Here is a 72,089-nt window from a genome sequence, read left to right as displayed (position 1 = left end):
AAACAAAAGGCTATTGTTTCCTCAGTGATTTTCTATTATTTTACAAAGGTAATGATAGATAACAAAATATGGCCATTTAACGGTAGTAAATTTACTATCAAGTACAAACCACTTCTATTTGTATAATTATATGTCTTCATACTATTTCTTCTATATTCTAATTTACGGATACATTTTATTTGAAACATCAATATAATCCCATTTGTCACGTGTCTGAGAAAGACTCCCTGAAGACCAAAAGCTAATGAAATGTGGCGATAAAATCGTCATTTATACACATTTCGCTTGGAAATCTTTGCGCCAAAATTCAATCTTAGAAACCCATTGAGTTTTGTTGATTACGAAGGAGAAATATTTGGCTCGTATTTAAATTGGTATTGGAAGAAACAAAACTGTCAATAGAATGTAAAACGCATAAACTAAACAATTTATGAGATAACAATGATTAAAGACTAATATTGGGTGAATCGTAAAGATGATATTTTAATGTTGACGAAATAAATTAAAAATGTGTGTCTTTGCAATTATAGCTGAAAATATTAAAAAGTTCAGAAATACAGTTCAACCTTCTTTATGACAGTCCCTGAAACGGAGAAGAAAGACTGGTAACAATATGTATATACTGTGTATTGAAACACTGATACAGAAAACCACGAGAGCCAACTTAATCGTTAATCGGTGTGGGATAGAATTTCAGTAAAATTGATTAAAATATGCATTGCCATATTGCATCCTTTAGAATAAATGAAAAGAATTTAATGAAAGTTATAGTATTGTACTTAAAGTAACTTCAGAAATATTTCTTTGGATTTTCCCTAATTACCATTTCAATATCTGGTCTGGGATCAAAAGAATATTTCAAAAACGAAAGATAATGCATACCTAAACAGATTTTCTATTCTTTTATAGCTTCTTTTCGTGTTTAGACGATAATAACTGGTTTTTATTGGCATTTATAAAGAGTAGTCAAACCAATAATGTTTCGATTATACATTGAAAAAACAGTTAGATCTGTATAATAATATATTAACTTCTGTCCAAAGTATAGGTTGATTTTAAACAGTATGGCAGTAAAGATAGACGACAGTTTATAAATGAGTGTTGGTGTGTAAATATTTGTGAACATATCATACCTTTTCGATTTAGTGTTCGTCCGTTCAATAAAAGAAACAATATTTATCACTTACTAAAGTGTTACTTTATGCTTAGTGAGATGATATCTCCCTCGAAAATGTCTCAATTTTATAATAAATTAACCTGAGTATCTAAGAACTTATATTTAAGTTCATGCGAAGATGCACAACTATTTGTTTCAATCAGAAATATTCTCATATACAAAAAAGTCTCGTATAGTTTAGCGAAATAAATGGTGGGAGATTATAAATGTCGTGCCAATATGGTTTAAACACGCGTTACATATTTCCTGCTTATATCCAGTATGACTGTACATAAGATCAAAAGAGCCAAATTCTTGACACTTAATAGAATGCGTCAAACTCGTGTCAGTTATGGCATGGCCTTAATGCATATACACAAGTATTGTATATACAAAAGTATACATCGTATCTTAATTTAATTATATGTTCAAATTTGATATTTAAAAACACTCTACAGTCTCCTTTTAATGTAAAATAAACATATTTTGAGTACATACAGAAAATATGTAACGTTTTTAACTCTTCACATTATATGTTAGCACATTATAAAGCTAAAAGATGCATAGCATTCCTTATCTAGACCAGTAAAAGGGAATTCAATTCTCTGTTGATTCCATTAGAGACACAAACAATCCTTAAAGAAGTCCAAAACTGAAAATTTTGCAGGCTAAGTTTAATTGAGCTAGTTTATGGACGACACTGAAAGTGCAAGCTACCGTCCACGACCCCTAGCACCAGCTAAAGCAAAATGTTACATTTAACAGGGAATAGTCAAATTCTAAATCTAGAAACATCGAATGATGTGTTTATACGGTGGTTATCATGGAACTTTCAATGAGAAACATCTGAACCATTCCATGAAACGTGTCGTATGGTCCCTAAGTAAAATAATTTGTGTGCCTTTAACGAGAAAACAATGGGCGAAACTAAGAAAATAAAATTCCCTAGACTAAATAACATTTCTGCTGTAAAAGTAATTTACCCCCCACAATGAGCATACAAGATATAGTTAAACGATAACATAAGCATAACTAAGTGCGTTCACTTTGCTGTTGTTTTTTTCTTCTTCTTTCTTATCACAACAGCATATTACATGTATAAGTATGATTATACTTTGTTTTATAGCCTTCCCATAATTACCTTTCTTCTCTCTTAAATAATTCAGTAAGATGTTATTTTTAATTACGTAACATCGAATCGAATTGTCACTTGGGAAATTTTATCTGCGGCCTAACTAGGGATTATGTACGTTTTTAATTGACAGTGAATCTATAGAAGTGTTTACAAATTGCGATTTTATCGCCAGATTTTATTAGCCCCTGGGCTTAATAGAGAAGGTGTTAGACACATAACCAATAAATCACCTTCATTCTTTAGACAAGACTTAAAGAATCGTTACATGTTCTAATAGCGAATTATATTTCACATAAACAAATATTTTAGCTGTTAAACATTTAAAACTAAAAGCTGCTTTGTCGGCATGTAATGCTGCTTTATATCTTACGTTTTACAAAACATACAAATGACATTTATTTCATAAACGCGTTTCTTCAATTTTTTAAGTTAATATAATGCATGTTTTGATATACTGATTTGATTAACTGCTTTCTTTTGCATCTGGAAAATCGATTTGAATTTTAATAACTTCTGTTATCTTGTTATTCTTTTGTCAATATTAATTATTTTGCATAAAAGTAAATAGTCTCTGAATTGATTGATACGTTTTTTTTATTGTTTAAATCGTATATAAAAATATATACCTAGAAATGAATGACTTCTAACAATTATTCAAATACATTCACTGACAAGAGGAAGAGCATCGAAACTCGAGGCTATCTGATTTGTACGAGGGTGGCATAGCCCCCGAGAATAAATCAGATTGCCGAGTGTTTTGATGTTCTTTCTCTTTCGTATCATAGGCAAAAATAAAAACACGTTCCATATTATATTAATATGAAGCCCCAGCAAAAAAGCAAATAATGAACGGGCATCTGAATATGACATTTCTATCGTTATCCCTTTCTCTGTCGTCACATTAAGTAAACTCCAGAAAAAATGAGCTAATCAACGCGCATGATCTGCAGTGCGGATAATAACTAATACCTGCACTCCAGTTAACACAATGTCCATGTTTATGTTTGCGATTTAACTCTTGACACATTTTCAACAGAAAGGTCCCTAAACTATGATACAAAATTAATTTGTATCACTTATATCACAGAATGCACACTTTTCATTCATTACTTTTCAAGAGAGTCTGTTGGTCACCTTAGAGTACAAGTGTCCCTTTTCTTAGTTTGACAAACAGTTTCAACTAGTAACACACCTTCTTATCCTTCTTTTCTTTATCTATTCTCTATTTTTACATTGAAAAAGAAAAGATTTGTTCGATTTATAGGTGAAACATATTGCTGAAATCTCAAAATGAAACCGAAACCACAATAATAACAACAAAAAAACTCAACAAAAAACCCTAAAATGAATGAAACAATTAATTATATTCCTTGAGCAAGACTAGTAGTCTAAGCCAGAAGGATTTTATGAAAGCAGTAAAAAATGTAATTATTCTGTAATGACTTCCCGGAAAGTATTCATCTGAGAACCATATCATATACTTATTTCATAAGACGATAACGCCAGTTGAATAATAAATAAATGTTAATAAAATGTCAATTCATTACATTTAATAGCATCTGTACTGTTTATTATAATGTAATAATAACTATGCTAGTTTTCTGAATAAATTGATAAGCAGTTTCCAATTATTGTTGTTATATAAAATGCCTTTAGCAAACGCGCTTATCATTTACTTAGTCTTTTTGATATGTGTTCATGTGTTAAATCAAGAACTGTACAATAAATTGGATTCACCATAAAATATCCACCTAGTAGGCACCTAAATTTGATAAGATAATGTTAGCTTATTTTCTTCGAATGTCATGTAAATGATTTTAGAATTGTAAAATGATGAAAAGAATTTTGCAGTAAACAAATTATTCAATGACCCCTGAACTTGTAAATTTTCCTGAAACTGCGTACAGCTAGGATCATATAAGGTGATTATTTATACAAAGGTTTTGTTACACTTTGTCCTAAGATATGCTTTACAGTTCAATGGCATTAATATTACATTTTAAAGTCCAATGTTTGTTTTAGGGGCTAATATTTGGAACATTTTAAAACAAAGAGGAGTTTCCATAAAGAAAAGTATGTGAAACAAGATTTCGATGAATTAACACCCCGAAATAAATATCAAGTTTGATTTTACTTCATGTATCATTATTTCCTTCCAGCATTATATTTACAAATAGATGGAATATAAAGGGTATTGTTTTGCCAAATTTGTCCCGGTGGCCACAACTATACATTAAATGAAATGTCAGACATTCCCTCTCCATGTTCTTCTACTCTGATACTTGCTTCTAACTATCCATTGGAAAGAAGTATAATCATTTTCATGAAAGCTGTCAGCAATTAAAGAATGTTTAAAACGTAAATGTTCACATTGAAACAGTGTATTTGAAAGCAGACTAAAAGGTTGTTATTTTGATTTATTATGACTTTAATAATCATGTAAAGTGCACTAGTATACATATGATGTTATTTACCTTTTAAATTGTATAAAATGGATAAGCAAAACGTAGGTTATAACTGATTGAAAATGTAGAATGCAGAAATTATACAAAGTTCAATTAAAAAATCAAGCCATTTTCCCCGATTTTCATCTTTCAGCTATCTTGTTTGAATAGTGTGACATTTGATCGGACTTGCAAGTGCTTCAGCGAGGTAATTTTTATTAACGATTTCGCTTTAAGTAAAGGAAATACTGTATTTTTGTTTGTTTGGGTTTTTGTTCGTTTGTTTGTTTATTTTAACATAATATTATTTTTTTAACATCTTGCAATTTCCAATTTCATTTTAAGTTACCGATTTTTTATCAGTAATTTACGGTATGAATTAAGATAATTGAAATTTAACTAACTATTATATGTTTTTGGAATTTGAAACGTGAAGTGACAAAAATGTAGAATGCATTTACTTTTAATGTTCGTACATTATGACCTCTAATACTTTCAAAATTTGTTTTTTTCTTTTTATATATCTTTTAAATGACAAGATATGTCTTTTAAACATAATTGAAAGTCGTTTTCATTTCTTTGATAACTTATACAATATTAAAAGTTTAAGCCAACATCACAAAATGAAAAATATCAAAAACTTTCTGAATGTGAGTCTTTTCATTTTATTTTATATGACAAAACATGTCTTAAAACATAATTTACAGTCGTTTTAATTACTTTGACAAACTTCTAGAGTATTAAAATTCTAGGCCGCTAGGTCGCCAACTTCACAAAAAATAAGAAATATCGAAAACTTTCTTAATGTAAAATTGTTCTTTTTACATATCTTTTTAATGACCAGATATGTCTTAAAACATAATTTTGACAAACTTCTACGGTATTAAAATTGTAGGCCGCTAGGTCGCCAACTTCACAAAAATAAAAAATATCAAAAACTTTCTAAATGTAAAATTGTTCTTTTTACATATCTTTTTAATGACCAGATGTGTCTTAAAACATAATTTACAGACGTTATTATTACTTTGACAAACTTCTACAACATTAAATCTTTAGGCCGTCAGACCGCCAACTTCAAAAAAAACTCAAAAAATTAATGATAAAATCAAAAAGTTCTCTCACAGATTATTTTGGTTTATATATTAATTTGAATAACAAGAATTGTCTTAACTACTTCATTAAATACCACTTATATTGTTTTTGATAACATTTCTACAACTGCGCTGGGCCGCTAAGCCGCCAACTTGACGCCGCTAGGCCACCGGGTCGCTAGGTCGCCAACTTCAAAATTCTGCCTATTTCATATTTTCATTTCACTGTCTGAGCAATGTGGAGTGATTGTACTGTTTTCATTATGCTGGGGCTATCTTGGTTCATTGGTAAGCATTCAAAATAATAATAATTATAAAGTAATACGAAAAATGTTATGAGGCACTAAGCAAAATAGACAGACAGAAGCATAGTATCGATTCAAAACTGTTTAATTAAATTTTGACAACAAGAGGTGCTATATTTGAGTGATCGTGGTTTTTGCATTTTTTCCGTAATTTATATTATTATTTGTCGGAAAGTTTTTCGGAGATAATCGCATATGAATTGAGATCTGACGATAGTTACTTCCCCATTTTTAACTCACACAATCATAAAGTGCTCAAAGATGAGCTTTTAGTATCATGTGATGGCAAAATAGAAAATAGTAGATCCCGCGATAAAAATATATGTTTAATCATGTTTAAGCATGGGATACAAATGAAACGTGCAACAATTCTCTCTCTCTCAACCACTATCACAAGATTAAGCGTTTTTCAATCTTCAAGTAAGTCTTATAACAAAACAGATTAAAAGGTACCACGTATTTCCATATTCGGATTGAACATATTAATCGAACCTGACCCTTTAACAAAGAAATCCACAAATGTATAACCTTAAGAAAACTATTTAAATTAACATTATCATCATTTTTCCCCTCTCAAGTCGAGTTGAGTAAGTTTTATATTTCAAAAGATTGGCGAGTATAATGATAATTGACCAATTATTGATATTGAAAAATGTGTATGATACAATATCAAAACTACCTAGTTATATTAAGACTGACCTAATATTTTTAAATATAGTTCAAGTTCAAGTTCAAGTTTGGCACTTTAGCTGACCTATGGATGTGTATAGTTGTTATTGTTGAATAACTTAACTGTGACGGAGTCGACACTAACATTTTAATAATATTGTTTCTATCTAGACTAATTTGAAATCCAGTGACCCCTCCTAGCCTTAGAAGTCCCTTCCATTTTGTACCAATATTTCATCCATAAGCATTTTAAAATATTAAATGCAAATACTTATTATTACAAATTCAAGTATTTTTTCCAAGTACCAACCAAGCCCTATTAGTCCAGTCATTCTAGCCCGAAAATGGCCAAAGGTAGAAAAAATTGCAAAAGAATTTATTTGCATGTTGTTAAGTATTTTTATATGTGTAGAATAACGTGATAAGGGTTTAAACTGTTTTACTTTGGCGGAAAACACTTAAATATTTGAAATAAAACATGCCTTAAACTTTTGCTAGAATTAGACTGAATTGACAGAGCTTGTTTAATTTTTCTATGTTTTTCCGTTTAAATTGTTCGTTTCATTGTTTTTGAGCCATTGAAGACAAAACATGTTTGTAGAAACTTATGGTTTCATAAACTTGACCATTTTTTTAATATTTAGATCATATTTGTCATATGTCTGGGGTAAAATATTACCCAACCCACTTTTTCAGCAAAGACAACACGTTCTCAAGTTTTTACTTTTAAGATACTCATTGAAACATATCATCCAGTTGATGTTTCTTAGTGTTATTCTTTGAAAGTAATAATAAACAATAAAGAAACTAACTTTCAACCATTTTACTACATTCATGACAAAAGGGTAGATAATTTACTCCACCTATTTCAAAAAAGAAATATTACAATAATTAAAATACAAAATGACATAAATTATTCAAATCTCTATTGTACACAAAATATATATCTTTTAGACTTGTTCCCAATTGATTTCAAAGTTCATTTTATTTTTAAAGCTTCATTTTGATTTTATATCAAATGAAAATCATATACATATATATCTGCAAATAACCGTCAATTAGTTAGATAATTTTAGTCGCTAAAATTAAAGCTACAATTCAAATTAGTTACATTTTGTTTGTCAAAAGGCTATTTCACTTTCTAAACCCAATCAAGGTATATGGACTATAAATGAACGTGGTCAATACAGAAACTGTTATTTTTACAAAACCAGGATTTGGTAGGTATGTAACGAAATTGATTCGTTATGAAATACGATAGCATTATAACATACATATGAGTAGATTTATCATTATTAGTGAGACTTACATATTTCAACTACAGCTACAAAATTAATATATTAAATAAGCACTTTTATGCTTATAAATTACTAGAATGCAATTGAATTACATAAAACAATAATATAAACACACCACATTTTTGTTTTACTTGAGCTTTATAGAAATACAGTCTCATACAAATATATACTGTATTTATATAGTATACAAAAAAATACAAGTTTGGTTGTTAAATAAAAACATAAGTTAACCAAAACTGATGTGTATACGGTAATCCATTACAACGTACATATGAGTTAAAGATTTCTAACAATGTAATCTTAATCCTCTTACAATGCAAATGAATACTAATACAAGGTTTTCGGTCTCTTGCCATCACAGTTATTCCGTTTTCAGACACATTATCGTCATTCTCATTAAGGGCAGAAGAGTTCGAGCAGGTCCCCCGACAGGCCCCACAACCTTGTGAACAATCTAATCCATGTTTCCTACACGTACACCGTTTTGAATTACAGTTCTGTCTACAATTACATCGTACAACTTTGAGTAGAGGTTCTAGGGCTGGCAGAAGATGTGTCCTTATTGGATATAGTTTGTTGTTAGTTACTTCCCATCCCCAGTTTACAGGATTCAGTTCATTATTTCCAAGCCATATCTGAGTCTGAAGATATGTACGCAGTGTGTGATACAAAAATGCTGCCATGGTCGGTGATAATGTCTCTACTTGGACGGATGTTTTGCTTGTGCATACCTTTTTTGTAAACTTACGGAACCTCAGGATATCAAGCCCTTCTAAAGGAATACCATTGTTGAGAAGAATCAATGCCTGTTCACCACGAGTTGAAATCTCGTTTTTATCTGGCTCCGCTTCATTGAATATCTCAATAACACGTCTAAATTCGGAACTGGTTCTGAAAAGCTTCAGTACTGCTTCTTTGCTTAAACCATATATCCTAGAAGTTGTATCACAACCTGTGAACGCGTGGATGAATGGAAGCATATAACACAATTCAGGTCCAATGAGCTTTTTTGTTTTCTTTATATCCCATACTTTCTTTGTCTGATGTGTTCGTCTTATATCTGATTTATAGAACAGATCATGTCTTGAATTGTCTGCATGGTGGCACAACAAGACAAGCACGTCAGTATCCTCTCCAACAACAACAGTATCCTGTGATGCAGTTTCCTCAATGGCAGTGCTAACTATCAAAGTATCAGCGTCATCTTCTGCTTGTTTTGTACATTGTTATCTCTCAGGAAATTAATGAGGAGAGTAATAAAATTTTGCTTGTTTTCTATGTTATTGAGGGATTTCTCCTTATCTTTTATCAAACATTGATGATGGAACCTGGCACAACTCGTACTTAAATATATCTGGCATGTTTGGCATATTTCGGTTTGCAACTGCTATGAGACGCTGAAACAAAAGTTGTGGATCGACTTCTATTTGTTCATTGTCAATTTTCAAAGTGGACCTAACATTCATTCTTACCACTTGATGTGATCTTTTAAAAGTATAATCGTCTACATATATTTTAATCTTTCATATCTTTCAAAACACAGTTTCCAACATCTTTTGCTTTGTCAATATTCACTGTCGACTCTGCAAATAGACCTGTTTCAATGTTTCTCAGATCTTGTACAGCCTCGTCAAATGGATTCCTCTCAGAGAGAAAGTTAATAATAATTCTCGTATCTTTTATGTCCTTCGCATTTCTTGTTATTCTTACTTCTTTGTGGTGCTCACTGGTAGAATAATGTACTCCTGACAATTCTTGAATTGCAGCATTCATCCCACACATCACCACCCCTTTTCTTTTTGTTTGATTTAGCATAATTTGTGCAGAATAAGCAGTCAGATTTTATATTAAAGTTCTCTTCTGATCTCAAACGTCTGCTGTTCTCTTGGTCATCCATCAGGTTGTGCCCTACAACATAAATTGAAATATTAAAACTATCTACATAAGAATTGATTAAAGACCGAATTAATATGAAGTATGGGCTTGTGTGGCACAAGTAAAAAATCATTTTTGTTACATTTTTAGTTCTTTGTGATGAAATGTTTTCATCATATTATTTAGCTATGTACATGCAAGATGGCGTGAATTGTGTTGATATTATATAACCAATCGTTGACAGTCCCAATCAAATGGGGTCTGTTATTGTTTTGATTTTATAATGTCCTTAGGAGGCATATTTTTTCATATCATAATAGAAGAATGTCTATTTGTTAGTAGTCATTGGTTTAAAATTATTTAATAACGTAAAATAATAGAGCATACCATGAACATGAATGTAGAAGGCAAACGCTTTTAGATGTGCTTGTCTCGCCAAAGATTTTACATGATTTAACACACTATGTCTGAAAAATAAACAACAAACAAAGCATATAGAACCCAGAATCTGGTTTTCTTTAAATAATAATAATAATAATAATAATAATAATAATAATAATAATTTTTTCTTTAATTGTATAAACATTTACCTTAATGATAGAGATAGATTGCCAAAAGCTACACCTATAGCTTAAGTTTAATTGTTATATATATTCACCGACAATAAATGAATATTGACGGGAGCTGGCTGCCAAATTGGGGTTGCATTTTCTGGGAACAACTCGTTAGCAGCCCCAATCAAAACAAGTTTGCTATTCTTTTTTTTCATGTTTTGCTTTGTTAAATTCTCATTTTCAATGTTTGTTTTATGATACAGAGCAATTTATTTTATTCTGAAAACACATCACATACCTTTTATTGAATTGAAATATGATCTGACCTCAGATAATACTACACGTGAATTGACTGCTTTATCAATATATTGTAACACCTCATTAGAACCAATCAGGTTGACATTTCTGCAAAATACAATATGATAATACAATAAATGGTATCAGGAGTAGTTAATTATAAATTTTTATTTAATTTCATAGACAATAGCATACGTTAAAAATCTAACCCAAAACACACACTTACCACTGCTTTAAGTTCCACACCTTCATTTCTCAAGTTCACATGTCTTTTACCTGAGAGAAAAAATACTTTTATTACTTTTATTTTTATACAGTGGCTTGGTATTATTTTTTACATTTTATTTTATTTATATTAAGCTTTCATATCCAGGAAAATAGTTTACTACACATAAAAGTATATATGAAATGACAGCGAAAGCATGAGAATATAACTAACTGAATAGTATTATATAACTTAATATTGTACATTGGTAACATTATTAAAGTATCTATTTTACCTTTAAACGTTTACATGCACGTAACGAACCAGCTTCAAGACTTCTCCTGCAAACTTATTTCACTGGTACAGTAAGGTCAATCTAAAATGAAACAAATAAGAAAAGTACTTTAAACTTATTCATTTAACATGCATTATAGACTTATTTAGCCAAAGCTTTGTCATAAATCGCCAAAAGAAAATATTTAAGATTTATTTTCCAAATTTCCGAATTTTGACCCAAACACGCATCCGTAGTTTAAATTTTTTTGCAGACTTTTATTTACCGGCAGTAGCGTAGCCGGGCATACGCCAGTACGCCGTAGGCGTACTAAACGAAAATGAATTTTAAAAAATCAAAAAGTCTTAAAAGTTGAAAACAGTTGTCCAAATCATTACCCTAACCCGTGTTAGGCATCGCCGTGAGTTTTGACGGTGAAAAAGGATTTGCTGACAAAAATATTTTGTTATTAAACGATTTAAATAGTGTATCGGTATTTCTGTTGCAAGTGTAGAACAGCTAGTACTATATTAGGTAAGACAGTGTCATGTGTCTTATCGTAGAATCCTATTATATTCCGAATGTTGATAAGAAGTTATACTAGCGGGAAAAATCAAATGTCGTCCCCAATGTAAAACGTCCGAAGAACATGAGCCTCCTTACGTTGATAACTGCACCGTTTTAAACGATGAACAGAAAGTCACTTTATTAAAGTCAGATTGGCCCGATGTCCATAAATATGCATTTAAATCGAGGTAAGTTTATGCAGATCAAGAAATTTAAAGTAGGTAAAATAATGCAATTTGTCATTAAATCATATTCAAATGTATTTTTTTTCAATCTAATTACATCAAATATTATTCAATTTTATTTTTAACTAGATCTATAATAAAACTGAAATAAAGAGTCATTTTTAAACGTTGTCTAGGGCGTACGGACGAAGCTACCTTTACCAGGGAAGTGAGAAAGTGGGTTTCATGGTGGACAGGTGGGGCACTTGCGTTGGACCGGCACTGGCTTATGAGCAGTACTGTCCCAATGTCCGTCGTTGTTTTTTTAGTACTCACTATACTGCTCACTATGCCAGTGTCTACAGAACGGCTCTCTGGGCTTGACCTAATGAATATTTACAGAGACATGAAAATTAAATCTGAGTACATTGTTGATAAATTTGAAGCAAGAAAACAACGCCGCCTTGCATTTGTCTTTAGAGAATAACAATCTCGGCATTGATATCATCATGAAATTTATCACATACCCGTGTCGATTTTGCGACACCGTAAAAATGGTATATTGCACTGGCATATATTTTGACAAGACATCATTTGCGTTACATAAACATAACTCTAAGACGCGCTAAATGTTAGAGTTTTACTATAGGCGCTTCAATGAAAAATGTGTCTTTATCACTTCAAACAGTCTTTGTTTTTGGTATGTGATAAATAGAAAATTACATGCGTGTAAGTTCATTACTAAATTTATTGAACGAGTTGAATAAAATAATATTATGCTCGCCCCCTCCCTTAACCCGCCAGAGGCTTAATAATATATCATTTTATTCACCTCATTTTAAATAAAATTAGTATTAAACTTACACTCTTTCAATGTCCTCTATTTATTAGATAAGAAGGGAATTAAATATGTTGTCAGATGTCTCCAGATTGCGTTATTTTGCATCTATAAATCCAAATTTTCTCGGGGGAAGACCCCCGAACCTCCTGCCATTTACAAAGGGAAGGGGACACCCCCTCCCTTAACCCGCCAGAGGATTAATAATATATCATTTTATTCACCTCATTTTAAATAAAATTAGTATTAAACTTACACTCTTTCAATATTCTTTATTTATTAGATAAGAAGCGAATAAAATATGTTGTAAAATGTCTCCAGATTGCGTTATTTTGCATCTATAAATTCAAATTTTCTCGGGGGAAGTTCATTATTAAATTTATTGAACGAGTTGAATAAAATAATATTATGCTCGCCCCCTCCCTTAACCCGCCAGAGGCTTAATAATATATCATTTTATTCACCTCATTTTAAATAAAATTAGTATTAAACTTACACTCTTTCAATTAAATATGTTGTCAGATGTCTCCAGATTGCGTTATTTTGCATCTATAAATCCAAATTTTCTCGGGGGAAGACCCCCGAACCCCCTGCCATTTGCAAAGGGAGGGGGCCAACCCCCTTAACCCACCCCAAGGCGTATATTTACTTTTGGCCGCGCTACGCCACTGACCGGTTATATAAAAATGAGTTTATACACAGGAACAACATATATTTTATATAAAATAATTGATCATCTGCTTTTAACATATTTATAGGGCCAAAAAGAGATATTTAACCTTCATTTGATGCATAATTATGTATTGTTCATTACTCTGCTGTAAACTCGATTTTGGCGTAAATATCAAAGGTTGTAGACATTGTTTAATGTTGAAATTCAAAATTTATAGGAATTATTACAAAAGATAACTTACTTTCTTTTATATTCCTAGTAAATGCTTAACATCACACCAATTGTTACTGAAAAAACACACCGGCCAGTCAACGCATCCGCCATTTTATATGATTTGGATTTAGCTCAATACAGGATTGGAGCAGTACCTCTAGACGCTTGCAGAAATCATGATCACAAAATAGACAAATATCGTTTTTTTCGCCGATTTTAACATTTTTCCTTGATTATCGTACTTGATTCGGTGTGAAAAGATGAATTAGACCTGTTAAAGTTCATTCCGTTGGGTAAAAAGACAAGATTTTAGCATTTTATCATTCAAGCGCCTTGTCCGGTATATACCGGAATACGGTATTTAGTGTGGTGCTCCAATTCTTTTTGGATTTAGCTCAATACAGGATTGGAGCAGTACCTCTAGACGCTTGCAGAAATCATGATCACAAAATAGACAAATATCGTTTTTTTCGCCGAATTTTACATTTTTCCTTGATTATCGTACTTGATTCGGTGTGAAAAGATGAATTAGACCTGTTAAAGTTCATTCCGTTGGGTAAAAAGACAAGATTTTAGCATTTTATCATTCAAGCGCCTTGTCCGGTATATACCGGAATACGGTATTTAGTGTGGTGCTCCAATCCTTTTTTTAGTCACAGCTAATCACTAAAAAAAGAATTTAGTCACAGCCATATGATTTCACGTCACTTTATGACGTCATATACACAGAAAGCACCTGAATGGTGTACTATACAGGACATCTTCAAAATGTATTATTTTCGCCATTTTCATTGTTGGATTTTTACACTTTCCCCATTGAAATGAGGCTTAAAAATAACATTGTGTCTTAGTTAGGCATTGTTACGTACGATGCACAAGGAATTAATTCTTTTGCAATTTTTTCTAGGTTATAAATAGAATGACTGGACTATATGTTGCACAGGCATGAGTATCGGACCTGGGAAGAAAAAATATGACCCGAAAGATAATTGAACCTGTGTTCATCTTTAAAAGGTCAAAAACCGAAAAAAATTGTAAATTATACCCCCCTTTAAAAACATACTTTAAGTTAAGAGAAGGCCAGAAACTCCAGATTCGAGCCTGCAAGCAAGGGATTCACTTCCCAGGCCGTTGTGAAAACAATTGTCCAGACAATTAAAAAAATCTTTTATCACTTTCACGTTTGTATTAAGCTTCCAAATGGGACCAAGTCTTTAGCCCTTCCCGTTCATGAAATATCTATCGGGGAAACAAACGCATTCATGCTAAAAATCCTTGGTAGACAAAATTGCGGCACAACAATTCGGTACGTAAACATAGACTAGTACATGTTTGTCAGCCGTGTACAGGTCATAATCATATTGTCACTTGGTGCAATAACTCACTTAATGTATATGTATTTTATAATTACTTATTAATGTATTTTCATTTTATTGTAAATAGGCCATCAAAAAGGCTGTATGAATCGGATAGTGGCACTGATGAGAATGAGACAGACACAGAGAGTTGGCCACCACAAGTTATTGACCAAGCAACAACGCCCAAAGAGTCACAAAGCCTACTTTCATCTCCGCCTCGCTTATCTGCACAGGCATTGCGAGAGGCCAGCAGTGATGTGCAAAGTGCTTCTCCAATACAAGGTGTTTCTGATACACCCTTCCGTGGGCAGATTATTGGGTCCAGTAAGTATAAACTTCGGAGCTATAAATATATTTATTATTACAGTACATACTTATTAAATGTTATATTCTCAAAACAAGTCAATAAATGTTATAACAAGCTGGATTGAGTTACACAGCCAAAAATGGAAAGTTTCACCTTGTGACGCCCCTAGTTCAAAAAATATTCAAAAGAAATTGATGATTACTTGTGTTAGTCTTTATCATGATGTGAATTTGTGCGCATATTCTTGCCTGACCCCACTACTGTTATCCAAAGTTACGGTCCCTGGAAGAGTCAAGAATGTTTATTTTCACCAAATGACATGCCTAGGCTCAAAAATATGTTAAGTTTAATTCATGATTTCTTATCATTTTCACATTTTGTGACCTTGCACACTCAACAATCCTTTTGAGATTTTAGCGTTAATTACTGTTAAAGCCAAGGAGAAATTTAAAATACTGGATTTTTTTCATTTGAGCCGGGTCATGACAAAACCAACATAATGGGTTTGCGACCAGCATGGATCCAGACCACACATAGCTCTAAAAGTATATGGCCTAGAATTATGAATTCTTTTTTTCAGCTGCTGTTACACAGATTCTCCGAGTCTTGGAGATAATGCGAGAGAAGAATCGTGAAATTAAGAGGATGGTGCAGCGAATGCTGTTAAGGTCAGCAGCAGATGGCCAACCGCTGCAACTTCCGAAAGATATCTCATTCCCTATTCGTTATCCTGAGCAGATGGAAGCATTCGATAAGCTTCTGGGAGATCAGACAATGCTCTCATCTGTGGTAAGCATAGTGTTAGTCATGTATGTTGCTCCATTAGTAACTGAAAAAAGTATACCCCATATCCACTGGCCTAAAAGCGAAATAACATAATGGTCTGTGGTGAGCACATGATGATAATGTATAATCATTCTGCTATATTTATGTTGGAAAATATTGCACAGTGGACAAACACTTTGCTGCATTAATTTCAGAATTAAAAACTGGCATGTTTTAATTTTTTGATTCATATTGACACCGTTATGTTATTTATATATGCTATAATAGCCATGAGCACAAGACATGGGCAGTTGGCCTCGTTTTCAACATTAATTATTAATTAGGACAAGACAGTCAATTCATTAATCAAAATGCTGGCAGCTTTCAAAATACCAGGAAAATGACTAGTACCCACAAAATCCAGGAATTGAGCTGTTTTTATATTATCAAAAATTATTCTGTTGATATTGAATAAACTCTTGTATAAAAAAAAACAATGATAATGTGCCCCATAACACTCGGTGGAGGGGACAAACATAAAGGCACAAGTCACTAAGGTGTTGTCCTAGGCTGTAAATATATGAGGAAAGATCTTTTAATTTGTCAATCCAAACAGTTTTCTTGGCAGATTATGTTTTTGAGGTCCAGTTGACAATTATTTGTCATTTGGTGACTTGCAGCCCATCACTTAGTAGTGTTAAAATTAACATTAAAAAAAGTTTATGTTCTGCTTTATTTAAGGCGCGGTTCATCTCAATGTTTGGTATGGCAGATGTACGAGAAACTGTTGATCGCTTGATGAAAGAAACCATGTCAAATGAACTGGCAAGAATGTACAATATGAATTGGCTGAAGGGGAAGAAAAAGTTTGTGGGCCTCTAGATACTGAATGTATTGTATAGTAAGTGATTTTTTACAAATTTGCAAAGTGGTGTCTTCAAAATAGATATATTATCCAAGATCTTGTTCTTGTGTCTTCGGGTATTGCTTTAATGAAGGAAAATGCTTGACTAGCTTTTATGGAAATTAATAAGAGAGAATATTTTACATGCTGTGTGGTTTTGATCCCATGCATTGTGTTGTGATGCATAATATAAACAGAAATCACCTTCCTGTAAAGCAAGTTATTTGCTTACCTTAACATTCTTTACTGATACACCGATAAGATGATCTCAGCTTACAACTGACTGCAGCGATATCACAGAAATATTGTTAAAAGCTATGTAAAACCAGGAAACAAACATCGATATTTGGTAAAACATACCAGAATTAGTTTATATTCCAATTTATACTGCTCAAAATGCTACAAGGTGGCTTATGACCTTTGAATGGTTTCAATACCTTCATTTCACTTCATTTCATTCTTTAAGGATAAGAATGCTTGTTTTGTAGAATGTGTCCAAAGGAACTTGCCGACAAAGGCTGCAACGAGGAAGGATGTTGAAATAGAGGTTTCAAAGTGGCTGGCTGGGGCGCGGGACCGCGATGGGGGAAGAAAAGCAAGAAACAAAGTGTCAGAGACCTTACCTGAAGAAAATGAAGGAAGTGACTAGACATGTTTTTAATTTAAAAATGCAAATTTATAGAGGATATTTGTTTGTTTGTGTGTAAGATGAAATTTTATATCATCAAGAGAGCTTTAAAAACAGTATTCTCATGAGTGGCTATGCGCTCGTGAGAACACTGTTTTTTAAAGTTCCTTCAATGATATAAAATTACATCTTACACAACAAACAATAAAGTGTCTTTTTATTTTATGCTAATGAAATTTCCTCAATATTAACGTTAATATAAAAACTGTTTTCCCCACTGTTAACATCAATTTTAGTTGAATTTAAGTCCAATTTCTCATAAATACAGGAAGTCTTGGGCTGAAAAATAAGTTTGACAATCAACGTTGAATAGCCATGATATTATTTATTGAATTCAAAAAAATTGAATGATGATAAAATCATTAAAACGTAGTGTCGTCATAGAAAAGTTTGAAATTTTAATCATTTCACTGTGAAATTATCAAATATATTTTTCACGGATACATCAGTAATACACTCAAAAGCATAAAATAAATGACTTTTATTTTACATTTTCAAACCTTTACTTCATCTGCATATAAGTTATTCCACTGATTGAAAGTCAATATGTATCAAGGTATTTTTAAAATGTGATAAGGGTCAGAACTACAGTAAGCGGCTCATTTGTTTATCTTGTTATACTTTTTGTTGCTAATTTTAATGTTTGAGGTCATCAGCATAGCATGTCTTTCTTGTAAATGCAAAATTCATGTCTAGTCAAATTTTGCTGCTATGTTATGTTTGTTGTTGACATTATATGCTGTTTTTCTGTTGTCTATATGCTGTTGTTTTTTTCCATTAAACATTGTTACTGCACGGAGGAAGGTAGTCTAGTACTGGTGTAACTCTCCAGAAACGATGGTTAGGAAACTACCCGCCTATATGACGTAAAAGGCGTAAAATGAAACAAACAAACAAAAAACATTGTTACTATTTAAATCAAGACATTAAATGCTTGGGGAATGTTTTTGATACTGATCAATACAATTATAACATCTTGTCAAAACTTGACACTAACAGGGAACACATGTATTGATATGGTATTAACCTTTAAAATAAAGTTGAAATACTTTACAATGATGATTCTTGAAATCTTTATTGTTGTTATTGTTGAAACTTTGATAATATCGGAGAAATTACTGAAACCAACTATTTTACTGACAATTTTTTTTATGAATTTCTTCACAACAAATTTGATCTTTGTGTAATATCACATTTTAATTATTATTGATTTTTACAAACTTGTACAAACTATTTTTTACTTTTCATCAGCTGCATATTTTGTTTACATGTCTATAAACAGTATTTCAATGTGCCAAGATTTTGTGTATTATATTTGTTACTTTTCATTAGCTGCATATTTTGTTTACACGTCTATTAACAGAATTACAACCGTGCCAACCTTTTGTGTATCATATTTGTTACTTTAGCTGCATATTTTGTTAACACGTCTATATAAACAGTATTACAACCGTGCCAACCTTTTTTGTATTACTTTTTGTTACTTTTCATTAGCTGCATATTTTGTTGACAATTACAACAGTGCCAACCTTTTGTGTATTATATTTGTTACTTTTCATTAGCTGCATATTTTGTTCACACGTCTATAAACAGTATTACAACCGTGCCAAGGTTTTGTTAATTATATTAATTTGTTTTCATCAGCTGCATAATATTTTGTTTACACATCTATGAACAGTATTACAACCGTGCCAAGGTTTTGTTAGCTCACCTGTCACAAAGTGACAGGGTGAGCTTTTGTGATCGCTTTTCGTCCGGCGTCCGTCCGTCGTCCGTCCGGCGTCCGTCCGTCCGTCCGTAAACTTTTGCTTTAAATGACATCTCCTCATAAACCACTGAGCCAATTTAATCCAAACTTCACAGGAATGTTCCTTTGGTGGTCACCTTTAAAAATTGTTCAAAGAATTTAAATCCATGTAGAACTCTGGTTGCCATGGCAACCAAAAGAAAAAACTTTAAATATCTTCTTTTAAAAAACCATAAGAGCTAGAGCTTAGATATTTGGCATGAAACATCTTTTAGTGAGTGTCTACCAAGTTTGTTCAAATAAAAGCCCTGGGGTCAAAATTGGCCCCGCCCCTGGGGGTCATTGATTTTCCCTATATGCATATAGTAAAAACTTAAAAAATCTTCTTTTAAAGAACCGTAAGAGCTAGAGCTTAGATATTTGGCATGAAACATCTTCTAGTGAATGTCTACCAAGTTTGTTCAAATAAAAGCCCTGGGGTCAAAATTGGCCCCGACCCAGGGGGTCATTGATTTTCCCTATATGCATATAGTAAAAACTTAAAAAATCTTCTTTTAAAGAACCCAAAGAGCTAGAGCTAAGATATTTAGCATGAAACATCTTCTAGTGAGTGTCTACCAAGTTTGTTCAAATTAAAGCCCTGGGGTCAAAATTGGCCCTGCCCCGGGGGTCATTGATTTTCCCTATATGCATATAGTAAAAACTTAAAAAAATCTTCTTTAAAGAACCATAAGAGCTAGAGCTTAGATATTTGGCATGAAACATCTTCTAGTGAATGTCTACCAAGTTTGTTTAAATAAAAGCCCTGGGGTCAAAATTGACCCCCGCCCCAGGGGGTCATAGATTTTCCCTATATGCATATAGTAAAAACTTAAAAAATTTCTTTTAAAGAACCCAAAGAGCTAGAGCTAAGATATTAAGCATGAAACACCTTCTAGTGAGTGTCTACCAAATTTGTTCAAATTAAAGCCCTGGGGTCAAAATTGGCCCCGCCCCGGGGGTCATTGATTTTCCCTATATGCATATGGTAAAAACTTAAAAAATCTTCTTTTAAAGAACCATAAGAGCTAGAGCTTAGATATTTGGCATGAAACATCTTCTAGTGAATGTCTACCAAGTTTGTTCAAATAAAAGCCCTGGGGTCAAAATTGGCCCCGACCCAGGGGGTCATTGATTTTCCCTATATGCATATAGTAAAAACTTAAAAAATCTTCTTTTAAAGAACCCAAAGAGCTAGAGCTAAGATATTTAGCATGAAACATCTTCTAGTGAGTGTCTACCAAGTTTGTTCAAATTAAAGCCCTGGGGTCAAAATTGGTCCCGCCCCGGGGGTCATTGATTTTCCCTATATGCATATAGTAAAAACTTAAAAAATCTTCTTTAAAGAACCATAAGAGCTAGAGCTTAGATATTTGGCATGAAACATCTTCTAGTGAATGTCTACCAAGTTTGTTCAAATAAAAGCCCTGGGGTCAAAATTGACCCCCGCCCCAGGGGGTCATAGATTTTCCCTATATGCATATAGTAAAAACTTAAAAAAATTTCTTTTAAAGAACCCAAAGAGCTAGAGCTAAGATATTAAGCATGAAACACCTTCTAGTGAGTGTCTACCAAGTTTGTTCAAATTAAAGCCCTGGGGTCAAAATTGGCCCCGCCCCGGGGGTCATTGATTTTCCCTATATGCATATGGTAAAAACTTAAAAAATCTTCTTTTAAAGAACCATAAGAGCTAGAGCTTAGATATTTGGCATGAAACATCTTCTAGTGAATGTCTACCAAGTTTGTTCAAATAAAAGCCCTGGGGTCAAAATTGACCCTGCCCCAGGGGGTCGTAGATTTTCCATATATGCATATAGTAAAAACTTAAAAAATCTTCTTTTAAAGAACCCAAAGAGCTAGAGCTAAGCTATTTAGCATGAAACATCTTCTAATGAGTGTCTACCAAGTTTGTTCAAATAAAAGCTCTGGGGTCAAAATTGGCCCCGCCCCAGGGGGTCATTGATTTTCCCTATATGCATATAGTAAATACTTAAAAAATCTTCTTTTAAAGAACTCAAAGAGCTAGAGCTTAGATATTTAGCATGTAACATGTTCTAATGGGTGTCTACCAAGTATGTTCAAATAAAAGCCCTGGGGTTAAAACTGGCCCCGCCCGGGGGGTCATTGATTTTCCTTATATGTGTATAGCAAAAACTTAAAAATCTTCTTTGGAAAAACCCAAATAGCTAGAGTTTAGATATTAAGCATGAAACATCTTTAAGTAAATATCTACAAAGTTTGTTAAAATAAACGCCCGGGGGTCAAAACTGGCCCTGCCCCAGGGGTGACATTGTTTTTAACTATATGTGTATAGTAAAAACTTTAAAAATCTTCTTTTAAAAATGCCAATGAGCTAGAACTTAGATGTTTAGCATGAAACATCTTCTTATGGGTGTCTACCAAGTCTGTTCAAATAAACAAATAAAAGCCCTTGGGTAAAAATTGGCCCGGGGTGGGGGGCCTATATACAGGTGAGCGACCTCAGGGCCATCATAGCCCTCTTGTTAATTATATTAATTTTTTTTCATCAGCTGCATAATATTTTGTTTACACATCTATGAACAGTATTACAACTGTGCCAAGGTTTTGTTTTATTATATTTGTTACTTTTCACGAGCTGCATAACATTTTTTTCTTCAGCACTACCATACCAAAGTGTAATACATGGTTGTAATGAACACTTTTTTATATTAATTGATGTAGATCTATATCATTTGAAAATGAAAGTAATTGGTAGATAGAAATTTGTAATGAATTACAGTAAATGTATAATACTTTTTCTATGAATTATGTAGAAAGTTAAAAAGACATTTGGGGTCATACTGTTGATTCACTGAAATTTAAACATTATACACATATATTTCTTAGAGTTCCAAAGACCTTCTGTAAAGTTTTACCAGTGTCTAGCATAAGTTTCATTTTTCCTTATAGTGATCTCTAAGGTATCTAATGTTATAAAACTGCATTTTTAATTATTGTGTTTGTACATTATAAACAGTTTTCCATTACATGTTGCTTATTTAGTGTACCAAAGTAATATTTACTACATAGGACTTTTTGAATAATAATTAATATTTCTGTATTTATGAATTAAAAACTATGTAGTCAAAATGAAATTCTGTGGATTTACAAATATGTACGGTTTACTCGGATTTTTATATTGTACACTTTTCTACGTTTATTTACATAAGTAAAGGTTTCTTTGTTGACATCAGGCGTCCACAGAATGTATTGAGAATCTGTATATATATGATATACACTTACCATAAGTGAGATTACTAAATAAAGTTACATTGTTAAAGCATATACATTGTGTATTGTTTTCTTGCATGATCATAAAGGCTTTGTGCCATAATCTGTCTGTTCCAGGAAACAGAATGAGTTAAAACATCACTTGAATATTTAACGCAAGTACAAGAATCATGCTCTGTAGCAAGCGGTTGCTATCTAAACGTTCAGCAAACTTATAATTGAAGTAATTGAAAATAGATCTACCCCGGAATTCAAAATCTACCCATAATGGAAGTATCTGGGCTGCCCATTTGAAACCCATATTTAGTACAAGGGCTGCCCATATGGGGCCCATGTGGGGCCCATATTGTGTACATGGGCTGCCCAGATGGGGCCCATGTGAATCCCATATTGAGTATAAGGGCTGCCCAGATGGGACCCATTTGGAACCCGGTTGCACTTCCTATATGGGGCCCATATGGGCAGCCCAAATGGGACCCATATAGGTGCCCATATGGGCCCCACATGGGTCCCATATAGAATGCTATCTGGGATGTAATGATATCTATATTTGCGTTGGTTTTGATCTATTTGTCCTATAATATATATAAATGATTTACACTGTGTAAAATTACGAAACAGGAAAGGTTATGCCTATAATAATAAAATAATATTTTGACTTGTTTATAGGTTTAACTACAACATGTTCAGAACAATAAATGGTTTAAAGTGTTCCATCAAGGAGGACGCTGCAAACAGAACGACCAAGAAGATGTACATGCATTCAGGTTAGAGACTATTTATTTGTTATTATTTTTTATCATTTTTTTATATTTTCCAATTCAATTCAATCTTTTAGCATTCAAATGAATTGTGATATTTATAAACTAGCTATTGTTACGCGTTCATGCGGCCTCTCACGTGAAATAAGGTGTAAAGCCAAATCCGATTAATTAATTTCTTAATTACTCTCAAAGTTGTTGTTTTGAAAATAGTTACATAATTATGTAGTCCCCTGGTGATTTTAAGTCATTTAATTGAGTTTCATACTTTGAACGGTTCTTCTAATTACTTTATTTTCATCATTTTATTTTTTTTATTTAAATATAGATTAACACTACGTATATCTCTCAGACTTTTGCATTTAAGACTTAAATATGAGCCGCGTCACGACAAAACCAGCATAATGGGTTTGCGACCAGCATGGATCCAGACCAGCCTGCGCATCCGCGCAGTCTGATCAGCATCCATGCTGTTCGCTATCAGTTTCTTTACTTGTTATAGGGATTGTAAGCGAACAGCATGGATCCTGATCAGACTGCGCGGATGCACAGGCTGGTCTGGATCCATGCTGGTCGCAAACCCATTATGTTGGTTTTGTCATGACGCGGCCCATATGTTGTTGATAATAATAATTTTCTTAAATTAGACTAGATATTTGCTCATAATAAGCTATCATTATTTACAGTCTTTTTTATGATAAGACATTACGCGTCCCACTCAGTTTCCATGCGAGATTTGTAATCAAATGAAAACATTTATATACCAAAATTACAATAGAACTTCTGGATTTGGAACGAAAGCTTAACATAAATCAACGAAACACGTGTTTAGAACCAACTCAAAATCAATAGTGACGTTAGTTGAGTGCCTTTTTTCGGCTATAAATGATACAGAGACCAAAATATCAGGATCGGAAAACAATTTATGGAACATTGATCTTACCAAAATCTGTGCTCTTGTAGGCGATTCCACTAAGCCAGTAGCGCGTTTCACCAAATTAGCAACATAAAGAATGAGGCGTTCTGGGAGTCTTTGTTTTATGATAGAATAAAAGAAAATTGTATTGTTCAATAGTTTTCTTTAATATATTAAATCTTTAATATATTAAAGTTGCTATATTCTACATTTGCATTATTAAAGAAGATGAAGCCTACGCACATCTTGCATCACATATGTGTTGAAAATATGATTTTAGCATAGCTAAGATTCTATTCTTATTTAATATATTAAATTAACTATAAAAAAATATTTCACAATTGGTATCCTCTAACATTGGGTGAACATTTTATGACCATAGCTTTTATGTATAATTTAGTCAAGCATGCGTAGACGTTCATGTAAATTCAACGTCAGTTCACTGTTCAGACAAAGGCTGCCTCAAAAGAAGATAAGGGCATTTTTAATGTCCGACGCTCCTAGTCCATCATTGTTGAGAAATTTAAACTATATTAGGATGGTTTTCATAAAAATATCAATGTTATAAACCTGAAAAGTAACATGTTACACTTTTTATACAATCATTTATGCATATATGTGAATGATGTATTTACTAAAAATAAAAGGAAAAACTAGCAAGTAGTTTTTCAAGAAACCCTAAAAAATCAATCTAAGATAGATATTAAAAATATTTGATAGTTCATGTACAATAAATGTTTCTTTGTGAATATATCATGATTATAAATCATGATTATTAATTAATATTCTTAACAAAACAAAAGATTTTGTTCTGATGCGTGCAGAAAAGTACTATAATTATATTGATATTTCGTGCATATATATATATATCTGCTGATTGGCGACACAAACATTTCGTCGCTGACAAATTAATTCAATAAATAAATAAATAAATAAATAAATAAATAAATAAATAAATAAATAAAATAATAAAATAATAAATAAATAAAAACCGCCAAGAAAGCAATACTTGGATTAAATACAACTATTGCATTAAATGCTTTAGGTTGTAACCCATAGCTCTAGCTACTTTATGTGTCCGAGGCACTCTGCAGCAAAGGAACATAACTTTATCCTGATAAATTGATAGATTTGTAAATATATCTAAAAGTAATGCTAGTTATGAAATTCCTGTTCCTGAGTTGGTTGACAATCGGTGGAGTCGTATGACGATCGCGACGGTGGAGTCGGATGACGATTGAGACGGTGAGGTCCAAACTCCACACAGTGATTACCTCCCTTGGCAGAATTATAATCACTGCCTTCAAAGACGTCACATGATGATGAAAGTCACATGACGTAACGTCGAAATTCAAATGTAAATATCGACCGTTACAAAGAAAATCTAACGTTATTTTTCTCTTTCTGTTTTATTTTTAACTTTTGGTGCCTACGTTCGATATAGTTTATCAAAAAATTATCGAAAGTATACAAAATAACGAAAAATAAATTCAAAAGCTAAAAAATATAAAATATCAAAATATCGTCTCGGTAGAAAATAATCTCATAATTTTTAAAATTATTTCTAAATATTCATATTATTTATTTATTTATTCATAAACATTGTTAAATAAATGAGAGAAAACTTATCTGATAGATAAAAGCAGTAGATAAAACAATTTTTGAAAAAAATATAGTATATCAGAAATTCTGATATATCGGGACCTTGGTGGCAGAGATCTACGCCGAAGAATTAAGGGGAGATCACTGTGTGGAGATTGGGTGAGGTCGTGTGACGATTGCGACGGTGGAGTCGGGTGAAAATCGCGACGGTGGAGTCGGATGACGATTGCGACGGTGGAGTCGTATGACGATTGCGACGGTGGAGTCGGGTGAAAATCGCGACAGTGGAGTCGGATGACGATTGCGACGGTGGAGTCGGGTGACGATTGCGACGGTGGAGTCGGGTGACGATTGCGTCGGTGAGGTCGGGTGACGATTGCGACGGTGGAGTCGGGTGAAAATCGCGACGATGTATCCGCAGATTTTCTTTTATACACGACCAGTACTGCCATGACAACGATATAACTGCACCATCAGCTTCCATGGTGTCACGTTGTAAAAGTTTCGTATAAATTCGAAACAAAACTGTTTATTACAATTGACCATGTTAACGTGTTTAAAACTCATTGAATAATTCGGGAGATTGAACATTATTTGATTATGCATTCATATAAAGCAAGAAAGGTTCAAGTGACATAATAGCCACCCAAAGGGTATATTATTAGCTACAACGATTTTTTTTGACAGGTTATATGGCCCTATATAGACGGTTATATTTCAAACAACCATTTATATACGGTCATATAACCTGTCAAGATTATCAATAACGAGATTATAATGCATCATATTTCTTTTTTTGTATTGAGAAAAAAGTAAAATTTCTTCATGAACTGAAAACTTCCGTGTTTATTATAGTATACTAGTTATAAAGACTTTTGACGGGTTATATGACCCTATATAAACGGTTGTTTGGAAATATAACCCTAGCCGCTAGACTGTTGGTCAATCACCAATTTAGCAGTAAAACTTTTGAAATATATATCAATACAGCTCAATTTGACAATTAAAAATGAACATAATGTCACTTTAAGTGAGAATATCCTTGTTGTTTTTTGTTGTTTTTGCAACAAATATCACAAATTGGCACACAAGGTGCGCTTAAGTGAGTTTGAAACTTGTGTGCTATCCAAAATAGGCGAAAAAATGTGCCACTAAAATAACTACTTTTTAATATGATTATATACTCTAATTTACCATTTTTGTTATCAGTTACGTATACTGTATTGGTAGATTGTTTTTTTTTTCTTACAAATATATATAATGTTCAACTGGATTTGTTTCGAAAGTACCTAATATCAAATTGACGTTGATATGTCGATTTTGATAATTCTGTTATGATAGAGGATATTCAAGTTCTATCTATCAATACTTGATTTATTTCCATCGAGTGGTATAAAAAGAAATATTTCACAAGTAGCAGTAACTTTCATACTGCAAGATGAAAATAAATCGCGTTTTTATAGAAAAAAAACAACTTTACTTTCCTTTTCATAAAGGGTTTACAGTGAAAATACGGAAAATGAAAATATACATTTTATTTCATCAATATATCTAAATATTTCATGTATAAGTATATGATAAATACACATATTCATAAAAAGCTGCCTTTACTTTATATTAATTTAACGTTCCACACAGGATTTCAGCATTTTTTTCCTGTAAAAGTGATCAGAGCTGATGATGGAATTCTTAAATAACATTATAACTAATTTGCTAAACAGCCGCAAAGCATGTTAAACAAGAAAACACGGCTATGATTTTCCCCTTTGGGGCAGTATTATTTTTCTGAATATGTTCATTAAGCATCGTTGACCTACCAATTATATACTGCTTTTTATCTCGAGTTGAAATACGTGTGACCATACATAATATGCAAACATCAAACAAGCCACGATACAGCACTATCGCTTTTTTGATAAGCTTGTTAATACAATGTTTGATTAGTTCAAGAAAAAACCCAAGAACGATTAATTGGTAGCGTTTGTTAGATATTAATATGGAGGCATGCATTTGTAGCAGATAACAGAATCTCAAACTCTGTTGGGTTTTTATTGACTTCTATATACCGGCTTTCCGCTATATTTGTATGTTTCCATGCCCTTTTGTGTGCTAGGTGGGTGCGCATACTTTTCTAAGGCGGGACGGATCGATCTTACTTTATTTCATAATAAATATAGTCACGTGACCATGTCTTAATAAGATGTTCATTTGAAATGCTATCAGATATTTCTACAGGACGGCAGGCTTCCGGAATCTTTTTTCAGCGGGATTGTTTGGACAGAAATTATGGAATAGTTGATACAAGTATGTATATTAAATTTTGTTTTCATTCTTTATTTAATTATTGTTCTAAAAAATGTGTGAATATATTTGATTGTGAAAGGAAACATAGCAAAGAAATAATAAAAAATAAAATTACCAAGTTGGCATACATAAAAGCTAGTTTTAAAGTTTTATTAAAAAAAAGAAATTTGCTTATCTATTATTAAAAATAAGCCTTATGCACAAAAATAAATTTGAAAAAAAAACCTATATCATCGTCCTCCGTACGCAACATTACTGAAATTGCATGTTATTTCGCAAGAGATTTTCATTATTTTCATAACTTTTACAATAGGGATGTTATTTAAGAAAATGTTCGATTTTGTAAGGCGCTAAAGCGGAAATATTCAGAAATATTTGTAGCCAGTGTTACTAGAGGAATAAAAAACACATTATTTTCCATGTCTTTTTAGAAAATAATCAACGGGAATGTGCCGATACATTTTCGAACATGTTCAAATCTTATTAACACTTATTTTTATGAAATTAAAAGCATAGAAATAATTTCTTTCACAACAAAATATTTCATGATGTTTTTTGTTCTGTTTTTTTTAATAGAAAAATAGATAAAAAAAGAACAATAGGAAATAGATCAAAAAGTCGCTTGAACCAAAAGCTTGAAATATGCAAAATTGACTACGGATGATTGAAAAATTTAGCTTTAAAAATACTGCGACTGTCTTTAAATAGTCGTTTATAAAATTTTGCGATCTAAAAAAAATACAGAAATAATAACTCAAATCTAAAAAAACTGGCAACATTAGTTACTTTGGAAAAAAAAAGAATTTTTAGAATTAAGAATTTTTAAACCGCTATGAATTACCCTGACAGACTTGAACGGGCTAAGATTTATTTATAATATTGTAGCATGATATATAGAATATAGCTAGCAAATTAATCCCAAAGGTATGATTGTGAATTTATAAAATGGCCAAGTTTGGAAGGCGGGAGCTTCTTGCTATGTTCTTGGTCTTAAGGGACTGATGTAAAGCCATATTCAGTTAATCGGTCCGACTATACAAGTAATCTAATATTCTTGTTTTCATGAACAGTTTCTTATAAATCACGTATCTAAACAGAAACTCTTCATTTGCCAGAAAAAGAAAGATCAAAGAGAAAGGAATCGGTATGAGATCAATGCATGTTGTATTTTCCAGCTTTTTTGAAAATTTCACGCTTGAATAAATGCTCCTTTATCCTACCCCGTAATCTTCATATACAAGCATAATAACTTCAAACAATCTGAAATTTAAAATTAAGTTGTTTAGTTGGTAATATAGGAAGTGTTTGTACATATCTGTATGCTAAGTTAAAATATACAAATGAAATATACAATAATAAATGGACAACTAAACTATAAGTTAAATAAATTAAACTTTAGTGACTTTTGTTATTTTAATCTGTATTTTTTGTCACTTGCTGCTACATGAATACGGCTGAAAAGTAAGAAATGAATGAGCGATCGTTTTATATTTCTTTGAAATGAAGTTATTAATAACCAACAAAATATAAGTAGGCGTTTATTAAAAAAAAACTTTTCGTTTCCGTATTCTTTAAGTAAGTTTTTAAAATTGATTTTATTATTACGTTTATGTTTGCTTAACAATTTACTGTCAATTTAAGCAACTTTTAATTTTTATCTCCATTCAATTTGTCATTGATTTATCAATTTGTTTAAGTAATTCACATTTAGTAGAAAAGAAAATATTCTAAAGACCAAGTTTGTCTTCTAATGAAACACAGAATATTTAATAAAGCGTGGACAACCAATGCGTAAAAACAAATCATGAAACGTTTTATTAATTCTTAATATACACAACAAAAATGCATCATAGTATTACATCTGTGAAAGAAAAAAAGCTTGCATCTAGACGACCCGAGTTAAAAGCGTGTAATTATGTGCAATTTTGCCATTTAAATGCAACTAAAATGATTTCAAATGACAAAATTCTTATTAAGAAAAGCAGTCAGTTCGGATGGCTTTCGTTCTCTTTGGTCTCCGGAAATAGATTCAAATAATTGCGAGAGTTCATTTCCTTTATTTCAGACAGCGGCCGCACGGCGACGGTTTAGCTGTCTAACCTAAAACAAAAAGTTCCGGTCATTAAAACTGTCAAAGGGTAAAACAGATTGAAACAATCATTTATAAAGTATAAATATTACTACCGCTCGGGCCCATTTGTTGATTAAAGGAATATTTATGTGTAAGACATAATCAATGACACCAAAATCTTGTTTTACGCAAAATGAAAATATAAGCGATATTCTCCGTTTCATACATTTTTTTAGTTCACTGCGAGCTAAAATGATTCAATTTTCTTTCTTTTTTATAATTTTGATTCTTTTTAGTGTTTTTGAAAAGTCTGAAGTGTCTCATACATTTTTGAAGCTTCTTAAATTATTCTTAATGTAAACCATAACGAATGTCTTGAATAATTAATAATCTAATTTCTTTTTAAACATCATTTTACGCCCACAAGCTTGTTCAGATTTATGTGTTCTAAAAAAGGAACATTTATAAAATTTTATGGAAAAGTTACAAAGGATCCTCATGCCGGGCAAGATTTCAGAATAATTACAAACCTAAATCGTCAGGAAGTCGAAAACTTTGTATGTAACAACTTCTTGATGTATTATTTGTGACATCTAACATCATATATGTAGACATTATTCCTGACCTTTTAGGGATTTCTCTATATTAGTTAGATTTATGATGAATACTAAATATTGTTTAAGAAAGAAATACATTATGTATTGAAAAATGAATTAAACACACCCTTACGTCATTGTAAGTATGAGTATAATAGACTAAAGGAAGGGGATAACGAGCGTAAATGTTCACTGAACGTTTTACCTCCCCCCACCTACACCCCAAATATATTACTGTGGTACCTGGTAGGCCACCGAACGGTCAAGGGGCAAACAGCAATTGATAGAGAGATGGCAATTAAGGAAGTTATGGGAATGGGACAAATTATAAATTATTTAAAAATCATAAAGCACATGCATATAAGAAAGTTAAAACGGGCATCTGCAAAAGTTTCATTGAAAATATGACAGTAAATGGAGGGAGGGAAATGCTGTAGATATATGATGCTGTTATAAACTGTAGTTCAAATTTTACTGGAGTTAATTTACTTGGGGCTAATTTCTTAAAGCTCCGACTCATCAATTTGTATATAACTAATCCCCCAGCTAAGTAGCAAATCTTTCATCTTTTGAATGCTCTAAAAAGGCAAAGGATACCAAGCTAAAATAATTTCTTTCTTAAACAAACACTTCCTGGCGTGATTAGCAGTTTAAAACATTTGTAAGGTAACCGGACATTTTCTAAGATTTTAACATTTTATAAATCTTTGTGCACACAACCAATTTCAAATGAAATTTTAAAAAATCCTTTGTTACTTATACCTAGTAAGAATGGCATAATAATGAGTAGAAAAAATGAAATCTCTGAACTTTACTTTAAAGAATAATCTGAGATGAAATGGTATAGGAAACATAATTCTAAGATCTACAAACAAGCAGGATACATCAGCCTATTAGTTTCATTATAGGCGATTTTGTTTCACCAATTTCTGATTAAATTTACTAGTTTGAAAATAAAAACGCTGCAGTTGATACGATGTTGTAACAAGTATCATCAGATTGATACACGAGTAATGTGGTTTGCATAAATTCTAGCTAACATTTCCTTTTTGCACATACAGATCTTTTAGTTATCAAGCATATCGCAAATAAAGCTAGGTATTTGGTTTCTAAAATGGAATATTCATCGAGAAAAAGAATGCAGTATTTGTTACAGATTTAATAAAGTTTGAATCTAGATTTTAAGAAAGGAAATTAAGATATGCAATGCATACGAATGCTTAAAATGGTGATACATCCATAAATCCCAGTTGGTTTTACTATTTATAGTAATATAAAGGAATATAAAGTAAATATCATACAGCCTATTGGGAAACCCTTTAAGTACATTGCTAACGAAATTGTTAAGACAGTGTGATTAATAACCTTTCGCTGTTTGATCATGTTTGATCATTGTTCGCTATATGATTTTACAGGATTAATGTTTCACACAATAATACTCGAGCATTGATACTTTCTCGTATGTACAGACATGCCGCCGGATAATTCCCCACTCAACGTCTGTTATAACAACCCATCCTTGTGTAAATTGTGCTGCATTACATGATTATTTATATCAATTTGCTCTCACAAGCACATCCGTATTCTATATGCTGAGACATAGGAAATAACGAATATTACACAGAAAGTTTTGAAAATAAATATGAGAAAAAAACAAGACTCAAAAGAACAGCATCAAAAATATACTGTGCATGCTGAGTATTTGTGTACAATGTAGGAAGAAGAAAACATAAACTCAACATTTATTACAAGTGGAGAAACTGATAGCGAACAGCATGGATCCTGATCGGACTGCGCGGATGCGCAGGCTGGTCTGGATCCATGATGGTCGCAAACCCACTATGTTGGTTTTGCCGTGACACGGCTCATTTATGTTAGACTTGAACAAAATTTGATATACAAGCAATATTTTTAAAAAGTAAATGAATTTCCATTGCCTACAGTCAATTAGATATTATGTCATACCACGCTAAATATCTGAAGTAGACTTGTACATCTTTTAATCCTGACAAACTGTTCATTTCTTTGATACAGACTAACAAGCAAACAGTGCAGACCATGATCAGTCTGCACGGAATATGCCGGTTATTCTTGGTCCACTCCCGACGCATGAGTATATTTAGATATTTAATGAATAATTTTATCGTTCTAGAAGTGTAGAGCACTAAACGTAAATAAAATGATCATTTACAGTATCGAAATTGTTATATGCCCCAATACAGACCATAAATAAAGTTGTCGATTAACCTTTAATGTCATATAAGTGATATATTACATGTATTATCATGTAAATACTTTATAACTGGACGACATGATCAATCCATCTTCCAATTAGTTCACGTATTATCTCTAGTTTGCTTGCATCCCTGAATCTCCAAGGATTATAGCATTAATACAATTCTATTCACTGCTTATAAATAGGTCCTTAATGCTACACCCTTGTTATTGCGAATGAATATCATTTACATCTACTTCATTGTTAACGTTTATAATAAACCTATAATGATATAGATACCTACAGTTGAAATGAGTTAGTTTAAACATATAAGTAATGCAACAGTAAGTAAAATGTTTTGCTGAATTGTTTTGATTGTTAAAAATTTACTCGCTAAGAGGCTTTCTTTGTGTGATAATCCTGAAATGATGGTATTCTAAACACCAAGTTTTTTTTTTATTCCCTTTTAAACTGTACCTGGCATGGGAGAAATTATTAATACGTTATCGCTTTGTTACAGTTATCATAAGTATTTTGTATGTAAAAGTTTTAGTTTAGGATTATTTCTTACAATAGTTTTCATCATGTGACTTGAAATAATCATGTGCTGCTACATATACATGTATATTATTTGCATTTTTAAGATTGATGGCTGGATTCCTTGACTTTTTCTTATCTCTGCATTTGCTTTTTCTTAGCTTATATTTGATATTTTCTGAAAACATATTTGACAATGTCTTTAAATATTGCATTTCTCCAAAAGCGGTAAAAGAATAAAGTGCAAAGTGAATTCCTTAATATCTAAAAATTCAAATGTCAAACTGTGCGTTAGCAGCTTTAAAGATCAAAGTTAATGTTAATCGAAGGATTGTGAAGTCAATGATAACTCTGGAGTAAATTATATAATACAGTGTGGAAAGTGAATAAATAAACAATTAAAAGGAGACACAACTGAACAAGCTTAGAAAAATGTCATTTTAGTCAATCTCATCTCGCTCTCGTATCGCAATTTAATATCACTAGGATTCTCGCGGTGAATAATAGACATACCATTTCTTCAAGATGTTTTAGGACCTTTCTTCATGAAATCCGAAATAACCAATTATTGCGTATGCTTTTATTACTCGCAGGTTTTTGCCAATGTTTTCCCATTTTCACGATAAAATAGGAGCTCCTGCACGCGATGCACGGGAAAAGTCGGAAATGATCAAACTACTCTAAAATCAAATCATGTTTGATATAAGTGAACGAGCTCAGTCTCCGTATTAAATTAATGTCTATTATTCAAGAATAAAACAGTGCTTGTTAAGTAAATGTATTTAAGATGAAACATTTATATGCTTGAATTACAAACCTAAATCTGATATAAATCGCTCTGCATGAAAACGACATTTTCCCCTAAATTCGATTATCCCATCTTGTTTGCAATACTGTAAGAATAAATGCGTAATTTAGGAGCGCTGGTATTGATTTTGTTCGCAAAATTATAAATCTTCAAATAGTGAAGGTATTTATCCAATCTCTGATGTTCTTTTCCCAAGAATTATCTCGAAACCGCCAATTAAAGTGAGACGACAACGACGATAAAGCCTATACTTTAGTCTCAACCGCCTGATATTTATCAGCGGTGTTTGGTGCAATCAAGGAATTAATTCTAGAATTCTGGCATTAGAATAAATCATTTGAAGACAGCATGCAGTTTAGCTGGGTGATTAACGATGTGTGAGGTGAAATATTATATAACTTAGTTTTGCAGAAAGAGCCGTATGTGACAGTTTGTGTCAATTACAAATATGGTTACAGGACGCTTCATTAGATAGCCACATGCCTTGCCATGAAATCAAAGCAAATTATAAGAAAATTTTAACATAATTACATAGACTCTTTTGCAATCCTTTATTATCCCTTTTTTTACTCGTTAATTTAATGCTTCAAAACTTCTTAAAGACGTTGGGCAAAGATACTTGCGTTCACCGAGTAATTAACGAAATGTTGCATAAGTCATTTTAAGTAATATCATATGTTTAATTTATACTGTATTGAATTCAATGTCACATTAAAATGGATATGAAAATGTTCCTTTTAATATATATCTTATATTAGATTTTTTACATTGTTACACCATTCAAAATTTTTAGGTTTGTACTTGTTTGAAACTGTCTGGTCTATTTCCCGCAATAGCAATTTGGTGGGTGACAAGTAGCAGTTACTGATAAAAGATTAAATGAGCAGCGTCACGACAAAACCAACATAGTGCGTTTGCGACCAGCATGGATCCAGACCAGCCTGCGCATCCGCGCAGTCTGATCAGGATCCATGCTGTTCGCTATCAGTTTCTCTACTTGTAATAGAGTTGGTAAGCGAACAGCATGGATCCTGATCAGACTGCGCGGATGCGCAGGCTGGTCTGGATCCATGCTGGTCGCAAACCCATTATGTTGGTTTTGTCGTGACGCGGCTCAAATATTAATCTCAGCCAACCACTTGAATAGGAATCTGAATAGTTCACTTTTTAATAAAATACGAACTGGTGTTATATTGGTTATAATCACGTGATGTATTGATCATGTGATATATTGGTGTAATTGGCTTAGCAATTATTTGCACAACCTTAGAGTGTTTATGATTAAACACCTGCTTTGTTCCCAGGAAATTACAAAGATTAACAAATAATTATATTTACATACCTCCAATATTAAGGTGATCAAAACACGATAAATGTTCTAATTTGTCAGGTATTGAAATAAGCTATAAATATCTGTCAAACTGAAGAAGAAATTAAACATTGTATTTGCTTAAGGTATTATCATGACGTAAACTTATGTCCTCAAAGAAACGAATTTTCATATCACATATGAGTCAGCACAACTTAATCTCTGTGAAAATATGTAACATATTGCAGATCCTAAATTTCTTACAGTAATTAAAATAAAGATTAGTGACAAGATTTATATATTTTAAAAGCAATAATTTAGGTAGTGTACAATATAGGGTGCATAGAAAAAAAATCCAATCTACTTAGTTACCAGGAATTGTATTTTTATTCTAAAAAATAATTGCAAGCATTTTAAAAGACTAATAAATGTTTTAACGCATCGTAAACAATCTCTAAATTTGTAATATTAATACCAAAATTCGAGAGAATTTCGAAAAAATGTTATTAATTTATACTATCATGATAAGCACTAGCTTAACAACTTACATACATGTACATTCGGTTAAATTGGTCAATATCCTTATTTTGGTATGTGAATATTAACCCATTATTTATTGTATCTGTGTATTTTTAATTTGAAACAGTCAAATAAAAGTTTGACGAATTTCAATATGAAAATACAAAAAAAGTAAAATATCAAAAAGTTTAAACCCTAGTCTGAATGCACGACTTTGGTCGTATATTTGTGGCAAATTGTAGGTGAAAAGTTCAGCCATACGGACATATTTTTACAATACACGAACATTGGCGTATTATGCTGAATAAACAAAGGATAAATCATCTCAACGTTACTTGTCTCAAATTTCAGTTCTATAAAAAATGAAAGTCATACAAAAGTAAATTCATTTAAATTTTGCACGAAAAAAAAAATATTGAATTTGCATGCAAGTGCACTGACTGGCGTATAAATATACTAAAATGTGTAGTATATTAGTATACTTCATTTTAAAAAGGTTTATTTATTTAGTGCTAGTGTGTTTTTAATATATAATGTTTAATCATAATAAAATCAAATGTTTATATGATACTAAACAACTAAAGTTTTATAATCATATAATATTCTCAAGTTTTGCATACATTTGGAGACAGGTACATTCCATGACACTGACTTAAATATAATACATTACAATGAATGTAATATAGTAGACAAAATGCATATCGAGCCGTTAAGCTCTGTGTGCCCCTTATTGTTGTTTCGTAAGCCATTCTTATGAATGTATTGCTTGAATGATTGTCTATTCACTGATAACACATCTTGTTGTTCTTCTCAGTGTGCCATATATTATTGTTTCACAAACCAACAATACCGACCAATACCATCGTAAGCATATACAAGACGAAATTCAGCATTCCTGGCCGAGACCTTAATAGCGTCGGTGTTGTCCCGGAGTGTTTTTCTCGTGTTACCACGCTAAATTGATTTCTGTTCATTAACGCTGTTATATCAAAGCCTACTGTTTTCCCATGAAAATAATATTCTAGTTATTGCTTTAAACAAGGAATATTCTGAATATAAAACGGTGGGACATTTATTGATGTAATTCCTTCTGGTAGAAGAGCCATTGAACATTGCCACAAAACAAACATTTTAAGAACATTCGAATAACCCGTTTCCTCTTTCATGAGAACTGTGTCAATATTTACATTGATAGTTTCATTACTAAATATAATCATGTTAATTGATATTAACAACGAAGAAAGTTCAACAAAATAATTAGAAATTAAAATATCGTATTATATTGACAATTATTTACTTAGTTTTTATTTACCGTGATCAATTAGAAACTTTTGGTTTTGAAAGGGTAAATAAAAGCTCAAATTTCAATTAAATATTTATAGTATTGAACTTTCTTGGTTATGACGTAATCTAATTTTGCTAATGAGAACTTTCTTCGTTGTTTAAGGTTGAGAGATGGTTTATGTGCAGACGATCATGTGGAAATGATACCGGAAGTACTTGATAAAAATGGTGCATTTAACACTCAGGGAGGAAACCATCTTATTTATGTGCTACCCTTTGCAACACAACAATGCTTTTGACGCATTCCTTGATGTTATTGACAAATGAACTGATATATGAACTACATTACAAAAATTTAGTAATTCATTTTTAAAACCATACTGGTTTCAATTCATAACATACTGATTGTTTAAGCGACTTCATACATTAAAATCAAAGATGAACTACAAGTTAGTGGAAATTCGCGACAAAGTCGCCGAATGGTTCGCAAATAAGGTAAATGATCCAATTCATCAGAGGCGGCTTGTTTTGGTCATCGTCTGCATAGCTTTGCTACTTGACAATATGTTGTATATGGTGATAGTCCCGATCATTCCAGAATATCTAACGAATCTAAGACAACAAGATCAAGATACAGTAAGTAACCAGCAACAAATAAATTGGACGGCATATAACTTAACCTATTTCAATTCAACAATGTATCCGCTCAACTATACTGGATCTACTCCAGCACCACCGCAACATCGCCATTGGAATAAGACATGGAAAAAGATTTTCCTAATAGATGTACCGGCTCCCCCAGTTAATTACGGAAACGAAGGTCAATTATCTATTGGTGTTTTGTTTGCTTCAAAAGCGATACTTCAGTTACTCGTAAATCCATTTACTGGCGCGTTTATAGATAGAGTAGGATATGACCTACCCATGATGATTGGCTTGTCAATCATGTTCATGTCAACAACAGTGTTTGCTTTTGGTAAGAGTTATGGGGTTCTCTTTTTCGCAAGAAGTTTACAAGGAATTGGATCAGCATTTGCAGATACATCAGGACTTGCAATGATTGCCGATAGATTTCATGAAGAGGGAGAACGAAATAAAGCTCTTGGTATTGCATTAGCTTTTATATCATTTGGATGTTTATTTGCTCCGCCATTTGGGGGTATTCTATATGAATTCTGCGGTAAAGTTGTACCATTTTTATTACTAGCTTTCCTTTGTGTTGTCGATGGTTTATTGGTGCTATTCGTAATGAAACCTGTTCGAAAACAAAGATCTTTGATTCCGCCCGAGGATCGACCAAAAGGCACTCCTATATGGCGTCTCTTAATGGACCCTTACATATTGGTTGCTGCCGGAGCGCTTGCAATGTCAAATGTCTCACTGGCATTTCTTGAACCAACCATTGCAATGTGGATGAATCACACCATGGGTGCTGATGAATGGGAAGTTGGATTTGTTTGGCTTCCTGCTTTCATCCCGCATATACTTGGCGTTTATCTTACTGTTAAATGGGCAAAGCTATTTCCAAAACATCAATGGCTTGTTGCAGCGTTAGGATTGGCTTTAGAGGGAACCTCCTGTTTGATCATCCCTTGCGCTAAGGCATATTTCGTAGTTTTGTTTCCATTAGCTACATTATGCTTTGGAATAGCTTGTGTTGATACAGCTCTCCTACCGATCCTTGGATATCTTGTAGATGTGCGCTATGTGTCTGTTTACGGGAGTGTTTATGCAATTGCAGATATATCCTATTCCTTCGCGTATGCTTTTGGCCCAATCGTTGCTGGTCAACTTGTAGACAGTATAGGATTTACCTGGCTGAATGTTCTAATTTTTATAACGAATGTAGGGTATGCTCCTTTACTCATCTGCATGAAAACAATTTATAAATATAAACCCTTCGAAGACGAGAACGAATGTGATGTCTTAGTATCAGATCCACCGACTAAACAATACATGACTATTGTTCAAAATGGCGGACCCTTTGGTGACGGAACAAAATCGATCGACGTCATTGGCAAAAACCACCTAGAGCTGTCGCCTCGTAACAAAAAGAATTATGAAATAGATAGCTATCCACCAGAAAATAACTTTTACGATTCTGATACTGATTATACTAAAATTGACGGATATGGGTATTGACCAAACATTAAACTTAAAATTCCCAGATTGTGTACATGTATTAGAATTTTAAACAATCTTTGAACATATGCATGTAGAATAGAGAAGTCCAACTTTTGCAATTTAGAGAACAGTTGAATGTAGAATAGACAAGCAATTGTTTGTGATTCCGTTACGTGGGTTACATTTTTAAACTTATTTTTAATGATTAAGGATTATTATTTTATTATCATCTTATGCTATGTGTTTAACATTCCATTTTATGCTTCTCGATGTAGAAGATATCAAATTTAATATGATGAAAATATAATTTCTTTTTAAGAAAGAGATATAAATAGACGAAGAGAGATAGAGAGTAAGATATTTTAATTGAGGGATAGAAAGTGAGAGGTAGAAATAAAGAGATAGAGAGATAGAGGTATATAGAGATTGAAAGCGCAAGAGAAATGAGTGATAGACAAGTTAAGCAAATGAAGATATAAGTATGTGTCATAAAAACATTTTAATTATTTAATTACATGTGTAATATAATATACATATATATTTGATTATCGTATGATAGGTAAAATACAATATTGTTTTTATTTCTTTTCAATTACTTATTGAGTGCAATATACCGGTATGTCTACCAGTCAAGTTAGATAACATTTTTTGTTATAATTGCCATTGTACATTGTTTTATTAAACGCTATTGATTTCAAAAATGCCTTTCAAGCTAGCTAGTTTAAGTAATGCTATATAGAAATATATTGATAATATAAAACAAATTGATTTAATTTTAGATTCAATGAAGGTTAAATTGATTTTTGTTTTCTTATCGGACTGTATAAATGTTAACTTCAGCTCTACTTATGTATCAATGAACACATATGTTTTAGTCATTCTAACATTTTGGCAATCCTAACATTTAATGACTGAATTATGACCATCCTGATTCTAGTTTAAGTTTGAAACAAATGGCCTTTAAGCGTGACACAAGTCGCAATGTAAAATTAGCTGCTTGCAATGGCGGCCCGGGAAATTTCAAAATCAAAAGATTCACATTCGCATATTCATATTCGCACGCTTAGAGCATGACTGAATCGGTTTCTTTACACGAAAAACAAATAACAAAATACGGATCGTATTCTTTTATGCAGGAATAGCGTAAATGTACTTTTTTGACCACTTACATCTGCAGAAGGCATAGGAATTTATTAAATCTCTCGCTTAAAAAGGCTCAGTTTTTAAGAGCGTGCTCGTGCTTCTGCAAAAATTGATAAACATAAAAGTTGCATTAATTATCTTAGAATCGTTTGTTATTGTTAAACGCTTATGTTCAATTATCTAGCTGTTAAACACATATTTTGTACAAACTGTCTGTGATTTTTTAGATAATATAAGCAAATAACTCATTCAAAAAGTTTATTTAAGCACTGTTTTGTTCTGCTTTATAACACAATGATGTATAAATGTTTCATGTTGTTAATTATTTGTTAAAATCTTTTAGTAGTTGTTATGGTCATTTTATGATACAATTTAACATGTTTGTTTTTACATTATCAAATTAGTGAGTGTTTGAGGAAAGAGTTAATAAAACTGCAGATCCTTTACTTGTCTGTCTTGTTTGAAGTGTGTGAAGTTATTTCTTCATTGCTAGAATATATATAATTATTCATAGTTTCTTCCAAGGAATGTTTGTGCTCATATTATTTATCCCAAAAGACAATTTGTATACAAAATATTTTTTTTGTCAAATTTATGAGAAAATGAATATTGCACACTAGAATACAATGTACCATCCAATTATGTATACAATATGCATGTACGCACATACCAAATGCAACAATAAGGATTTTTTCGTTTATCGTTTTGTGATTGGAGAATATCGTGTTAATAGCTAGAGTACGGTATTCTTATCGATATTAAATGATTGATACAATGTCAAAGACAATCAGGAACATTGACAATGTAATGGTCGGTCAGTGGTTTATATCCGAAATATATGACATTGAGCGATTAGCCTAATTATAGCAAATGATGACATTCCTTTGTAGAAGTCAGTAGAGAAAACATAATATTTGGTTGCATCAACTGATTTTATCCAAGAAACCCACCGCTATTCAAAGAGTACATATTTTGAAAGTTTTCTTTAAAATGATGTACGTTTTTTTCAGATACGCGACACATTTAGCGTGATAAAAGTTAAGACATTATAAATAAATGAACCTAAAGTATAACAAAAGTAATTATAATAATTGTAAAGGTTTTGTAATAGGCGCATTTTCTAACGCATTTACTCAAATAGGGAATAACTTTGAATATTCTAAAAAGCAATTATTGACAGAATTTAAGTTTTGCTTTAAACAGCATAATTTTTTAATTTTTATGATTTAATGTTTACATAAAAAATTGTTTCATTTGTAAACAATGAGTAATTTTATGTAGTTATATATTGACACGTACATAGAGGATATTCGTCTGTCTTGAATGAATATGCTGTATATCCTTTCAACAGTCATAGTGCACTAAAACGTAATCGCAAAGATGGCAGATTTTAGCTTCCGTAGTTCTATATAAACATGACACTTGTTGTGAAAGGATGATTATGCTTAAGGGTGACTTTTAGACTAAGCTCTGTCCAGTTTAAAACGTATTCCCATGTGAATGTTACATTAATGAACAATAGCATAATGGGGTGGGTGAGTGTGGGTAAGAGACCAAATTATGCATGCACAAAACATCTAACATTGTCACAACTTGCTTTTTATTTTCATGTTTCTTTTAAGTCGGTTCCGCAGGCATACATGACCACGGTATCCTGCGCATGACGTAACTTTCCTTAAATAACGTTTTCTGACACAAGCGTAAATGTTTCATATCTCTTAATAATATTTTCTCCCCAGTTAGTATACATCCGGACTGAGAGATTATACTTGGAAGTGAGGGGTCTCAAGTGACATGCTTGAATAATTGTAGACCACTCGAAAGATATGAGACTGAGCAGTGAAAAGTCGAAAATATAGTTATTCTTTTCGATATGAGATATATAGCTAATTTCGCGCAAAAAATACACATTTTCTTTTTATTTAATACCTAAAACCTCATACGTATTTCACTAATTAGGATAAGATGAATGGTTTTATTACTAGACAGAATATGACCAAACTGTGTGAGCGTTAGAAATCGTTTGTGAACTCGAAAAATTTTTTTTCCAGATTTATTTTCGTTTGACATGCCTGACTAATGAACAGCGCTATATTTTGACAATAATGTCAAAATTTCTTCTCTGCTTTGTCGATTTATTGCAGAGTCTTAGGCGTGATTTCCGATCATGTCCGGAGGAAATATCATATCTTCTAACTAGCAACATCACAAGTATTTTCGCTCCATTTATAGTGTGATCAATTGTTGTTATAATAGTGAGAGCTTCATAGTAATCACACAAACATGATTACCCACGGCTTTTTGTGAGAAACTTGAGACGAGGAAAAACATCCCGCTGACTTAGGGCTAACGTTCCTTATGCATGACTTAGAGCAATTGCCACGTAATGCATTTTATCAATGCTTATATGAGATTAATACATGCGTGTTTCGTTTAAGCACAAACAATTCTAATACTTGACAAAATAACTTAAAGGTTATGCTAGGGTTACATACAGACAAAATAGCAGATTGAAATCTACCTACTAATCTTTGTTTAAACTGTGCATGCTCAAAGAATATGACAACAGACAAGAAATTGAGGGTCACCATCATCTGTCCTTGAATAAGAAAATTTTGCATATTTAAGTGTCAAAAAATTCACAACCAATGTTAGCTATGTCTTTTTTTTTCTGCATCTCACGCAGTTAATTAAAGTCATTAAAATTGAAACAACTGGTTAGAATGTTTTTTCTTGTTGTCCCCGCCTTATAAAGAAATAGGCTCCGTCCGTCTGTCCGTTCGTCTGTCACACTTCCGTGTCCGGCCATATCTTTGTCATTTATCAAAGCAATTTGAAATAACTTGGCACAAATGTTTGTTATAATAAGACGATGTGTCATGCGCAACAACCAGACCCCTACCTCCAGGGGCAAGGTCGCACTTGCTCATTCAAGGTCAACATTGTCTATTTGAGGGTATATGTCGAGTCCGGTCCATAACTTTGTTAATTTTCAAGGGATTTTGTTAATACTTGCCATATTTGTTCACAATAATAAGACGATATGTCATGTACAAAACCGGTCACGAACCTCTAAGGTCAAGGTCACACTTGGAGGTCAAAGAATAACAGAGTCTGTTATAGGGTATATTCTGTGTCCGGTTCATAACTTTTTCATATATCAAAGGATTTTGAAAATACTTGGCACAAATAATCACTATAATAAGACGATGTGTCATGCGCAACACCTGCATCCCTACTTCCAAGTTCAAGGTCACACTAAGAGGTCAAAAAATTAACATAGTCTGTTATAGGGTATATTTTGTGTCCGATCTATAATTTCTTCATAGTTCAAGGGATTTTGAAACAACTTGGCACAACTAGTCACAATTTAAAGACAATATGTCAAATACAACACCTGTACCCCTACCTCCAAGGTCAATGTCACACTTAGAGGTCAAAGATTAACATAGTCTGTTATATCGTATATTTTGTGTCCCGTCCATAATTTTCATTGATCAAAGGATTTTAAAAATACTTGGCACAAATAATCACAATTATAAGACGATATGTCACGCGCAAAACATGGGTCCCTACTTCCAACGTCACACTTAGAGATCAAAGATTAACATAGTCTGTTATAGGGTATATTTTGTGTCCGATCTATAACGTCTTCATAGTTCAAGGGATTTTGAAAATACTTGGCACAAATAGTTACAATGATAAGACGATATGTCATGCACATCACCTGCACCCCTACCTCCAAGGTTAAGGTCACACTAAGAGGTCAAAGCTTAACATGATAGATTTTCAAATTCCGTGTTTCATTTTATTTCTTTAATAAATTGACTGTTGCATTTGCAGATCTAGCATTGATCATAATTTTGGACTGAAAGTCCCGAGATCCATACCTCAATCTTTTGAAACAGCACAATTTTATGCTTTATATAAAACTTACCTGAGGCGGGTGACGTTGGTAACTCTGTTACAAATTCTTGTTTACTTAAAGATATTATGTTTGCTTATTTAATTTAATAAACTGTTTCTGTTTTCATCTAAGATCATGCAAAGTTGAAATAAATTCTATCATTACTACATGTATATGTCACCCTATGCATATATGCATTTAAAATTCACTTTTAAGTCTCTTTACTATCGCTTTCTGTCAAAAGAATGTTAAAACAAATAATAATTTGAATTTATTATATTTATCTCATGAAACGATAGTTATCAAATTCTTATATGTAAAACTGTCAAATAAACACTTGGGTCTTAGAGGAGAAATATTCTTGAAGTCTAGTAATTAATCAGCGTTATTCAAAATATGACGTTAACTGCACAATTCCGAGTATATTGTTACCGTAATATATGAAAATGAATATCTAGACAGAGCGAAATGATCACAGGTACAGAATAACAGCTATTACATCTGACTTAAAATAAAACAAAGCAATAAATGTGTACAAATTCAAGCATGGACATATAAGTCTAGACTCAGAAAAAATGCTAGGACATGATCAAAGCTTAAGGGCCAATTCATTTGTTTTTTCAGGAGTGCCTGATATTAATAAAAATATATCTAGGGATATTAACGTTGATTAATCGTTTATTGTTTAATGTGTTAAGGTTCAATTTAATGAATGTACTCACTTTAAACGTGACGGAAATATGTTGCCGATACGAAATAATTCTACTTATATAATGTTCCTTATTTTGGCGTTCCTGATTTTGGCCGCACAAATTCAAATGTGTCACTTGTTTAAGTAATGACCGTTGTTTGTTTAATTTACACTAAAAACAATATCCCTTTAATGGGAAGAATCGATTCAGCACTTGTTAAAATGACTTTTCTAGGCGAGCGATGAAACATTAAATTAATGACAGGTTGCGGTTGCAGATTTCAACTCACCTATCACATTTTGTACAATTATCTTAAATTTTATTCACAAAAGAAAAACAGGGGAAAAAAGAATCACTCGTAAAGAACGTCAAAAACGGCAAAATTAAAAATGTTACAGGCTTGGTTTTATTGAGTCTGTTTATGGAGTTAATGATAATGCAAGCTACCATCCATGCCCCTAGCACCAGCTAAAACAGAATTCAACATTTTACATGAAATGGTAAAATTATTCATTTAAAATCTTCTGTAGATGTATTTTTCTTTGCCAATTCATATTTGAAATACTTGTTCGCTAACATGGGTCTGACCAACATATTCGCCAAATGATCTCTCCATTTCTCCAAAATGAAATAAAATAAAACAACAGACAACAACGACAATAACAAAAACAACAACAAAAAGTACTAAATCTAAATATAAGATTTGGTTATCAACTTTATGGCATAGTCAATAAGTAATAGAATACACTTCTACCATTCTAGCATTTATATATTTACTAACAACAGTGCCTTACTACAATAGGTTTATAACTTTGTTTACAATGTTTCGTGTGAATGTTACTGATTTAAGAAACACAGAGCGGAAATTATATTGATTCCCCATTATTCAAGATGTATGGCTGGTTTGGCGCCATCGACTCAGATTTAAAGGCAAACATTTAGTACAGACTAATATATCATATTAAGTAAACTTCACAAATAAAACACCGAGTATATGAATTTCAAAAAAAAATAAAAACACAACATTCACAAATTTATTTTATAAAAGTTGCATTTGTCATGGAATTTAAAACACAGTTTTGTTCATACAAACGAACAGGAGATTTCTCCATTTTCGGACTGAGCTCAGTATATCGTCTTCTTATTGAAATATGAATATCGGAATGCAAACGAATTCATTTTAACAATTTTGGTGAACATCAGTGAAATCTTTAAAAAAAATAAATCTAGAGATATATACTCACTCGTACAGGTATACAAGTAAACAATAAGTTGCAAAGTTTCTAGAACACTATTCGTATCGTTATGTGCCAATAAAGAAATAATACCCAACAATGACACCGTAGGGAACGTGTTACAGTATCGCGTTTTTCGGTTACAGTATAGAATTTTCAAGATGGAGGATTATTTCTTGGGGAGAGAGGTAGGTGATTTTTATTCCGGTCCATACTACAAGTAGTTTAGTTTCTCAAGATGTTTTTGTACTTTGCTTGTTAGGAACAGAATCCGGTATCTAGTCATATATTTCTTCAGACCCTGCACCGCAGGTTTATCGCTATATTGTCTCATAAATATGCAGATTTGACAGTTTTAAAATTTGAATCGAGAGACCAACGCATTTTTCTCCAATTTCGTCATTATTTATACATGCCTAGAAAAAGTAAATCTGCAAAACGTTAGCCCTTTATGTTAGGAAACGTTTATAAAAGTAAATGACCAGTTGAACCTATTTTCCTGTTGGTAAAATGCGTTTGAAAAAATAAACAATGTTACAGTATAGAGCGAGGTAATTTGTGCAGGGTTACAGCATAGACCTAGCGATTTGTATCCGATTTTGTTACAGTTTATACCCAGATTTCGGTTACAGTTTAGACTTCGATATTTTCTATATAATTATACTAGGTAAAATGTATGAATGTTACATAGACTTTTAAATCTCTGTGAGCTTATTGGCCCGATGGCTATTCGTCCGTCTGTCGTACACATGCTTGTGCAATCTCATCCGCTTAGTAACTACTTGGCTAAATGTGATGAAATTTACATGACTTTCTACCAATTAAGTTGTTCAAATGGTTTCGGTTGCAATCGGGGATACGAAAACCCAAAACATAGATTTTGAAAAAAGGCAATGTTTAAAGACCCTTCTCATCTCGAACCAAAAGCATTCAAATCAAATCATGATCATGGCGTCATTTCGAATGCTTCTTTGTTGAAGTTACGATTATTTTGTCATTGTTAAATAAAAAGTCGTTTTTTTTATTTCAGACATCCTGTATAACAGTTTTCATGTTTCTGAAAAAGAAAATAATATTGAAAGTTATAGAGTATAAATTAAGGTCAGACAATTACAATATCTTCTCTAGTGAGCCTGATGGAAGTACATAATAGTGGCAGAGTCGGGATAAGGCCGTCGACTTCAAATCATCCTTAATTTACTGCTGCAGTTGAAATCCAATCATGACTTTGGATTCTTTGTATGTGAGGAATCTATCAAGCTAATTTACGGAAGGTCGGTGGTTCTAGTCAGGCGCTCGTGTCTAAAATGTTTCACATAGGGTATCTGGGGTCTTTCTTTACACTAAAGCAGGAATGTTTTCACATGACCTCGGTGTCGTTGAAACTTAAAATACAAGAAAGCCAAACGTAACAAAATAGAGTTAAACAGAATCGCTAAAGAAATTCCAACACAACAAAATTGAAAATGTTCATAAACCCTTTTAAATACTTACAAAATACATTATGGTAGATGGAAATTCCAACTTAAAATAGAATTTAAGGTTGCAGTATTGCTCACTTGCCTGCTTGTTAATTGTGTCTTTTGACAGCCTATCTATGGTATGCAGGCTTCATAATCCCCGATCCCCTCTCAAAATTTCATTTTGTTTAGTTTCACTCATTGTATTCTTGTTTGGGGCACACTAAAGTTTTAACCTGAGGGGGATATACCGCTTTTCATAGAATGGCAATAACGTGTCACATTGAGGTTCCATGATAACCGCCATATGAACACATCCACATACGTTAAAAAGTCTGAAGTGTACCAGTTCATGTTTAATGTGAATTCTGCTGAAGCCGGTGCTAGGAGGGGTGAACGGTAGCTCGCAGTTACCACTACCGTCCATGAACAGGTTTAGTCAAACTGAGCCTGCAACATTTTCATGTTTTCCGTGTTGGACTTCTGTTAAGGATTCTTTTTTCTCTATTTTATTACTAATAGGCATTATTATAATGTGTAATGAAATCAAGCAATAATATTTCCATTCTCATTACAATTCGATAAAAGTTACTGTTGTTGTCGTGAAAACAGTCCTTACTTAGGACATTACTTATTCTGCAATAAGTCTCAATCTAAAACTTATAGTAAGAAAAATAGCAAACTATTACTTTCCTGCTGAAGAAAAAAAGTAATACAACCTTTCAAGAATGTATTAGACAGAAAGGTATGAGTTATTTCATAAAAATAATGGATACACGAACTTTGTTTGAAATTTGGCAAGTATCTAAACTGTAACAGAAATCGGGTATAAACTGTAACAAAATTGGATCAATGTCACTAGGTCTATGCTGTAACCCTTCAAAATTAACCTCGCTCTATACTGTAACATTGTTTATTTTTTCAAATGCATTTTACCAACAGGAAAATAGGTTCAACTGGTCATTTACTTTTATAAACGTTTCTAAACATAAAGGACTAACGTTTTGTAGATTTACTTTATCTAGGCATGCTTAAATAATGTCGGAATGGGAGAAAAATGAGGTGGTTTCTCGATTCAAATTTTTAAACCGTCAAATCTGCACATTTATGAGACAATATAGAGATAAATCTGCGGTGCAGGGTCTGAAGAAATATATGACTAGATACCGGATTCTGTTCCTTACAAGCAAAGCACAAAAGTATCTTTTAGAAACTACACTACTAGTAGTATGGACCTGAATAAAAATCACCTACCTCTCATCCCATAAATAATCCTCCATCTTGAAAATTCTATACTGTAACCGAAAAACGCGATACTGTAACACGTTCCCTACGGTGAATGAGGGCTTCATAGAATTAAAGTTGCTGATATAAATTCAATGCTTTGGGCTGAATGTGAGGTCACTATAATGCAATGCCGTCCGAAGTAATGTGTGCTATTTATTTTATTACATATCAATTTTCTAGAACATATTGATAAATGTTCAACGAGGAAGAAAATCATATTGTTTAAAAAAAATCTGGTAAATTATACTGAAAACTGTTGGTAATGCGTTGGTTATCTAGGCCGCTAAATCTTATCGGTCCGACAAAAACATAAGTGTCCATTTAGGCTGTCACGGCCGTCATCGGGAATATGAAATTATTTAAAAGCCTGTTGAAACTGATATTAATAAAGAAGGAATATATTTATCTTAAGTGTAATAATGACTTCTATGTTGTAAAAATCTCAAGTATTCGGTGTGTAATATTAAACACAAAGTTTGTATATATGATACGATTGATAATATGCTTCGTAGGGAGGAAAAACTAAAAGCTATGTCAATCGCTCCAAAAACGGACCCAACGTTACGAATGAATGTCATGTTTTTTTCTTGTTCCTTGTTTTGAAGACAATATTGAAATTTTCCAAGGTTGTAACTAATACAAAATAGTTGAGTCTGTCTTAAAACGAAGGATCATATATCAAAGTCAAATATAAACTAGGAGATGTTTTATACTGTAAATCTATTCTGATACATATAATTCGGTCGTATATGTGCCACAATAAACCAGCATACTAATCACGTTGAGTGAATAGAGACATACATTACCTCATTGCTTTTGGGGGCAAAGTGGAGAAAGCCTCCATTGATGTAAATAGTTTTGATTGATTACTTGAACCTTCTACGATTTCCGACTACCGAATATTTATCGCTGCAGCGTCTCCAGATTAATTATGAGAAATGGAAATGGTAAATATATCTGATTATACTAGCACAAAATATACATACTGTATAAAATTCCTTGCACTATTGATTCGATTTTAAGCATGTTAATCAGTTAGGACTAAACTATGGCAACCTTTTATATTACTGGATTAGATTGTACCTCAATATCAGTAATGTTATTGAATAAGAACCAAATTTCTGTGTGTAATACGGATTTTATTGGGCGCATCAAACATTTATAAACTGGGACCGTATTATCTGTTATCATAGCCAAAGCGGCTCCGGGTTAATGTTTCAAAACTGTTAAGTTTAATCATATTTTATTGCTTTTACATTTTATACAAAAACAGATACATTGTCACATGTAAACATACTACAAAACAGTAACGAATACATTTAAAGTTAATACTTGGATGTTTTTTTTATAGTTATTATAAAAAAGCAAAAGGGTCGGGCCACAAGTTTTAACAACATTAGAGAATTGGCCCTTCCCACATCGTCTCACTTGTAGTAAAAAGATGTGCATAAATTCTGTTGTAATTGGAATTCCATAAATGTATATATCAGCAATCAATATGATATCATTTGAGGAAATAGAATTTGATTATAAAAATTGTTCAAAGACTAACAAAACTTGAATTTAAAAAAGTAATAAAGAAAAGGAAAAAAAGAAAGGAAGAAAGAAAGAAAGATTGATTGATTGAATGAATGAAAGAATAAGCACCATGTAGGAGATTCCTGCCCAGTTCCTGTCCTCAGCATTTATATATAAGTTATGGACAACAATTTAAAAGCATTGTTTGAAAATTAGTCATTTTCAAATCTCCTTGAATATTTGATGAAATGTTGAACGTGAAGGAATAACTTATTATTGTCTTCATCACTAAGGTTAGTGATACCGAAAAGCAATTTATGGGCACTAAGAGGGTGATAATCACGAGTATTGATAAATAACGTTAGCCTTTGGTTTATATACAATGGGCACTTGAAAAGGTAATGGTCTGCGTCTTCAGAATAAAAACCGCATTCGCAATGTGAATTGTCACGTAAGTGATTGTAGTGCAAATCAGCATTTAAATTGCTACACTTATTTCTTATACGTGTGTGGTGATTTTGTAAAAATCTGTCACCAGTAAGGAAATATATCGGAACTTGAGGCGGCGTAAAGATTTTTTTAATTTTGGTTTTGAAAGATGAAAGTGTAGGAGACGTTCGCGTTTCAAGATCTAAACTGTTCCATAATTTAATAGAAGATGGTATCACTGATTTTGAATAGACGTCGGGTAACAGTTGCGTAGTTTTCGTTGTTTCTTAAATTATATGTACTAGTATTACGAACTAATTCTGGAAAAAATATCACTTAAATAACAGGGAAGCTCGCCTTGGTTATGTTTAAAAACTTGAATTAATTTTTGCATTTTCCTTCTGTCTGCCGATTTCACGAAGAAGGTTAGCGATAGATACTGACCTCGTTAGACCAGTTACAATTCGAGCAGCATCGTATTGAATGCTTTCAAGTGAATTTTGTTCATACACAGCACAACTGTCCCACACTATAGATGCATATTCAATAATCGGTCTTAAATAGGCTATATAGATTTGATTAAGTGTTTTTCTTTTTAATTTAAACTTTAGCATTCGCATTGAACCAAGAATTTTAGAGGCAGACTAAGTTATATTCTAAATATGTTGATGCCATGTACCATCATCACTTAATGTAACACCTAAATGCTTGTGAAAATGAACAAAATTATGATGATTATTTTGGAAGTAAATATCAGGGGTGTCGCGATTATTTTTGGAAAGCGTTAAATTGTATCAACCACTGATTTGCCCATGTTGATATAATTTCAAGGTCAGCGTTTATAGTACTTTCTATATAAGTTTTATCTTGCGAACTTATTACTAATGAGCTATCGTCTGCAAATAACCTCGTGACACTTGTAAGAGCGTCAGCTATATCATTCACATAAATAAGGAATAAAAGAGGCCCTAAAACTGAGCCTTGAGGTACACCAGCTGTTAACAATTTCTCATTAGAGTATGTTGTGCCTACAAAAACATTTTGTTTTCTATTTTCTAAAAAAAATTGAGAACCAATTTAATAAATTACCGGTAAATCTGTATTGTTTCAGTTTGAAAATTAGACCCTTATGCCACACTCTATCAAAGGCTTTACTTATGTCACAAAAAACTAAACATGTAGCTTTTCCTTCATCGAAAGCTTTACATATCTGATTATAAATGTCTATTAATTGGTACACGGTTGAGTGTCCTGGAAGGAAGCCTGCCTGATTTCTGTATATTAACTTATTTTCGTGTAGAAAGTTGTATGAATACTTAAAAATAATACGTTCCATAATTTTTCCTATACAACTTATAAGAGATACAGGTCTGTAATTGGACGAAATAGATTTATCACCTTTTTTAAATAATGGCATTACATTAGCAACTTTCCATAAGTTTGGATATGTGTTATTTTGAATAGATCTATTAAAAAGTATAGTCAAAGGCTCACAAATGGTGTGACAAGTTTCCTTAAGCATTCTATGACTGATTTCGTCTGGTCCGCTAGCTTTATTTACGACGAGATTAGATAATACGTCTATAACATCTTGATTTGTAATATTAATATTGCTTAAATTTTTATTTGTTTTTGGCTCGAATTGAGGTAAATTAGTATGAGAGTCGTCAATATTTGCAATTGAAACAAAAAATCTTTTAAAGTATTGGCTTTGTCTAGATCAGAAAATGCTAATGTGTTCGTGTTTATATAAAGCGGAGGAATATTTACGCAACTCGATGAATTTTCTTTAACTAAAAGTTTTACCAATTTCCAGTATTCTTTTTGATTAGTTGAACTAAGGTCGTTAAGTGTAAGCCCTATATTATTAAAAAATATTTCTTTAGCATGTTTTTTGATGTTATTAACTTTATTTCTAATTCGTTTATAATTGTTCCAATCAGACAGGCCTCCTGAATTCACAGCTTTACGTTTTTGTCTATCGCGATGTCGGGAGGTTTTTCTTATTTCAGAGTTGTACCATGGTCTGTCGTTTGGTCTAATTGTTGCTAGACTAGTCGGAATGCATGACGAAGCTACTTCTAAAAATGTATTTGTAAATGTGCGTGTAGCATTATCTATATTATCACTTTGTAAAAAAAGACCAATCTGTCGCTCGAATTTTATTGTTTAGTTCATTAAAATCTGCATGTTTATAGTTCCATACGAAGTCGTAGGGTGAATGTAAGTTTTGATAAAAGAAAAGGTTCCGAAATGATCACTTATACCTTTGTCCGTTTCGAAAATACCCGAGTGTAAATTTTGAATATTGTTTGTTAATGCAATTGGATCTAAAAGTGTTCGAGAATAGGGACTTATACGCGTAGGTTCACTTATAACATTTTTCATATTATTTAGCATTAATATATCTCGGAACTTGTGGTTATTCACGTTAAGTTGATCTTCGTTTACATCTCCTAACAAAATAATATTACTTGAAAGATCTAAAGCCCTATCAAGGCAAATATTAAGCCTTTCCCATAAATTCTACAGGCGTTTGTGGAGGACGATACAAATTACATATAAAATATAAAAAATTTGTTCGAATCAGATTTTACTTCCACCCAGATCGATTCTGGTAAAATGTTTTCCAAACAAAATAGTCTTTTAGATGCGAAGTTATTAGACACATAAACTAAAAGTCCACCGGAATGGGAAGAATTATCTTTTCTGTATATTGAGCGATAACCATCTAATGTTATCATGTCGCGGTAACATCTGGGGACAACTTAGTTTCAGTGAAACATAAAACGTCGAAGTCAAGAAAATTATTTTTTACATAATCAAATTTGTTTCTAATACTTCTTATATTTTGATGAAAAATAGAAAAAGACGCAGACTCAGGACCTTGATTCATTTCGACATCTCCAGACAATAAAATTAATATACTAAAAAATAACAAATAATAACATTTAATCAATACAAATGTATAATCACTTGTTATCTCCCTTTGACTGCAATCGTTAAATATCAATATAATGACACAAAATGTAAAAAACCGATATCGCTATAAATGTATTGTATCTTAGCTATACTTAACTCCAAAAAATTAATGAAATGTAATACTAATTTAACAAACGATAAAATGAGTTCTTGAAAAAATGTAACTTTAAATTGTACACGCTTCTTAAACCGTTGTCTTCCATTATTAAATAGTCCAATAGCCGATCGATAAGCTTCTATATCATTCATTTATAAGGGTACAGTATAACTGCTAAATAAACTATGACCGACCGTAGGACTGAGTAATAAAAGATAATATCATGACTGAGACCAGGTAACGGGCAGGCAACGTAACACAGTGCTATATTCAGAGAGACAGTGGTAAGCATAAATAAAATAACAGAAATGTAAATACTAAACATAATGAGATAGATAGGAATAAACTAGTTCCTCAAGTATGATGATAAAGTAGAATAAAATAACTTAATTATGGTACTAAAGACAGTACATAAATGTAATGGACAAGATAACAAAGCAGAACAAGTAATACAAAAACAAAATACAACTAATTGATTATTTTGTTCACATTTTGCAAATTTTGTCATAGAAATGATGTGTGTGACCGAGGGACGGATATTCCGATCCGAACCGCAAACATATGTCAGATATTTTTTCTTGCATATTCTACCATATTCCATTATATTTTAAATTCTTTATCTTTATTTTCAATGAAAATTTATATCATTACAACCGTAACTACTTTCATTCAACAGCGTATGAATTACAAAATCATTCATAACGGTAAAATGACGTCATCTTTATCGTGCCATTGTACAGCACGCGACTCATCTGGAATCCCCATGCCAGATGAAATTTCCGGCATGGGTAAAACTAACGGAAACGCCAGTCTGATATGCAAGAAAGGTCATTCTTACTAACTGGTAGTAATACGGCTGAGTGATCAGCCATTATGTCAACAAAGGTCACTATCTAGTGCACTAAAGTTTGTTTACATTTTTTGACATTTGTCAAAATCGGTTACTTATCAATAATTGCATTGATGTCATCCATGTTCATAATCTGTCTGCCCGTTTTTTTCCCGGTTCCTTGAGCGTATATCTTACATCCGGCCACCCATGTCTTTGTAACAAGGCCAGCCCGTTTAAGTTTTCTTGCCTCATAACCTAGGTACTCGCGATATGGAGTCAAATTTTCCTGAACAAAAATACCATCGCCTAATCTCTTCCTCGCGCTATAAACTCTCTGTCGAGCCTTAGAGTTTGTAAACTTCACAATAACCTTGCGGTTGAAATTATCTACAGGCTTTCCCTTACGATGACATTTGTCAATATCAGATTCGTTTAGGGCCAGGCCAACCTTCTTTGCTTGGTCTAAAAGCTTCTTCTCAACATTCTCGTCCAGTTTGCCACTATCACCTGGAATTCCAGAGATATCTAAACACATCCTCCGTCCGTACTGTTCTAAATCGTCATGTTTTGCATGTGCAGATTTGACCTCTGATTGTAAATAATTAATTTCAGCTTTCAGTTTAGAAATTTCATCTCGAAATTCTTGTGTCTCTTTGTGTACTATTTCACGAATTTCGTGTCTAATTTCCTTCAGGACCTCTTCTTTCAGTGCTGATTTAAGGTCTTTTATCAATATAGGGGCTAATTTAGCACTCAGTTCATTGATATCCTGGAAAAAGAAAACTCTTGACAATGTCTTCTTTGACAATGTCAGCAATAATTCTATTTTGGAGGAGGGAAATTATGTGAATAAAGTTTCGAAGATATGTTTAACTACAATACTCTAGTGTCAAATAAGTTAATATTTGCATGTAGCACGTATTGTGTCATTTTAGGAATATTTCAAGTAGGTATGCAGTTACTGATAAAACTTAAAAATAATTTGCGTAATAAACTAGTAAAAAAAGAAAACAAGTTTCTGTTTTAGCATGGGCATTATATGAATAGTATTTAAGCTGTGTAACTTTTATTTACTCTTTTATTGCTAATAAAGTATATTCCCAAAACAAGTCATGTTAGTGCAAGATAGCATGCTAAATTTCAGTTTCTATGTCGTTTCAGATAAAACGTATAACGATTTCCAACAGGTAATATTCAAACTGCAAACACTAACACACTGTTATTGATATGACTAATCATTGATGCTCATTGGCAGGGCTTCTACAAAATATATCCGATTTGTAAAAACCGCCAGGATGGCTGAGCATCACGCCAGAGAGTATGTGAAACGTGTAGCTTCAATAGACATTGAAAACTATCCAGAATGGGATCTTACGGTCAGTCTTAGGGCAAAAATAACTTTCTTATTACAACTTTTGTATTTCTGCCAGTATGTTACATGAACTAGGTAGGCATCTGTTATCCTTTCTGGTTATTATTATTGGCTTACGAAGTATAAAAGCAGACTCATGTATTTTACAAAGTACCGTTAAACTGCATTTTAACACATTACCAAATATATACACGCCTTTTAACGCCCTTTTTACCCCCCTTTTTGCTGTCTCAAATGGTGCAAACATGCCTTACTTAGGCCCCCAACACTTGTGTTTGTTTGAGATATGTTGTCTCAAGAAGTGACCACTTTTGGCGCCGCCACCTATCCAAAAGTTGCAAGAAGGGGATGTGCCCCCTTGGCTGCCTTCGATTGCCTAACCCGTGTAAGTAGTGTCGATACTGGAAAAGCTCATATGCGCATGCGTACCTTTAATAGCAATCGAACAAGCACGAGTTGATCGGGTTGTAAACAAATATGGCTGCGCCCAGGGAATTATTTGCACCTTTGGGCGGAGGAAATAATGCTTGAATTACTTTTACTATTTTATATAAATAAATAAAGTAAAGATAAATTCAAAGGCTATATTAGATTCTATTAACAAACAAAAGCAGAAAAACTATAAAAATCCTCTCACTTCCTCCTTTTCAACGTTGTTGGCCGCCATTTTAACACTTATGACCCAGCTGATAGACAGTGTCCAACCCGCGTAACTCAGGTACGCAAAACTGATGACGTAATACTCAACTCTACCTTGTTCGATTGTTACCCGTGTCGAAAGTGTTAAACCCGCGTTAGCAATCGAAGGCAGCCCTTCTGTTTGGGAGTTTGAAGGGGGCGGCAGCCCCTCTCATCGCCAAGAAAATTTTGGACTTGTGAAAGGCAAAAAATGACCCTAGATTGATCATAAGGTAACGTGTCACCAACGACTCTATCTCAATCCATTGAGAAGTTGCAGCACTTTGAAATCAATTTTGATGGAAAAAAATCAACGCAAAATAGTGATTTTTGGCCATTTTGAGATGTCCCCTCGTTGCCATGGTAAAAGGAAAGTTAAGACTGAGCATGTTGTTACAAAGGCAATGGTCCAGTCAACCTTTGTGCCAAGTTTGATCAGTATTGAAGCATTTTTTATATATTCATGTAACGGGAGACTTTTCAATGAAAACAGCCATTTTCATCAAAATCCTCATGCAGTAATTGGTTAACAATTGATTACGACAATTATGTTTCTTGAAACTCAAATGTGTCTTTGAATAAGACTTGTTATATATCACATCTAAAAAAGCATTTCTCATACTGGATGAGATACTTACGTATATAAGATTAGCAAGTAAAGAAAATAATTTCATGGATGGTTTCGGGGAATGTTTGCACAATGCGTTATATTTTTTTAGGGTTTTTTAATGCTTAAAGCTAAACATAATTTATTCTTAAATACGTTTTTTTCAATGGGCACATTTTGTATACATACGATATATATTGATAAAAAAACAACAACAACAACAAATGTATTATTTGAATATTCTTATTAACTTTCCTTTAGAAAACACTGTTAATATGATTCTGAGTCATTAAGTATGAACATAAATATGGTGAACAATATGTTTTTTCTAGAACAATTTATTTTTTGCTAAAAATAGATATGTTAATATAAAATCAGATATCTTACACTTTCAAAATGCATCTAAATACTTATTAATTCTTGGTTTGTTGTCATGCATGATACTTTATACTTTCAACATAGCTAGTTATGATATAAAAGGCATTATGAACCAATAAAAAATATTACTAACCATCCATTTAATAAACAAACCTTGTTCTTCAGAAACCACTGCCAAAGCTGCCTGTTCCGGATTTAAGCCAGACATTGGATACCTACCTAACAGTAATGGAAAGCGTTGTAACATGTGAAGAATATAGGTGCGTGTACTAACTTAGCTTACACTTGAGTTGTTTTTAGCTATATTAAAATGAAAATGGCAATGAATTGTTTTCATAAAATTAGTTTGTATTGAACTTAAAGTATATTTATCGTTGCGGTTTATTTTCAGACGGACTAAGATTATAGTGGAAGACTTTGGAAAACCTAAAGGCGCAGGAGAAATGCTTCAAGAAAGGTTGAGAAAATATTCTGAAACAGCAGAAAACTGGGTAGGTTGTTATAATTTAAAAGTATATTATTTACTCGCACATAAGTAATATATATACAAGAACAAAAAGGTTTGTTCGTTGAAGACAGTAATATAAAGAAAATTAAGATATCAGAACTACAATTTTCTACCAATTTTTGTACCGGACAATAAAAAAACATTCGTTACATAAAGAACCAAGAATCAATTAGAAAATTTCTGCAGGTTCTGTAATTCAAATCGAGTACTACTGAGATGTCATTAGATACGAACAACCGAAGAAATATAAACTATATTATCTCTAAGAAAAATAGATGTCCCATCTACAGAAGAAATAGTATTTCTTTCCCCATAAATCATCTTCCTCCAGACAAGATCATGGGCCTAACAGCGTTCATATAAATCTCTGCCTTGTTCTCCGCATGAAGCCATCTATAAAAAGCAATCTTCATTTTCTCATCCATGTATTTTGTAAGACGTATTCCGCCCCTGAGCAATTTGACTTTGGTTTTCCATTAAATATAATTTCGTGTTAGAAAGCTGTGTTCATCAATTATAATCAGACTTCTTTTCTGGATAATGTTAGACTAGTCCGTATTTGTCTATTGAGAGTAATAATAATGCTCGTTAAAGACTAAATTGAGACCGTTTTTACGGACCGGATTTAATAGAACCGTTTAATTTTGCTCATTTTGCCAAGGAAATTTTAGATTATTGCTGGTAGCATATTGATTCTCCATTTAAGACAAGAACTAAGGGCACCGCAATCGATCATATTTGATAAGAGATATGGCGAACATAAAATGATGACTTTTGCTTCAATAAAAATCAATTTGGCTCCTTGGAGAAGAGTATCTATCATATTTGTTCAATATCCGAACAAATTGCTTATTGGAAAACCTTGTATTGTATCAACCAAAATGATAAAGCTTGACAAAAAACGCAGACATTTGTGCTTTTGTAATGGAAAATTTGAAGAAAAAAAATCCATTAATATGATTAATGAAATAGATATTGACTTGCTATTCATTTCAAAGAGTTATACATGTATCTATGAGAAATATCAAATAAATGGAAATAAGTGCCCAGTTGCTTAAATTGAATGAGAATCAGTTTAAACCTTGAAAAAGACCGCGTGATATTTGATATCGTATAAAAGAACTTTTAAAAATATATGATTTTGTAGTGTTAAATTGCCAAAGGTTATTCTTTTCTGTACTTCATTGCCATCAAAGTCACAATTTATTAGCTCAGAAATTATAATTGTACCACTAACTCAAATATTAGTTAATTGTAAATTGTAAAAGACATGGATGTATATTGAAAATAAACATTGCGGTGATATTTCTTTAATGAAGGCGTATTCATGGTGGCTGGATGACATGTACATGAATGCTCGACTTGCACTTCCTATCAACTCTAATCCAGGAATGGTCTTCCCTAGACAGTACTTTGAAGATAGGAGGCAGCAATTGAGGTTTATCATTTGTATAGAAAGATCCTTTTAAATTAAACGACAGAATCATATTAAATGATTATAATAAAGATAATTCTATTTTAAACAGAAAATTATAAAATATTGTCATAAATGAAAATGTAATGCAATGCGTCCTGTTTTAATACAAATCAATGTTTATCTAATATCATTTTGTTGCATTCCACTACCGATGCAAAACTATATACTGACTTTAAAGATTGTTGACCATTGTTTTTGGTGAATTTTAAGTTCTTGTCTAATCGAACAAACAACATTTCTTCGAAAGAGAAATATATGTTTTTAAACAAACATGTTAATATAATAAGAAAACTCTACAAAACAGCTGTTAAATTAAAAAAAAATCATGTTTGAAAACTTTTTTTTCAGATATGCGGCGAGACTTATATCGGGAATTTTAGACTACAAGACAATACTTGATACGTAAGTTATCTATATTATTCTCTCAAATTAATATTTTATATTTAAAAAAACCTTATCAAAACATGAACACAAATAATCTCGACTTCATTTTTGTACCATCAAATATGTTTATTTTATATACATTTTTTTGATATCACTAACTTGAAAATCTTACCTGTAAATAAAGATCGGTAAACATTTAGTTTATGTCATTGTTTAATTGTTGTTTTGCACAACAAGAAGAGTGGTATTAAACGAACAGGTGATATAATTGTTCCATATTTTATATTTCTTTAAAATTATTACAATTTGAGATGTCTGAGATGCCCTTTGTTATTGCAGTAAAGCACTTCCTGTTGACAGATGCCGGCATAAGATCAAAGGCCAACCTTTGTGCATGTCGCAATATTACAGGCTGTTCACATCATATCGTGTTCCTGGAAAGACAAAGGATTGTCTAGTTACGCGTTCTTCTCGCCCTGGAGAATCAGATCATATTATTGTAGCATGCAAAAATCAGGTAATATCATAATTTGTAAATTTGTTTTCTATGTATTTCCATGAATGAACCAATTTAATCATAAATTTGTATACAAATAAGAACAAAACACAAAATTAACTGAACTAACATGGTACGATTCAGTCAACGATTTCACCGAACGTTGTATCTAATGCACATATACATGCATTTAAAAAAAAACAAACATTTGAGTAAATCAATTTCTACATATGGTTGGGATTATGTATAATAAATACATTTACTTAAACGATACAGTTTTTCGCACTCGATCTCTTGCTGAACTTCCAACGTCTAAGTGAAGATGATGTGTATACGCAACTTGATCGTATTGCGGAAATGGCCGACGAGGGGGCAGAAAATTCCGAATTAATTGGTGCTTTGACGACAACTTCCCGTACAAACTGGGCCAGTGCAAGAGAACAATTATTAAAAGGTAGTCATTTCATTGGCAGGGATATATAACAAAAGTGGCGGCTTCCATAAAAGCAATATGAACATTTATTATGTATTTGAATGCCCCTTTTTTGACCCGCTGTTTGTCTCTTCCTTTGCAAAGTTTCTGATTGGTGTTTACAAGTGGTTTCGAGTGGCATTTCATTATTTTGGGTTGCGTACCCTGAAAGTCATTCTTTCTAGTCATATTTTGTGTTGCATCAGGATCTTTCAAATAGAATGGTCTGTAAACGCGCAATGTAAACCATTCTATCTACAATTAAACATGTCTCGGTATCTCTCGTATACTAGTAGTTTGCTATACACAATTTATGTAAGTGTTCAAGAAAATGATGACAATTAAATACAAGAGCAAAAATTAAAATTCTACAAAAATGTTATACTTATACTCAGAAAATAATGTTTTTAAAAAATATTGGACGTATTTTCAAATATGAACAGTGATTTTCATCTTGACACCGGACCGAAAAAATCCTAATTTCATTGCAAATGTATCAAATTGTTACTTTTTAAAGATCCTGTATGTTGTATTTGAAGTTGTATACCACACATATAATTATGCCTATAAATCAATATTCAAACATAGAAGAATATGTAAAGTATGTACTGCAAATAGTTGTACATATTATATGTAATCATTAAAATATATGCATTCATTTCTTATTGAAAAATTTGACTTTATTAAAAAAATAAATTGTTATTACCTCCCTTTATTTTCATGAAATGTTAAATTAGGTAATATCTTTATAAATAATGATTTTTGGAACTTACAAAATTGATAAATCTTAATTTGAGCATCATATTTATGATATAAAACCATAAAAAATGTGTTACAGGATCTTTAAAGTAAAACCGATAATGTTATATAGCCAGGATTAGTTTATAGCACTTTTGGAAGGATTAAACAAAATATTATCTTATAATTTGATCTTTGAACAGTTATGTTATATACCAGATCATGGTTGGTAGAAAACCTAATCACGTGACTCAGCTGTAACATCTTTTTTAGTAATATTAGTCCGACTCAAGACCATTCTTTTTTGAAGACCCTGGTTGCATTTATGTCCATAAGAGTTCGTATTTTTTCATACTTGGAGATCCTAAAACTATATTTGAGATATCTCGAATCATTTTTATGTATTTTTATGTCTTCAATTTACGAAACGTCCGTTGTTGTACTAAGGTGTCCGTTCGTGCCTGATATAATGCATGGCTGGACATCTGAGGTCTTCCTCCACCATCAAAGCTATACAGTCGCTTGTATTTTAATTTTAATATAAGTACTCACAATTTATTTTGCGGACATTTCAGATAGTGTAAATAGAGCTTCGCTAGAGGAGATAGAGCAGTGTATGTTTATTTTATGTCTGGATAGAAGCATTCCGATCTCATTTAACCACCAGAGAAGCATTGATGAGACCAGCATGAACTTAAGAGATGATGTTTCACTTATTTGCCAGATGCTTCATGGACATGGTAGTAAAGTAAATAGCTGCAATAGATGGTTTGATAAAACTATGCAGGTGGGTAAATTCTTTAAAAAATAACGTTCACCGTATTTTTGTTGTTAGGAAGAAAACGAGATTTCTCCTTACTAATAATACTTTTTATATTCTTATTCTTCTGTAATAATACAAACAGGCTGGGTAACACCATAATAACAGATATTCATCAGACTAACTAGATTTTTTTTATGTTAGATAGATTAATAACGACTAAGTATCTAAATTCCAAATACACTAAGAAGTGCCAATAACAGATACTTACTCAAGTCAGAGACATAGATGTTATCTACATCTCTGCTTAAGTTAACAAACACAAAAGTTTTATAGAAATACTGTTAATTATCCATTATTTAACAGGTAAGTGTGGGCAGTCCTGGGTACTTCATTTAACACTAACTAGTTAGTCAGATTGTTAACGCGATATCTGTATGAAATATGCCTCCATACTATATATTTATTTGATTGCACTTTTTATCGGATGCATATTTTTTTAAGACACTCATTTAAATGTGTATTTATTGAATTTCGTTTTTTTTTTCAGTTCATTATATGTCAAGATGGTGCTTGTGGTTTGAACTATGAACATTCTCCGTCAGAAGGAATTGCTGTAGTTCAGCTCATCGAACACCTTTTAAAATACATGTAAATTGTTTTGCAAATTTTTTTTGTATCTTAAACACTAGCATTGAATGACAAAATTGTCCTTTGAATGAAAATACTTGCGTACAAATTGTGTCTAATATTAAAGGTTTTTATGCACGAAAAACCGGATTGTTTTGACTTTTTTAAATTTTATTATCTAATTTGGTATGTCTGAAAGGTTTAAATTAATGAATATGCTATTCGGTATTGATATGTTCTGATTCAAATGTTGAGAAAGCATTTAGTTCTCTGCCTTTAAATTAAAAGTCTGAATTATAAATGTGCTTCGTTGCTTATTTTTTTATATATAGGCAAGAGGTACACGAGAAGAAATTACGTCGAATGCAATCTCTTTGTGAGCTTCCAGAACCCAGAAAACTTGAGTGGAAAGTTACAGAAAATGTTCGACAGGAAATTCAAGCAGCTATTACAAGCATAGACAAGTAAGAGTTAGCTTTCTTCTCAGATATACATATTATATAGAAGTTTTTAATTAGTTTTAAAATGTTAGCATTGAATGATTAATCATTTTAATTAATCGAAGTATTAACTCATGTGTAAAGTAGCAAACATTTGGATGTTTTTGCATAAAATGACACATTAACTTTATGAAATGTTTGAAAGATAACATGTATTTTTAATTTTATATTCAATTTATTGGTGTTTAAGCTAAATAATGTATACACATACTAACATTTGTTCGTAAGTTTCAAATTCTAAACTTTCAGAACAATAGGTGACTTGGATTTGTATGTTCTGCGTTTCGATCATTTTGGGAAAGAATTTCCTAAGGCAAACAATATGTCTCCAGATTCTTTCATCCAGTTAGCATTACAGCTTACCTATTTCAAGTAAGTATGATTTGATGATATTTTTCTTTTTACATGAAAGTTTTCAACACCATCTTCCCTTTCCATCTTCACCATTGAATTTCATTTGATGTCACTTAAGATTATAACTGAATTGTAATAAAAAAACTATAACAAGCATCATACATATAAAAATAATATTATAATATTATAGAGCGTCGTTAAAGTTACAATGAATTCAATATAAATTTTATATAACCATTCTAGATAGCAATAAATAAGGAAAAAATATATTCTCATGATTTTATGTCATTTATATTTACACATAAGCACAGACATTTGGTTTATAACATTTAATGAACTATAAAAAGATATAAGTGTATATTCATTAGAATTCATGGGCAACTTGTTTCTACCTATGAGAGTGCATCTACTAGAAGATTTCGATTAGGGCGTGTTGACAATATTCGAGCAAATTCGCCGGCAGCTTTCGAATGGGTAAAAGCAATGGTAGCCAAGAACGAATTCACGGTAACAATACCTACAAGATTACACCTTTTGTAAAATTCATAATGCCACATGCGAACTTTGGCTTGTTAATCTAAAATAATTAATGTACTAAACAGCATTATCAGTATTTTGATTAATAAGTCTGAGTTCGGTTTAACATGCTTAGGAATATTGGAAACATGTAATGTTAGTATTATCTAATCATAATTAGTTTTGACAAAAATATTATCAAAAAGATTGTAAATGTTTTTCCGTGTGTTATGTTTTAAGGAAGAAGAAAAGATGGGTTTACTCAGAAAAGCAATGGCATGGCAAACCTGGATTATGACACAAGTGAGTTAATAAATTGTAAAATGCAATACAATTGAATTGTAGTATCAGAAAACACTTCGATAACGGTTGATTTATCCGAGGGTAATAAAATATGTTTGCTTAAATGATTTTTTTGAGAAAATAAAACTGCTACATGTAAGACATCTCTGAATCATGCCGTTTCAATTCATGCAAAAACAATTGTAATTTTGATGTTTATTTTATATTTAAGACAATTCTTGGAAACGGAATGGATTGTCATTTATTGGGACTAAGGGAAATTGCAAAAGAACATTGTTCTAAGCTACCAGATATATTTACGGACGAGACCTACAAAAAGTCTAACCATTTTACGCTGTCGACAAGTCAGGTATAGCAATATCAAAAAAATTAAAATTATCATTTTAATCTTTTATATATTTGCTAAAAGTACAACGGTTTAAGGTCTTCATAGGCTTTATATGTTCATAGCTGTAAAAAAATTGCCCCGTACTTCACTTCAGTGTTGTTTTATTTTTCTGGTCCTTCGGGATCATTGATGCCAGCACCATTAAGTTTTGAGAATTGAGTACCGCTCAAGCCGGTGCTAGGGGGCGTGAGGGATGTTGCACGTATTCATTATCCCTCATGTACAGACTCAATCAAACCGAGTCTGCAATTCTCTTGTAATTTTGTTGTGATTAATGCTTCCGAGAGATCACTTTGTTTTCAGAATTTTTTGCATTTTTTCTTAATATGGTTAGAAATATTTAGTGATATACATAAACTTTATTTTATAATTACAACGATATAACCACACCGTTTTTATGTAGATATCATTAGGTTTAAGATAAAACAGTGGCAAGAATGATTAATTTAAGTGCTTAAATATTTAAAAAAATATATGTTGGGAACCTGAAGGTATACGCTATAAAAAATCAGAATTAATTAATTAATTAATTTATTGATTGTGTAATCATATTCTTCAAGGTGAACACGACAATGGATACATTCATGTGTTACGGTCCAGTTGTACCGGATGGGTACGGAGTTTGTTACAACCCACATGCTTACGATATCATTGTTTGCATCACAGCTTTTAAATCCAACGCAGAAACCCAAGCAGACTATTTTGCTTACACTCTTGAAGGCAGTCTCCTACAAATGCAAGAGTTATGCAGGAAGACGACCGAAGACATTGAAAATCTTACAGCAAAAGTACGCAGCACAACATTGACAAATGGACAAGCTTCCAATGGGAACGGAGTATTAGCCAAAGATGTGAGACTTCAGAACCATTGCGCAGGTGTATCAAACAGTAACGGAAATATTAGAAATAAGAGTGACTAGTGAATGACATATTATAAATACATATATGTCAATATTTGAGAAATATATAGGTTGTTGTTGAAAGATAAATTGACGATATATCGTATAGCGATGTTATATAGTGTTAAAATGTATTAATGTAAGGCATTATTTTGATTTGATCACATGCAATTTACGTTAAGTTTGTTATATTTATGTTGTATGTTATATAATTATTTGTTTTACTGAATTTATGCCGAAAACTACGTCCAGTTCTTGTTATTAAGTGTATATACGTACATGAATATTACGAAAAGGCAGATAATGTGTATGATTATTTAAACTTTTATGCTAGAAAATTTGTAAATCATTTGTGCAAATTATCAATTTTATGCTTACTATGTTCAAGCTGATAAGTAATTTTAAGTAAATATATGTGCAGGTACTCAGAATGCAGTCTAGTCATTTTTAATATAAAATGTGATATTGAAATATTGTATGTTACTTTATGACAATGTTAGTTGTTTGGTGGTTCCTGTTAGCCCCTATGTTGTTCGTAAACAATTGTAGATACTGGAATTGTTAAAAGAGAGTAAATCACAGTATAAATTTAAAGCTGTTTTTGTTTCAATATTATAAAATGAAATGTAACAACATATGTTTTTATTGGAATCATTGTTATATTGCGATCAAATGTTTGTTTGTTTGTTTGTTTGTTTCATTTTACGCCTTTTCCCAACAGTATTTCAGTCATATAGGCGGGTAGTTTCCTTACCGTCGTTCCTGAAGAGTTACACCTGTACAAGACTACCTTCCTAAATTACCAAAGCATCTACCGGGGATCGGACCCACGCCAGATGTATCATGCGTTGTGGTACAATGTTTGCATGTTTTAACATATTACAAAAGGAGAGGAAAAATCATAAAGAAACGAAACATTGTTTTGTGACATGACAAAACGTCATTGTTGTTTCTAAATATCAAATAGTTTTAATCTATGCATTTGTATCAGAATGTACACGACATGTTTTGTCATGGTAAAGTTCCATTAAAAAGATGCCCCTCGACTTATATCTCGATGTGAAGTATCACAGGCAACAAATTAGAAAATAAAACAAAACCCACGAAAATCAGTGTTCAGATAACACTTTGATAACGCTTTCTGTGATAAAGCTTTTTATCCTTATTTCTACACTCATGATGTAACGACTATATATATATACGAGTAAGCTGAACAGATGTAAATAAGCTAAAATGTGGCAGCTTGATTTTGTGAATATTCGGTGTCATGAAATGAGATTTTCTGAGATAACATCTCAGAAAGAAATTCACAGATGTAATGTCAATTAAAGTTGAGGTGCAGAGTTAAATCATGTCAAAGATATTTTGAAAATATTGAATAATTTCATTTTCAGAGTTTTATCAATTGAAACTGGCTTTACAAATTGGAATACATGTTTATTGAAAGTATTTAATAATACTTAACAACTTGGTATATCATATGGACGTCTATTAAAATTTAATTTTACCGAGTCTTGAACTTTTAGATGACATTTAAAATCTAATATTTACTATTTTTGGGGCAGACAGGAAAATGACAGCGATGTTAGAAGATGTTCTTTTTGGAGATTACGCTAACAACTGCCATTTATTTTTAAGAAGTCGAAATTGATTATAGGAGGTATGAAAACAATCAAGATTTACGAGAATTTAAATAATTTATTAGGTGGTCTGCAAAATTAAACAAGGTACCGATAAACTTGTCATTAAATATTTATAGTTTAATTTTGTGCAATGAGATATCGTTTATTGAAAAAGAAACACGATACAAGTGAGCGATATGGCTTTCTAATTAACACCGTCCTTTTTACGACCAACAAAACAAATTATAAAAACAGAAATGGGATCAATTTATCTTAAACCAAATACATTTTTTAACTATTTGTTGTATTTGTCTAATGAATTTACATTTATCTTGTTTTTATCACCTGCCATTTAATTTTACATATTAGGCTTTATTTTCTAACAGAAAACTTGTTTACGCCAATTCATTCGAATAAACATTTACGCGTTTCTTTCTGTTTAGATTTTAGTTCATCATATATGATAAATAAATAAATGTATTTATATATAAGCATCTGAAGTTTCGTAAAGATCGGACGTCAAATAAAGAAATTATAAAAAAATTCCACGAACTTTTTGAATCGCTTTTTCTTCTCAAGTTTCACCTATGTTTGTGTTCATTCTTTCAATAAAATGTTGATTTATGTCCTATTGCTGATATTCCTTAAATATGTATATTTATCGATGCCAAAATGAAACATTTACATGGATTATTGAACTTTTAAACTGTTCAAAACAGACAGGTTTCTTAATATCGAATTTTTGGTTAAATATTATTGAAAATTATTAGAAATACCAGCAAGTTTGTACTTAATTGTTAATACTTTTGCAGATGCATTTAGCTGATTTGTCTCGTTTACATTAATTTTGTCTTTGTAATTCAGAAATACAGTTAATGGTCGTAATTTCCCATGTCTATCTATAAGTTATATGCTAAATTGAAAAGAAAAAAATATATTCTATAAATACATAAATTAACGTCTCAATAATCTTAAAAAGGGATCACTAGTTATTTGAAGAATTATAAGTATTTCAAATTTATTTGACATACACTAGTCATACAATAATGTTCGTTTCTGTACAACTACGTGTATAAATCTGTGGTATTCATTACTGAACAGGATATGTGTGTTTTAAGAACGGATTCATCTTCGGACATATATTGTATACTAATAATCATTTGGAAGAACAAAAACGGAAATTATTTTTAGCATATATATCATTATATTACTGTAGCATAAAAAACAAAAACAAAGACGATAATTAATTCTAAGACGCTTAAATGGTTTGCTGAAAGAATATGTCACCGTTTTATATATACCTTTGTCCAGATAATGAAACATTTCAACAGAATATAGAGTAACTGACGTTTATACATATATTTCTAAGTTTTTTTTATTGTAAAGCAATAAACAATAATCGCACAAGTCTAACATTAAATAGTGTTCATTTGACATTAATGGTCAATAAAACGGTGTTTGATTAAATTTAGGTACGAAGAAAATACCATGGACAGAAAACAGAAGTATATCCTGTTTATCAGAATGCATGACTTTAATTGTTTACGAGGTAGACAAAGGAGAGATAAGTTTAAGAAAATTATCTGTTACAGTAGTATTTATTCTTATCAATTTCATTTGCGTTTATTTGATACTTGCTTTGATTTTTTGTCTGAGTGTCTAAAGAACGTAAGTGAAATAAGAACAAGCGTTTTTGTTAATATTGTCAAAACAATATGTACCTTAGTAACCATTTGCTAAAAGAAATATACTTCTTGACAATAACATGTGGAAAAGCACGCATGCCAAGTGTATCATAAGGATTTACGTTCATCATAGAATCAATACACGCTCTTGCGTTATCATTGGCAATTACGACTAGAAATCAAAACAAATAACACGGGCAATAAATTTCACAAGATTAACGAGAATTTGAATAATTTATAAAAGATAATGGTAATTGTCGACTAAAAGGTCGAAATGCATGTCATTGGACGATCAGATATTCCGGCTTTGATTTATACGGATCATTAAATACCAGGAAAAGAAACGCTCGGAAATAGTGCATTGAGGCTGTATTTTTTTCCATTTTAACGAAGGAGCAACTTAACGCATTGTAAACAAAAAATAGATATCAAACTGAAATAAAGCATGAATCTAGAAAAAATATATAATTTAAGTATTTGTTTATTAATAGAATATAAAACCTTAGATTTACCATTAAATATTGCAATTTAAATAGGAACTCCAGTTGTTTTTAATAAGGTAATTTAAATAACTAAGATAAAAAAAAACAGGCATACATATTAATCTACTGAAGCCTTCTGTCTATCGCAGACGTAAAAATATTTATTACAATAAAATTATGAATACATATACTTCCAAAATTGTGATAAATACCAAATGTTTTAATTGGTAATATTTTCTGCTATGATGATTATCGTCGTACAAATGACTTTTAATGTCAATTTCATGTTTAACCAATTTGTTTTTATAAAAAAATAGCATGTTTATTGTGTATGCATTTTGTTACGTGTCAAAGAAGACAAAGGGTTCCTTTATCAAAGATTTTAGGACACGCATCTTGTTTTCTAAATTTCCATAACCTCATTCATGTCTACAAGTGTAGACTAAGTAGCATATGTATGGCCTATGCTATAGAAAGTTGCTTGGTTACGCCTTCTTATGCTTAATATAAGGTTTCCATTCTTTCCACCAAAATGGCCTCAACTTCTTGATGCTTCTAGGTTACACATGAAAAATTGATACCTGTACCTGTAGCTCATTCCACATGATTGTGCTCGATTGGATGTAGGTCAATTGATCCATCTGGCAAGTATCGTGCATTAGAATATGATGATCGCCCTTTGCCCCGGCATATAACTTTATCTGAATATCGAATATCTAATACGTGTACCGCTAATCAGTCATTGCACCTCTATTAAGCACAACGAGGTCAGTTCATCCGTCCTTCTGATGTCTACACCCACCATAACTGAATTTTTTTTTCCAGCCACTACCATACTCTCGTATTTCTGTCGGTAAAGTCTTGTCAAAAATTTGATTCACCAATCTCCAGTTTTTCTGGACCAACTAACATAATCCTTTGCCCATTCCATACAGACCTGACTTTGACAATTAATATACTGTCTTTTTTCTCCTAGGTTACACTTTTGCAATCATCTATGCATCTGAGTACAAACACTGACCACGGAAACATTGACAAGGTCATAACAAAGATGCGTTGATGTTTAAAACTGTTCTTCACAGCCCATGAAAATAAAAAAAAACGGTCTAGAGCTGCTGTTTTTGACGTTTGACTACCCGGCATAACTCCTGGCAGGTCAACCACACTGCTTGTACCTTGCTCAGGCCCTGGTGTTTATAGTATAGTGTACATCAACCTATTGGTGTGTGCCCCTTACTTTACTATCCCTAGTGTCCCCCGCATCTTTGTTGCACTCAAATGCTGTCAAAGTGAACAATGTAAAAACAGTCTGACATTTGAACGACCATAAATGTGTAATATCGGTGTATAATGACAATAATGTGTCTCCTCCCCATCAAAAACAAGGTATGGAC

The 72,089-nt window shown here is 32.1% G+C and overlaps 1 protein-coding gene and 1 long non-coding RNA gene across 3 annotated transcripts; one reads left to right on the top strand and one right to left on the bottom strand.

The window, feature by feature from the left end:
• Positions 1–10,634: 10,634 nt before the first annotated feature.
• On the bottom strand, positions 10,635–11,567 carry LOC132756765 (uncharacterized). The gene is made up of 3 exons (XR_009629372.1): positions 11,325–11,567; positions 11,051–11,100; positions 10,635–10,932 (listed from the first exon to the last, which is right to left on the bottom strand). It is a non-coding gene; the product is annotated as an uncharacterized LOC132756765 (long non-coding RNA).
• Positions 11,568–28,090: 16,523 nt separating this feature from the next.
• Positions 28,091–67,543, top strand: LOC132756763 (vesicular acetylcholine transporter-like). 2 transcript variants are annotated; one of them, XM_060747900.1, is made up of 16 exons: positions 28,091–28,401; positions 56,608–56,822; positions 58,647–58,741; positions 58,873–58,972; positions 60,309–60,427; positions 60,815–60,868; positions 61,190–61,367; positions 61,623–61,800; positions 63,132–63,343; positions 63,867–63,967; positions 64,279–64,410; positions 64,696–64,818; positions 65,169–65,307; positions 65,557–65,619; positions 65,831–65,968; positions 66,568–67,543. In XM_060747900.1, exons 2-16 carry the CDS (start codon positions 56,688–56,690, stop codon positions 66,925–66,927), a joined length of 2,127 nt encoding a protein of 708 aa, XP_060603883.1. In that variant the 5' UTR covers positions 28,091–28,401; positions 56,608–56,687; the 3' UTR covers positions 66,928–67,543. The 2 variants fall into 2 exon arrangements, with proteins under 2 accessions (XP_060603883.1, XP_060603884.1); XM_060747901.1 differs by lacking the exons at positions 56,608–56,822; positions 58,647–58,741; positions 58,873–58,972; ... (10 more) ...; positions 65,831–65,968; positions 66,568–67,543 and adding an exon at positions 37,904–41,451 and having other exon boundaries at positions 28,121–28,401.
• Positions 67,544–72,089: the final 4,546 nt, after the last annotated feature.

The sequence above is a fragment of the Ruditapes philippinarum genome, unplaced genomic scaffold (genome assembly GCF_026571515.1).
Source record: "Ruditapes philippinarum isolate M1 unplaced genomic scaffold, ASM2657151v2 ctg49_1_1_1_1, whole genome shotgun sequence".
In the NCBI taxonomy this organism is placed as follows: Eukaryota; Metazoa; Mollusca; class Bivalvia; order Venerida; family Veneridae; genus Ruditapes; species Ruditapes philippinarum.
Note: the sequence above shows the minus strand (reverse complement) of the source record. Positions and strands in the feature narration are given on the sequence as shown.

What these genes read in the sequence shown, in the direction of transcription:
- LOC132756763 (XM_060747900.1), top strand. Translation starts at nt 56,688, where the DNA reads ATGCTCATTGGCAGGGCTTCTACAAAATATATCCGATTTGTAAAAACC. An exon ending in TACAAGACAATACTTGATAC is followed by an intron (nt 60,869 to 61,189) that starts GTAAGTTATCTA and finishes TTGTTATTGCAG; the next exon opens with TAAAGCACTTCCTGTTGACA. An exon ending in TTACAGCTTACCTATTTCAA is followed by an intron (nt 64,819 to 65,168) that starts GTAAGTATGATT and finishes TATATTCATTAG; the next exon opens with AATTCATGGGCAACTTGTTT.